Source organism: Eleginops maclovinus, chromosome 9 (genome assembly GCF_036324505.1).
Source record: "Eleginops maclovinus isolate JMC-PN-2008 ecotype Puerto Natales chromosome 9, JC_Emac_rtc_rv5, whole genome shotgun sequence".
In the NCBI taxonomy this organism is placed as follows: domain Eukaryota; kingdom Metazoa; phylum Chordata; class Actinopteri; order Perciformes; family Eleginopidae; genus Eleginops; species Eleginops maclovinus.
Genome location: NC_086357.1, coordinates 16629856 through 16701944, shown reverse-complemented (window position 1 = coordinate 16701944; position 72089 = coordinate 16629856). Strand labels below are relative to the sequence as shown.

The 72089-nt window shown below is 39.1% G+C and overlaps 4 protein-coding genes and 1 long non-coding RNA gene across 5 annotated transcripts in view; 3 read left to right on the top strand and 2 right to left on the bottom strand.

Annotated features, from left to right (window-relative positions):
- Positions 1-18619: 18619 nt before the first annotated feature.
- Positions 18620-21612, bottom strand: srek1ip1 (SREK1-interacting protein 1). Its single transcript, XM_063892062.1, has 5 exons — positions 21444-21612; positions 20842-20889; positions 20481-20624; positions 20010-20088; positions 18620-19757 (listed from the first exon to the last, which is right to left on the bottom strand). The coding sequence occupies exons 1-5, from the start codon at positions 21454-21456 to the stop codon at positions 19529-19531; spliced, it is 513 nt and encodes a 170-aa protein (XP_063748132.1). The 5' UTR covers positions 21457-21612; the 3' UTR covers positions 18620-19528.
- An 8794-nt stretch (positions 21613-30406) lies between these two features.
- alpi.1 (alkaline phosphatase, intestinal, tandem duplicate 1) lies at positions 30407-42153 on the top strand. The gene is made up of 11 exons (XM_063891651.1): positions 30407-30562; positions 31158-31283; positions 32844-32959; positions 34833-35007; positions 36051-36223; positions 38057-38191; positions 38281-38356; positions 38823-38957; positions 39129-39320; positions 39660-39776; positions 40915-42153. The coding sequence occupies exons 1-11, from the start codon at positions 30469-30471 to the stop codon at positions 41187-41189; spliced, it is 1614 nt and encodes a 537-aa protein (XP_063747721.1). The 5' UTR covers positions 30407-30468; the 3' UTR covers positions 41190-42153.
- Positions 42154-43085: 932 nt separating this feature from the next.
- On the top strand, positions 43086-50225 carry LOC134869747 (intestinal-type alkaline phosphatase-like). Its single transcript, XM_063891630.1, has 11 exons — positions 43086-43231; positions 43663-43779; positions 45017-45132; positions 45879-46053; positions 46442-46614; positions 47016-47141; positions 47251-47320; positions 47595-47729; positions 48847-49038; positions 49193-49303; positions 49690-50225. Exons 1-11 carry the CDS (start codon positions 43156-43158, stop codon positions 49959-49961), a joined length of 1563 nt encoding a protein of 520 aa, XP_063747700.1. The 5' UTR covers positions 43086-43155; the 3' UTR covers positions 49962-50225.
- A 559-nt stretch (positions 50226-50784) lies between these two features.
- On the top strand, positions 50785-59051 carry ankle1 (ankyrin repeat and LEM domain containing 1). The gene is made up of 9 exons (XM_063890677.1): positions 50785-51163; positions 52018-52170; positions 52480-52585; positions 52688-52811; positions 52934-55399; positions 55796-55964; positions 56619-56781; positions 56860-56992; positions 57707-59051. The coding sequence occupies exons 1-9, from the start codon at positions 51096-51098 to the stop codon at positions 57874-57876; spliced, it is 3552 nt and encodes a 1183-aa protein (XP_063746747.1). The 5' UTR covers positions 50785-51095; the 3' UTR covers positions 57877-59051.
- A 9088-nt stretch (positions 59052-68139) lies between these two features.
- Positions 68140-72089, bottom strand: part of LOC134869930 (uncharacterized) — a 20029-nt gene continuing 16079 nt past the window's right edge. The window contains exon 3 of the long non-coding RNA XR_010166475.1: positions 68140-68253. This is a non-coding gene — a long non-coding RNA (uncharacterized LOC134869930). The remainder of the gene's footprint in view (positions 68254-72089) is intronic.

Sequence of the window (72089 nt, the reverse complement as noted above, 5' to 3'; positions counted from 1 at the left end):
ACACTTCAGATTTAAGAGAGTCTCATTTGTAAATTGGAAAGCATCTCATAACAAAGAAGCTCAGTGTTACTTCATGCATACACGTACTGCAGATGTCATACCACAACCTCAATCCAATAATCTACTTTGTATGTTATTGGATTGCCTCTTGGCAAGTGGAGGTGTCATGGATAAGGATGTAAAGTGTGAAGTGCCGAAGCTGACAGTGGTTTTACAGACTGTAGATCAATATTGTCGAACATTCATCCAGGTTAGTGCATTTTTTTAATGGTTTGAGTAATTCATTACTGGTTGACACGTCTTCACATTGAAATGCCAGATGTATGTAGTCCAGTCCATCTGAGAATTTGTGTTTTCAAAGTTTTTTCAAGGGAATTGAAGGAGCCATATAACAGGTTCATTTGTAGAATACGCAAACGTTTCCCAAGAGTGAAAAGAGAAAGAGTTAGAAAGGAGAAGAAAAAAAGGCCTTTGAATCAGTGATCGATGAGGTGGCTTTATTTGACTTCAAAGACTTGTAGAGCTGTTCTGTTTCAGATTTGGCTCTCTCTTTGCTCTTTCAGTGGTTGAAGCGATGCACGTGATGTGCTTCAGTCCTTGCTGGAAGCCTACCCCTGCTGTGGCAAACAAAAATATCCAAACAATGCTACTTTCTCTCAGTCTGGCGCAACATGTCAATGGCAATGTTTTTTCCCATTCTCCACATTTTCCCCCTTTTTCCTTCCTTCTTGGCAATCATTTTTATTGGTTGCCTTGTTTTGTACCCTCGGCCAAATGGTCTCTAAGTAAAAGATGCTGGGATTCTTTTCCCCCTTTCTTTTGTGAAGAGGTGCGTGCTGGGAATATCTTTGGCTACTCATATCAGAGGCCGTGCAAACCCTGCCTTTAGAGTGTGTGTTTTTGACATATATCTTTGTGTTCAGTCTGACTGATGTGCGACATTGTAACTCAATCATGCAACAACTAATCTAATCAAGGAGGATAACCTAGTTTCATGTGCAAATTTCACTCTCTTTGGGCATGTGAGTCAGGTGCAAGAAAAAGTTCCTACTCCAATAATCAACAACAAAACATAACTTTATGTGGCAGACAGGTGAGTGCAGTGGCTGGTAAGTTAAAACACTTAAAGCACTTGTTAAGCTTTGATTTAATTTTTTTGTCAATTCTTTACACTCTCCACCCACAGACTGGCCGGTCAATACAGTTTAAGACAGAGCAGCGTCAATAACATCTTCCAAAGAACATCTGAGCAAATAACGTAGATGTCCTTAGAGTGTACGATTCATCACTGCTACTTTTGTTTTAACATGCATTCGTGTTGGCAAGTCATCCCTGCTGACGTTTCTTAAAGCAATACACAGAACCCCCTACAGCACTGTGGTCTCTTTTGTGTCTGAGCCTGATCTCTGTATGGAGATGGCAACAGAGACAGGTATCATTATATCATCATTATTTATTTTTTATTATTTACTAAATTATTTATTTATGTGGATCTATTCCATTCAAACATATTTCCACACATGTTTTAGATTCCTGCGCTTACCTCCTTTTTTGGGCTTTACAAAAAAATGAGGTAAAGCCTCAATTTATTGTTGCCAATATTATTATTATTATTATTTATTTGAACAATTACTTTTTATTAAATTAAATATACCTAACAGGTGCCTTCCCATTTTTTTGAGTGACACTCAATTAAAACTAAAAATGATTAACCATGACCATATTTTCACACACAGTGACCAGATCTGATTCAAACATGATCCCTTCCTAAAACACAAGTTTGCTTCATGGCAAAGAGATTTTTAAAGAGACTATGAATTCATATTAAATGTGTATTTTTTACTGATACACCAGTCTGAGCAAGTGAACACAAACCTCAAAATCTCACTTCCTGTGAACACTTTCCCTCCTTGATGTAATTAATTCAGGTAAATCAGACTTCATCATAGAATCAAAGACGATGTGCAACCCCTCCTTATTCCTGCGATGACATAGGGACATGATGCAATTGCAATGCTGTGTTGCAGTCATTGTATCAGCAGCCACCAGAGATCTAAATTGTCACAACAGCCTCAGTTTGAGGGATTCAGAGTGGGAATGTGTCATGTATTACAGTTTTGTTTCTAGGTGTGTACGTGTGTGTGTTAAATCTATGGTGCTTTTGGGTGCATATTTAATGCCAAAAGGCTTTACAGGAGAGAATGCTAATTTCCTTGGCAACCTGAACCCTCAGGCAGGAGCGCTGAGCGCCATCCAATAAGCCTGTGACTCAAAGCATATAGCCTCCAAAATACGAAGCACTTTATGAATATATGTATAGGGATTATTGCAACCTAAGCACAGGTCTAGTGTGATGCCAAGATATTACCCCTCTGAGCGCAATGGAGCTAACATTTCACGAATTATAACCCTTGGGAGTATTTTCAATATTCCTTCATATTCCATATGCCAGGCCATATCCAGGTGTATAGATGAAAGAAGCATTGATTTTATGAAGACTGACAATAATCTTGGTATAGATGGCATGGGAAAGCTGTGATGATAACAAGAGTGGAAATGCTGGCCTTTTGTGTAGCCTTTTAATACCCCCCACAGGCTGCAGTAGAGTACAGAAATTGTGGGTGGCAGTTGCAATCCATTGGGTTACTACACACTAATACATAGTTGTAGAGAACCTCCGAAAGAATAATACACATTAATCAGTACAAAGAAAAACTACTGTTGATTATGTTGACGCAGTAATTAAGAAAACAGCAACAAATGCTCCATTGATGCACTCTCATGCACAATTATTTGTGGTTTATAAAGGTTGAAGTTTACAGGGCTGTTTAGTAAATCAAGGTTGTGGCAAAAGTCAGCTTCACAATGGAAAAGGAACCAGATGTAAAAAATAGAATGTGGCCTGTATTTTATTTTATTTTTTGAAGGCTATCAAAACAAATGCATCCTGATGGGCGGAATGTATGAGGTACAGGTCTGTTCTAGCATTTGACTATTGCTTTGACTCCAATATCTCCTGCTATGGATACAGTGTGGGACAACTGAGTGCATGTGGCATTGCATTACAGTTCAGTCCAGTGTGGCAAAATATTACTCAAGACTATTTAAGCCCAAATCAGTAGTAAAAGTCCATCGGCCATCTTTGTTTCCATTACCTTCCTTTTGCAGATAGTTGGTTTTGATACAAGACTAAATTCATTAAAGGTAATACAACCATATTGTCATCAGGAACATAAAACAACTATAGACAGGTGAAGATGTTGATGAATAAAAGTCTTATTTACTCCTTAATTGATATAATAAAAGAAGCTCAACCCATCAGCCATACGTTTCTGTGAACCACAGTGTGCAACGTTTATTAAGACAGGAATCAGTGAACCTTGATCTGATCTTCTTTCTTGACAGAAAAATGGAAGATTTGGGGTAGGTGTGTGCTGTGTTAACACTCATGCACATAGAGTGATTTGACAGACAAAATGCAAATCGACCAGGGTTTTCTGGACTTATGATTGGAATTAGTGACAATGATGGGGCAGCCATTAAATGAGATGTCTATGTGAATAAGACATCTTGGACCATGACACACCAAGGCTATGGACAGGAAACCCATTATGGGTATAGCACACTTTAACAGAGACTAGTTTCCTGCCTTATTATCATCTGCACAGATGTGACACAGAGGGGTAGAGTGGAGGAATATAGTGCTTTTCCATACTTCGGGTTTACATTCAGAGCCAAGGCCGGGGAGCCAAGCCACCATCCAGAGGTTATTCTTTAGATTGGAGTTAGTAAGACCACCTATTGGCAGGTCAGGGTGGAGTTACTTAGCTTTAGAGAAGGTTGTTTTTGGGGGCAATAACCCAATGGGGGTTGAAGTCCGGGATGTTGCAGTGGCATTCTCATTTGTAAGAAAAGATGTGTGAGTGAGGCTGTGCTACCCTGATGTCTTTCTTTTACATGTTGATTTAAAGTTGTTTATATCTTATGTAAATCACTTGGAATCATACAAATAAACTTACCTTAAATAATCTTGCCAAGTACAGTTATTCGAAATGACAAGGCATACTGTCAAGGTCACTTATGTCCTAAGGCAATTTCTTGGCAAACATTTCATGCACAAGAAATAACAATTAACTTGCATTCAACCCTGTATATCTCATTCATTTTGTGATAAATGCACTGTAATGTAATTATACCTGTCGGAGAAAAGAACAAGTTTGTCCTCTGTGTGTGAGGCGCCAAGATTTGGTTGATGATAAGTGGTCTATTTATCTGATGGTAAGAAACCTCATTTGCATTTTTTATAAGTTTCTCTTTAATCTGCTGTTTTCATAAGCATGTATAGACACATCTGACGGATTTCACATTGAACATCGAAATACACAGTGTTACAAGCCCTTATCTCTGCATCTTGATACGTCTTTGCTCAATAAATCTTTGTAATCAAAGAGAGATCCCACAGAGTAGTGTGTATTGCACAGTTTTCCTATGGTTCTTTTTAATGGCATTTGTGTGATGTGTTTGTCATATTTTATATTATTTAGTTGAATGGGAAGAGCCTTATGTTTACTTTGCAAAAGAAGAGTACAGGCGGGTAAACTCCATTTAACCCTAACGTGTGGAATTCCGCAGCTTCATATACACAACAAGCATACTTTACAAGTTAGATTTCATGCATAAAAAGTGATTGAAAATAGAAAGTTGTAAAAAGAGTTATTAAATTGTAATACGACAATATCACAATACCATTTGAGGCCTTGGGCATCAAGGGAGAACCTTTTCCCAGCTTAGTTTGGACATTTGCCAGCAGAAGGATTGTCCAGTAGCAAACTCTCCTGAAACTTGGCCCAAGTCTCTATGCACAACGAAATGAGTCCATTGAAGTTACGGTAGAGCTTGTTTTAGAGTTTAAGTTTCCAAAACTTGAGTGGAAAATGAGGCCTTTATCGTGAAAAGTCGACCACACAAGAGCCGCATAGGTATTAAACTTTCCCACTAAAAGTTTATTGAGTTATTTTGGTTGCAACATTGCAATACCCATTCCAGTATGGGCCCCCCAAAAATAGAAATGGGCATTACATGGGATCTCACAATAAAACCTGCTCCCTGGAGTGTAGGGCAGGTAAATGCTAGCAGGGAATCCTCAGGATGTTTCACTGTGGGAAGGGGTTTCCCATAATTCAGGAAGTACAGAAGCTGACGCACTGCGGGACTGCCCATCCGTCTTTTGGTTGCTGTTTTTCTCTTACCCTCCTAAGCTTTAGAGGGCCATTAAGGTTTCCCAGACAACAACTTTGAGCCAGGTTCAATTGATATGAATCCTTCTGTCTTTTTCATGCTGGTTCATTAGTTGTTCAGTCAAACCTCTGCCTGGTGATTTACTAGGGGTCCTGGGGAGGTTGAAAAGCAAATGGGACCTGTTATAAATCCCAAGACATGGACACTGGGGTGCTGTACAGACATATTGAAGAATGGTTTGCCTTCTTATTCTCAACTTGGGGTGCTCACCTGAGGATTTATGTTTGACTAAGAGCTAGCAGGCTAATTTGATGCTGCTGATGGTGGGATAGCATGTGGGAATCACCCATCGTCTCCGGATGACAGTCATTGTAATACACTGCTATAATTAGACAGTGAACCCTTGATGGGTGCAATCCTGTATAACTACGTTCGTGAGACTGACATCATAACATATCCAGTGATGTCACTTAGCACACAAGGGGATTTCACAAGGGCGTCCGTGTCACCTTTTTACCAAGATGGAAATCCCTGATCATCTTAAGCTTGTTGGCTTTTTATCCAACTGCCTTAAGTTAGATGGGAACAGAAAATAAACACAAAGGAACGAGAATAAAGCTACAGGTTAGGTTTAAAGGAGGAGAAAACTCAAGAATGTCACAAAGCATTAAGAATGAAGTAAAATGAAACAAACATATTACATTTAATATAAACAATTCCCAAAGCATTATGTATCTTTTACATAACTCAACTATGAACTGCCGATTCCCAGTGCGTAGTGGAAAAGCCTTTGTTCTTTGGCAGTTAAGGTGGAAATTTGGATAGATGTTGACTTCATGATGAACATAGAGGCCCAGGTTAATAAGAACAAGGGCTGGGGGTTCTAGAGTTGGTACTGGCTGGTTAGAGGGAAGTTTTACCAAGTACTCATATACGTATAACCTGGCAGGACACTCAGAATACTATTTGAAATGTTATCCTTTTAAAGCTTAAATAATGATATCATTTATTCACTTTATCAGGATCGAGCTCTCCTGCATAAAAACACATTAGGGTGTCAATGAATCAACAATCTCTTAAAGTAGATGCCACCAGACTTTGTTGTTGTTATTTTACAAGCATTATGTCTTCCTTTGACAACAAAGGTCATCTGTATCTGTTCATTAAATCTTATTTTATAATGTACTTAAGCAATTATGTGTAGCTGGAGATATGAATGTTCCATCACTCTGATACAGTAAGCAGCAGATTAATAGTGGCAAACTTTTGCAGTTCTCGTGAAGATCTATAATTCCTCCAACAAAAAGCTCTCAATAAAAGTTTGAGGGAGCGTGGGAGAGGCTGATGCAATAAACTCATCCTGAGTATACAAATGTATTAATGAACATGCCAGTTACTGTTTGGAAACCAAACATCATGCAGCACCCATCCAGGAAAGGTAATTAAAGATCACAACCTTGTGTACAAAAACATATACCAAGAGCTTTGTTAAAAACGCTGGAGCCAAAAATGTGCAAAAGATGGGGATGGGCATTTTTGCCTTGGACACTGGCCCAGTTGTTGTGAGAGATTTGACCCAACTACAGTCTGAGCCAAAGTAGGGTTCACTTTCAAGATCATTATTATAAAATCCCTTGAAGAACAAGCGTTGTGATATATCTAGCATTTGTTGGCATATTCAGTTGTTTGATTCTTTCACAGTTCATAAACGATAGCAACATGTGGCTTTTGTTACCTGTTCATTTAAGCTTAAATTATTTTGTGAGATGACTTTTCAGTGTTGATAGCTGAGTCAACTTAACATTCCTGACCAACCCAGTGTGTCATGAAAGAGGCTGGTGGTGTTTTGCTCTGAGGTTATCTTGAGTAAGGATAATCAGTTAAGTGGAAAATGACTTACCTTCCTTTTTGTTTAAACAAGTCATTGTTGACTGTAATTGTATATAGAATGCTTTAGAAATATTTTGAGGTTGAATTTGAGCATTTGACATTGATGTAATATTACAGAGAAACAGTCCACCACTTCCTTCCTTTGATTAAGTCATTGTTTGGGGTTTACAGGCAGTGTCTAGCTATGATGTTTCCTGGACTACGTCTGTCCTTCTATCAGTCACAATTTCCTTAAATATGACTCAGCGGTCTTTGTTTGAAATGGGCAGATCAGAAGCTCTGCAATTGAAGGGTTGGAGAATGACCTTAACTTCTTCCTTGACCCCCACACCCTGCAGAATCAGAACAATTGGGGTGGGAGGAAAAGTTGAGAAAAGCTTCCTGTCTCTATTCTTTAAGTCATTAACGGCAACTAGTAAAGTAAAGTTTTGTAAACTAGTGTGATTTTCTGTTAATGTCAAAGAGAATTTGGGTAGATAGAAAGAAGGACACTGGTTTTAAATAATAAGAAGCCCCCGTATGACTATTTTCCTGAATTACAAATAGACCCCTAAATTATTTTTGGTGTGTACAGGTAAAACAAATACTGTTTAAATACTTGTATTCAAAATATAAATGACATTTGATTCCCATAGACTGAACATTGAAAGTTTGGGTGAATTAACATTTATTTTTAATTTCTTTGCATTTCAAAAGGGCAGGCAATTTTCAACAAATATCACGCCTGATTTTACATGTTGTACAGTTCACAAGCAGGTTGTCTTTTTCTTCATCTCAACAGGAAGCACAGTTTAATTACAGATCATCATACCTTTTTGAACAGTACCCATCACCTAAACCAAGATCAGACCATATTTTGTCAAAAGGTCAGCAAGTAATGCAGGTTTTTAATTTGCTCAGTGTCACCAAAGGGGAATTATTCTCTCAACAAACCACTTTGAAATCTTCTTCAATTCATCAAACTGAGAGTCCAAAGGGAACAGGTTTTAATCTTTTGATTTAAGTGTCCCTTGCTGAGTACGGAATTTCTTTGGGTTGGCTTCATGGCTCCTGAAAATCAAACTGTTGCTGTGGTCAAAATAGTGACATCATCAATTTAAAATTGTTAAAATTGATTTTGGGGAGGCAGGGAAATGGAAAAGTCTCAAGGTGGACTGCTTTGGTGTCCAATTACTGTGACCTTCTCAAAACACTGACGTTTCAAAAGATGAATCAACAATATATTCTGCTTTTGGATCAACCTCCATTCAAGATATAATTCAGTTACTGTGTTGTTGTTTTACTTTTTTCGTCATCCGGTGTGGCCGAAAGGGCAAACATCAAACTGAGGAAGAATAGAGTGTGTAGGAGTGTGTCCATTCTGGCAGTGGCTCTCCAGCTCAGTCATCCAGCACAATGTCTGCACAGCAGGGTGAAAGGCAACCAGGTTTTGCAGACAAACACACACACCCACCCATTCTGCCACCGCCCCCCCCACACGCACACACACACACACACACACGCACACGCACAGCAGCCATCCATTACCCCATTCCTATTATTCAACCTTGCCTCCCCCCCTTTTTTTCCCATTTCTCACGCTTTCTTGTACTGTGATGCAGTTACTGATTTTATGTGGACAACACCAGAATAGAGATGGAGAATTACGTCGGCTCATATTGTTAATCAGACATGACATAAACATCAGCTGCCTCGCATAAAAACAAAACACGGGAAATTGAAATGCAGTTGATAAAGCATATGGAGGCAAAACTTTGAACACCTTGAATTTCAAAGTCAAGGTGTCCACTTTCAAATTCACTGAATGAACAATACAGAGACACAGCGGATGTTTTAGATGTTGCTCTTTCCACACATGTAAGTGGCACATGATACTCTCATGGTGGCAAAGTTTGTAATTTTGTCCAGAACTTTGGTTGAGGACAAAATCCTATCTTTAAAAAATCCTGAATAGAATACCATTATATTTTGTACAGATATTCATGACCCTCCTAGATTGAATTGTTATAACTTTGGTTAAAACTATTTATTAAGTCTCCTGATTGTACTATTTTTTGTCACATATTCTCAGAACTGGTGAAGCTTGTTGTTTTAAAATAAATCAACTGAACGATGGAGAACATATATATAATGAGTGTTCAGAATCTTCTTATTTATTTTTTGTGCACTTTTTAAGTAATGGCTGTTGCATTACAAGACTTAAAAAGGAAAATGCAACAATGTAAAAATAAGCATATTGTATTTTCTTAGATTTTCGACATTTTCAGTAATTTATATGAAAAACATTTAAGTTGTGATGCAACACAATTTTCAGCAAAATACGTAAGGCTTTTTGGGAAAATTAATAAATGGCGAATAAAGAAGAGAAATACCAAAAAATGATGTTTTTTTTAAGCAGCAGGTTACTTACGCAACAGTCAACAAGAATCAAATGAAAAATGACCGGACGTGGAGCAAAAATTATGCTTGGTTTGCAGGTCTCACTTTTTCCCAGGAATAGAAAAGCGGCCTGTATTTTGAACCACTGCATTGCTCACAACCCCCAAGGATATAATTGGCCATAGCCAGAGCAGGGAACAACATGCCCCTCTCCAAGCCATGGCCAATCTCCTGCACAGATCAATCAAAGCAGTTCAACACTGGCCCTTTCAGCAGCAGGCCACCCCTCGACTGATGAATGACCTTAACTACAGTATACCCCCCTGCATACACACACACACACACACACACACACACACACACACACACACACACACACACACACACACACACACACACACACACACACACACACACACACACACAAACAATTCTGGTGAATTGAATTCCTTACCCCTAATTGATGAAGGTATTAAAAGTCTTAACTTTGGTAACACACTCAGATATTTGAATACACCCTTCAGCACTCCAAACAGCGCGTCAATCAAAATCTCAACAAGGAAAAATACAAAAACATCGTTCAGGAATTACCTAAATGAGTCATACTGCCTCTGCCTTTTAATAATTGAACAAATTGCTCTGATCCTCTCCGTGACTCTGTAACTATGATTCAGCAGAGCAGTAGCCAGGATTTTAGAAATACTAATGTCATCATCACTGAGAAAACTTTGTCCAATTTATTTCCCCAGAATGCCAGGAATAAAGTCATGCTCATACATTACCTTCAAGGAATTTTTTTTTTTTGGTTTGGTATATTTTTAGAAGGGTTACGGGCAAAAGTACTTGCTGAAATTTCATGAAACGTAGTACAAGTATGGATCATTGGTCAAGGCAGAATCGGAAACACAGAACCCTCGCCTCACATTATTTCTGACTTCACAATGCGAGAAAGGGCATTTGGAATTGGCATGAGGCCTGCATTTTCCCATTTAAGAGGTCTGCTATTTTTCGCTAGCGGACCGTTACTAAGGTGAGCAGACCATAAGGAGGAAGCTATTATCAAACTGCAGTATATAAATTTGCAGAGAGAACTTTGGTGAATGTAACATTGGCTGTGGACAACAAACATTACTTTTCTGCCATGACAAAACTAATTTTTATGTTTATTTAAGAGCACAAAAACGTTGGTTTCATGATTGCTAAACTGCCCCAAGTAAAGAAAAGAAAAGAGCGCAAGAGGAGGAAAGAGTTTAAAAGACAGAGACCTGGACATCAGGGAAATCAACAGAAGGAGACAGACAGAAGGTAAACACTAAAGGGACACGGGCTCCGGCAGTGTTTAAAGGTTTAACGGAAAAGAAAGTGTGAACAGACATGGACAGTTCCCGCCATTGGTAGGAAGTGGAAATTATTTGTTTTCTAACCGGAAGCAAAACGATAATTTTCAAATAAATAATCATGACTCAAATTGTTTGCTTATTTTGCATTTATCCATGTAATAGGTCATTGATGAAAAAAGAATACCGGCAGGGTGAGCAATATCCAGACGCATCAATGGTTTAATAAATAACATTTCTCAAGGTGGGTCATGTACATGGAAGGAAGCCTTTTGCAATGAGTCCACCCACATTCTCCCCACATCAGCACTTAATTGGCACCTGCACATCTCAGCCCTCACAATTGCAAGTCAGTGCAATAATTTGAGAGCTATTAGCACGAAGAGTCATTTGAGATTAATGTCAGTAAAGGAGGTGATTGTATATGTTTCCTTCTCTGCACAGTGCTTCCGGTAATCTAATATTTGTGTTATTTTTTCCCAAGTGACATATGAAGTTGAAAAGTCCGAAGCTGAATAATTTGATGGTTCTTTGGTTCACTTTCAATTCACAGTGGTTTTCTTTTTAATAACCGCAGTGGAAGAGAAAACATGACACTTGGCCGCTGGAAGTGGAGATTTTAAATCGGTAAAAGCTTTACATAAATAAGTCTCATGTGTCATGTTTTCACGATAGTCATAAAGAGTTATTATGGATTAGATCACTCAGGAGAAAAAACTGTTGAAGCTTTAGCTGGATTATAATTAAATCAATCCCATTTGGAAATAGGGTGATGATTTTATTAAGTCTCAGAACAAACCAAAGTCTTTTCAAAGGTGTTGAATGTTACAACAAAGATATTTGTAGTCCATATATATCTATATTATGTTATGTGAAACAGCTAATACTTCTATCCATAGCTATGCCAGCATATCCTTTGCATCAGACTACAAGGGTATTCATACTGTAGTATTGTTTGATGTATATTTTTACATATCCTGGGGCTGGTCAATGTTGTAATGGCATTCTTCACATGGTTTATAGATTCATGCAGCTAAAACTTGTTCCCATTGAACCATTTACAAGTATGCAATATGCTGAATGTATATCTGTGCAAAGTATATAGTTAGTCATTTACTGATGCCATTCATTTTTCTGCCATCAATATCCATGGCCTTCCACATTTATTCAAGTTGTTATTAGTGGTAGTGTGGATTCTCAAGAAGTCAATTTATAAAATAGTTTTGAATACTGCTGTTGCAGATAGGGTCAGGGTTATGTATTAATGCTGTATCTGTTTTTAAGCGAATCTCTCCATCACTTTTAGCACACCCAATCCAGTCTCTCTCTCCAGTTGACTCTATCATCTGCTCTGTCGCTCCAGTCTTTCATGTTTCTTTTCTTTCAAGTATCTTTATTATCTCTGTCTCTCACACTTTCCTCTTGCCTTTCTCACTGTTGCTGTGAACTGCCTTTCCCTTGCGCTGCAGGCGTGGTTATACCCAAATCCAGGAGGGAATTACTGAGAAAACATCTCTAGTTACCACCGTCTCTGTGGCTATGCTCCTAACCAATTTTACAATGGGTCTGTTTGAAGTCATGAATGAAAAATGACAATACTCTAGCTTTGACCTAAAAAACATGTTGGTGAGTGGTATTCACTGGCAATTAGAAACTTCTCACAAGTATTGAATGCAAGTGTATTCAGTCTGCTTCTTCGTTCTGTGATCAAACGCCTCAATCAAGGGTAAAAGCTTTCAAGAAACAGTAAGCTAAGGCCTTCCAAGGAGCTTTGTGGGCGCAGAATGGCAATTTTGCTTAAGTAAATAAGTCTGGTAAAACCATTGTGAGTGTTTATTTAACTTATTAAAGTCTCTCAATATTGCATGATTAAATGCATCCTGCACTGTCAGGTCACCAGGTCGAAAAGGCGATTAGATTTCTGAACGTGGTTGCAACTTTCAACAGATTTAAGTACTGTAACCTTCAATACTGCTTCAGTTCTTGACTTGTAGGAGGTGCAGGGTGGATGGAAACTGAAGGTCTGGCCATAGTGATGGTTCGGTATGGATGCTTTGCATTAATAACACTGTATGCTTTAGTTTTCCCTTCAACTCATATAAAGACTGACTTAAGACTTTAAAGTTGTGCACTTTTTAAACATGTTTGATAGAAGAATCCTCCTGAAGTTGAGGCTAAATCAGCCTTGTCTGTGTAAACCACAAGGACATTCCAAAAGAGCTGCTTTCTGTGATATTGCAGGAGAAAAAAGGTGATAAGCCCAGAATTTATAACAATTAATTGCCAGAATATTAAGCTACATTGATGTTCAGAATTGAAAGCAAAGCTTGTCACAGGCCTGAATGAATAATTGATCCTTTGAATTAAACGTTAGCAGGCAAGGACACACGAAAACACACCCACACAGGACTTATTTCTCCCACTGTCTAATAGGCTTTCCTCCTTCTTTTATTGCCATTCTTTCTTTCTTTCTTTCTTTCTTTCTTTCTTTCTTTCTTTCTTTCTTTCTTTCTTTCTTTCTTTCTTTCTTTCTTTCTTTCTTTCTTTCTTTCTTTCTTTCTTTCTTTCTTTCTTTCTTTCTTTTGCAATCTTACTAACACATACCCGACCACCTAGACAATTACAGACGTCTGTTCCTTTTGCTTAGGGAACTTTTAGTACTTTATTGGTCGGATACCATACTTTAGAAGAAACAGTTCAGTATATTCATGAAAGAGCCGATCATAAAATGCTGCTCCATGCGTTATATATATCGCAATGCCCTCTACCTTCAGGTAATTGTTCATCTCATGTCTTTTTTCATTAATGAATATTGCTCTTAGCCACAGCAAAGGCATTGTGTCCTATCATTAAGAGTTTGAATGTATTGTGAGGTAGAATTTTCAAAAGACAAACAAGACAAAACTGATTATTATGTTTTGTCTATATTTCCTTCTCAATATTACTTTCCTCATGTTCCCCTAAGCAGCTGAATGTTAAGAACTAACATCTAAAACCACCAGAGGGCATTTTACTCGGGATATCGTTTTATTTTACCCTAATGTGTTTCCTTGACCTCCTAACAAAATGCATACATTTTGTGTATATATAATATATTCCAAATAATTAAAACAAATTCAACAGTTTTCGTTTTTTAACCCATGAAGGAACAGGTATAACAAAATAATGTGCAATTGGTATAACAAAGCATGACAACAGCTAATTTTAAATGTCTTAAAATTCTCTGAACCTACAACATAATATGCTGGGGACAAATATATGATTGTAAAAATGAAAAAAACAATGGACAGACTGTGAAAACATTTGTAAACATCTGTCTAAAACGTGATGACATGTCCAAGTCATTAAGTACATTTTTCTTTTGTCTTATGATTAAGAAAGTAAAAAAGGCTTGGACGATGTAAGAGAACAAAAAATAACCATCTCGTTCATGTTCCAGCCATGGTGTGCTCCTCTGGCCCAGTTTGATGTCTCTTTCAAACAAAAGGACAGCAACCCCCCACAGAACAAAGCAAAGGCACACGACACTTTCCAAATAAATGTGGAGTGGAAAGAACACTAAAACCAGAGTAAAGTGAGCAGATGTTCCCCAGCACAGAGATGACACCATGTCATTTGTCTTTGAAAAAGCCACATGTGTCTGATGTTAAAGACTGGTAAAAAGTCTATCGTCATTCAAGGAGTGGAGAGGAAAGGCGCTGTGGTGCTGAAGCTGTTGGGTGGGTGGTAATTCTTTTTTTCTGTGGCTGCGTTGTCTGCAGTGCCAATCCTGCCACCTTCTGGATCTCAGTGGGACAGATGGATTGGGTCCGAAAAAGGAGAAAGTCAACACAGTATGTAAAAAACGACTGGGGTCTTCTGAGCTGAGCTGCTTGTGGGTGCGGAGGAATGGAACATAAATAGCCATCTAGGTTGCAATGGATGATGTGCACCTACACTACAATGATGGTGTAGGTGCACAAGTGTGAATACCATACCTGTCATTAAAGATGGAAGGTGAAGCAAAATGTATTGAATCAAAAGAAAGTAAAATAAAATCAATTTAGTTCAGACTGCAAAAGGTATATTATATTCATGGATAGCAACACTACAAAATAAAATCCTGGCTCCTGGTAACATTAGGGTGCGATATGGCATTGGGTTTAACTTTTTGGACAAAATGATGACCCAGTGCATAACTTATAATACTTTGAGAAAGAAGTGTGAGCTCAACAGAAAGTTTATGTGGTGCTTCAAGAAGCAATTAAGAAAAAACATTAAATGGTACATAAAGCTGTTTCAAAGGCCACCATCTCTTTCAGCTTAATCCCCTAAATGTATTTTAAGGAAGAATTTGCAATTAAAGAAAAACATCAATGACATCAACATCATTTGCCTCACTGTGCTTTCTTTCCCTAAATAGTTGAGGTATAAAAATCATACGACATTGGTTCACTATTAATGCAATTTGTCAAGTGACTTGAAACAAATGTCTTCATATTGCACAGTATATGTGGATGTACTGAACTTGGTCTTAAGAGACCTCATCAGGGCTAATCTAGAAAATGGTGATTAATATGAGAAATGAGAAATGATACAGTAAGTAGAAAAGCATCAGGAGGATCCATGATTTACAGAAATTGAGGTCTACACATGCTGGATTCTGACTGACCTATATTCCAGAGCCAGGAAACTTGTCCTCACCACCACCACCTCCACAGGAAGCCTGCTCCAACACAGGTTAGCCGTAGAGGGCCTACTGATCGTGATCCAATGCGACCCTGTGCTAATTCCCTGGTGAAAGCCACCCAGTCAGTCCAGCGATGCCTCAAAACCTCAAGGTTTATATGAACAAGCTCCACTCTAAATGGGAACCCAGGCCGGTAATAACAGACCTCAGGAAAAAAGGTTCTGACCAAAGAGAGAGCGGTGAACAGAGACTCACCCCGTTCGCCCCCTCTTTTTCTTTCCCTGCAGGTTTTGTGAGAATGTCGAACACGCTTCCTATAAAGCGATGCAGTGTTTATTACAGCCTCCGATTTTGATGGCTGGGGTCATGTAGCTGGCTGTCTATTTATCCTAGAGGTCATTTACGACATTAGGCCTGCTTTCTGGGCTAGCAAAAGAAGAGAAGGAAGAAATCTAAGATGCAGGAACTAAATTGGTAACAAATGTATAGCCTCCAACTTGCCCCTTGGCCCTAATGCGTTTTTCAAGTGCTCTGCTCACCGTGCTCCAAGATGCAGGGACGGCTTGCCTCTGAAATAATATTTCAACAGTGGTTACAGACGCAAAACCGGCGCCACCTCTCAGCTTGGGTTGTTCCCTCCAAAGTGCAGCATAAGGGATTTTGATTTTATTTCTGGGAAGATGTTATGCTTAGGGTTACGGCTGTGTAGAGGTGGTGGCCTTAAGGTTAAGAGAAGCAGGCTCATAACCAAAAGGTTGCAGGTTTGAATTCCCTGGCTGAATCCTTCAACAGATATACCACTGAGGTGCGTTTGAGCCAAGCATTAACCGTATCTCCAGCAGAGCTTCAGCAGGAGACTGTGGTTGTACTGGGCCGCTCCAAGGTTGGATGAATGTAAGTGTGTGAATGAGAAGCAGGGCGTTGCTGGAAAAAAAAAAGAGCATGTGTGCTCAAATGCCCAGAAAAGGTTAAAAACAGACACCAGCACAGAGGCTGTTAGGCTGCACACATAATGCTGAAACTGAGCAACTTAAGTCATATAAACAAATTGAAAATCACACCTTATGCAAATGGAGGATCATTTACCCCTGTGGGGTCATTCTGGTCAGCCATTTTTCAAAAAGGATTTCGACTTAGCTTGTAGTAATGGTTTACATGGAGGCTGAATTGCTGTTCTCCTGCAGTTAAACTCTCTAGAAAATAACATTGACCATCTCATTTTCATTTAAATGGCTCAGTGGAGTCCCATTTACTTGTCGCTTTCCTAGAGCCCAACAGGCCCAATAAAAGCCAATGAGGTGATGAAAAGAGAAAATCTAGTTGTTGTTTTATACAAACAGCATATGGTTTGCTTAGTGTGGCTGCACATGGCAGCACTCCTTCGACTTCATTTGCTCCTCTGTATTGTGTTGTCCTCTTAGCATCTGGGCAATTATGAAGTTTCTCTATCTCTAAGTTTCTTTTGTAACACTTACTACAGCCTCCATCAACTTTATTCATAAGCATATCAGGGTACTAATATGTTGAACAATATGTGTATAATGGTTCCTGGTATTTCTAAATGTAGGCCTTTTTATTATAGGCCTAGTGATCCTTTTTTATTTGGATGCCTAAGTACAACGAAAGTAAGAACTATTTAATTTTTTAAACACCTTTGGTGCTTACTAATAATTGCTCTGGATTACTCTGTGATATCATAGTCTGTTTCTTTGTAACCTGCTTTATATAAGAGGTTTACGTCTTTAAATGCAACTTAATGACATTCTATACAGACAAACAATTTCCTGTGAAGGTTTTCCTTCCTTTCCAAACAGGACTAGTGAGTGAAACATGGGTTCGAGGTGTGTAATAAATTCCATCATCTACATCTGGAATCAGAAATAACACAGTCCCATTTCCCATAATTGTTCGCTACCTGAGCTGTCAGGAGCAGCTTAGTTTTGATATGGTTTTTGATGAATCTGCCCTCTGGACCTCAAACAGATAAAGGAGCGGGACATATTCTGTCATAATTCCAGGCTCTGAAAAGCAAGCATGCACGTAGCTGTCAGGTGGTTGCAGGTGTTTCAAAAGATATCCTCGTCTTCCCCCCTAAGGTTAAATGAAATTAACAGTGATGGTATAAACATCTGTTACACAGCCCCGATCGAATAAAACACAACGGCTTCCAAAGATTCTTTGTTTGTAGTTTATGTGGCTCTTTATGCAGTTTCATGTCTTTGTGGTGATATTGAGTGCCTGGAGGAAATGGGATGGAAGCAATAATTAATGTAAATTGATGACTCATAATGGTTATCTGCACCTGCCTGTATTGACTCTGTTGAAATATGTGTACAGTTTTTATACATACAGTATGTGTGTCTGTAGGAAAGTGTGTTGGGTGTATACAGGCTATAAAGCTTGATTTTGGATCCCCACATGAAGTTGTTATACTTCCATGACCATCTGCTCATCAAACTCCCCACATTTACGGTAAGTGAGATTAAATGTACTTTAGCCACCAAGAGGTCGAAACAAAGTGTTGTTACTGCCAGCTTCTGTGTTTTCATAAAGATTGGAGGAAATCAGTCAAACGTTAGGAAGTACACAATGTAGGACTTTGAATATTAACACCATGACCACTAGGTGGAGTAGACAGTCATTATTGTGCTTTTTTTTGTCAGACCATATGCTTTTGTACAGATATAAGACATAAGTTAAGACTATCTTAGACATTTTATTATGATCTGCCTCGTTTTCGGTGTTTATTTTCCAGTGTATCTCCTTTTTGTCTTTTCTTGAGGAACTATTTGAAATGAGCTAAATGAGTTGCATGTAAAATAAATTACATGATAAATAATAAATAACTGACTACATGATGTTGTTCATTCTTTATATTACCACATGCTGAAGTATTTGTTAAAGATACAAAGCAACCAGTTTGTTTTCCAGAGTATTTGACAGCATGAAGTTTATTTTGTATCATTGTCCTTCTTCCTCCATAGAAGGTATGTTGCTGCCCTCTGCAGGAAATAAGAACTCGATCTGCTCCCTTACCATGGAGGATATCAGCAGGTCTCTGTAAATGTAACTGTATAGCATGTCATAACTTAAGAAACAGTACAGATACAACTACATATATTTTTATTACAAAAAAATACCCTTAATTGGGGCGGACCACATTTGTTCTTGTTTTACAGGAAATAAAGCTGTATAAAAAAGGTTCAGGTAAAGACACTTCCCAAAATCAACACGCATCAATGTTTTCGGAAATAACTTTTGAAGTCGTTCTTTTTACATATTAACAGCAACCAACAACCTCCACAAGTTTCATTGTAGTCACCAAAGCAAACATACAGTAATTAACTTTTGAGCAATTAAACACTAAACAAATACAACTCTTTTATCTTAGGCAGTAATTCAACTGTTGGTGAAAAAGAAAAAAAGAACTGAATGATTATTGTTCAAACCAAGTAGAAGTCATTGTTACCCACAGCCATTTGAATCAAGTCGAATCAGGTTTGGAATTCACTCCTGACCTTTTAAAATGTTTTTTGGTACCATTTCCAAAGAAACACTGAAGCAAAGAAAATGTGTAAAAGACCAGAAAACAAAAGGACATCATCCAGAAAGTTTTCCCACGCATTTTCATCTGACCTATAACTCTTAATTGGACTTGAAAACCACTAATGTTCAGTAATATAAATTACAGGAGACTGTACATTGTGTTGCTAAGATTTCTTTTAACGCTTCTAACACTGTCAGATAAAGTCTGACAGAGGGTTTGGAGGGACAAGGAAACACTGTATACAAAAACATGGTCCTTTGGGTTTCTACATGGTGTTCAAAATGCTTCAGTGAACCCAAAACAATTCCAATATTCAACTAACCATTTAAATACTTGCCGCTGTTGTGGACACTTGTATTAAACAAGATGAGGTGCCTTTCTCTTTTCTAAATGTCTGCAAAGAACCCTTTTCATGGACTGAAGAATCATTTTTAGCTGGAACTCCATTCACTGCACAGTTCAGCTGCCTCAGTCACTGTCTGAGGATTTACTGGAAGAAGAGGAGGAAGAAGGTGCCGCTTCTTTCCTCTTCTTCTGTTTCTTTTTACTTTTCCCGTGTTCTTTTTTGTTCTTTTTGCTTTTTTTCTTCTGACTTTTCACTTTCTTTTTCTTCCCACTGTGCTCTTCATCCGATGAGGAGTAGGAATTACTGCGTTTCTTCTTCTTCTTTGTGGTGTCATCACTCGAAGAGTTTGATCTTTTGAGAAGAACAAAAAATAACAATGTTAACCAATTAAAATGAACAATTACGATGAAGACATCTCAGATTTCTGAACCATGATTTAAAAATACACAACTTTTCACAAGTAAGTAAAGAAAAGAAAAAAGGGAGACTTTATATATTAAAAGTTGCTTCAAAGTGTGATGGTCTACTCCAGAACAATCAACAACAAACCAAACAAGTTAGAAAACAGTGACTTTTGGGGTCAGTGTGTACATTCAAAGTTACCTCTTTCTTGACTTTCTGTCGCTGCTCTTCTTCAGTTTGTGTCTCCCTTTTCTACCATCTTTGCCTTCATCGTGGGAACCTACACAAATTTGTAGAAAAAAAAGGTTACGGCAGTTTTTACTGGACTGGAAGCTACTCATAAGGCGAGCAACACATCTGTCAAATGTGTGGAAAGGATCCAATCATGGCAAGCTTCAGACTTTAAACCCTTCCACTTATTCATGTACTATCACTAAAATCCATCTGATGAGTTTGACAGAAGACCCAGCATCCCATACCCACTTATGTATTTGTTTTTAAGAACTATATTAACATCAACCCCCCATAACACCCGTGTGTAAAGCTGCTTATTGAGTTCTCTGCATATTGCTTTTACTCTTTCCCATTGTTTCTTAAATAAATACATAACATCTAAATCATAGTATTGTCCTTTTTATTAGATAACTGACTTTAGAATACCTAGATTTTTACCTTTGCTACGCCCAAGCTTCTCACTGCGCTGGACAGGTTCATCCTCCTCACTCTCCTCACTGCTGGTGCTGCTCACATCCAGGACAATGTCTTTCTGGGGGTCGACTCTGACAAAGTTTCGGCATTCAAAAGTCAAATGGCCCGCTGAAAAATGCATGTAAAAGAGAGAATAGATGAAAATGTCAGGATTATTGTATTGCTTATATCTTATGAAATGTAACTCTTCCAGCTGCAACAATGGTCAGAATAATTTGTGAATGTAACTTTACTTTGAGTCTAACAAGCCTATTGCACATTTACCTGGGTTAAATAAGACTTTTTCTATTGTATCATGGAATTTGTGTGTAAAAGCTTTACTTACGATATCCACATTTCTTGCACCCAGCTCTGATGTTGTCCTTATTAGGGCCTGTGAGATGATCAGTAATGAAAGTTTATTAGAGATCCAAGTTATTAAGTGCACACATACATATCCAGTAACAATGTTGTGACTAATGTTTGTAAGAAAAAGCGATATGATAATTGCATTTAAAACGATGTGACGTGTAACGGCTCTTCGTTAATTCCAATTACAACATACATACCACGCCTGGAGTTTTGCTTAATATTTATACTGCGACAGCTGATACAAATTGCATTAATGTTTGTTTTGGACAAAGATTTCACCAAGTTGTACATTTTAGATAAGTAACCACAGCTTGTTGACCTCTGTGTAACACTGCAAATGTAAAGTGACACCTATATGCAAAAAGGTTACTCGTTTGATGGGGATGAGAGAGTTTAATGATAGTATCAATTATTAAAAGTCTGTTTTGTTAGCTTAAGGCTAACGTTGTTACGGTTAGCAGGACTTTGTTCAACAATATCGTTACCATCAGCTACAGCCATTAGCTTTGCAGACTAAACTACTTGAGTTATATATCTATTTAAATTAAAATAAATTAGTAAAAGTCTAACACTGACCTGGGGCAGCCATTGTGCTTTATACGATAAAGCCAAAGAAGTGATATTTTTTAGAGCGCGAATACACAAAATTGTCCACGAGCCTCACTCAAAATAACGTCATACGGAAACATTTGTTCGGGAAACTACTTAGGTTCCGGCTTCTCCTTCTGCTATTTCCTTACTTCACCGGCGGCTTGCAAACTGAATTATGCGCGTAGACCGCCACCATGTGGCTTGGAGTTTACAGCAGTAAATTGCTGGTCTTTTTTGAAGAGCTAAACTTCATCCACAATTAGATCAAACATCATCCACAATTAGATCAAATAACTAAGCCTTAAAGTTGCTGTTTTATTATCTGTGTTTTCATTCATAGGTCCAGAAACCTTTAGGATCAGTTGATGTCAAGTGAGCTGCCTACCTTATCTATTAGTAATCCTACTAACTGAACTAACTAACTTTGTTTAAGATTGTTGGGGCAAAATAGACAAATGCAATTTGCCAGAAAGTTTCGAAAAAACGACATACGTGCAGGGCTCTTTGAAAGGCTACACATTTTCAGAAACAATATTTGTCTGTGCCTTTTTGGCTTTCCAGGAAAGCCAGTTGTGGTTTTTGTCAGGGGTTGATTAAACGCCACCAGAGTCAGACTGGCAGATGGAAAATGTCAACAGATGTGGGCCCCCAGACATGCCCTCATCATCATGTCTGTGTCTGTGACACACAGACAGATAGACAGACAGACAGACAGGCAGGCAGGCACGCACACACACACACACACACACACACACACACACACACACTCAGATATGTAAATACATTTAAATGCCATCTGCCTCAATGACGGTTTAGACCAAATTACAAAATGTCTGTTATTTAGAAGTAGTTTTATAATAAAAACTAATATTATTACATATGAGTGTTATCTTATCAGTTGATGGCTAATGATAAGATGGTTCCCAGCTCGGAAGTTCCACTCAGTCAGAGGACTTTGACCCACTGCATTTCACTTTATTTTATCCCCTCACATGCTTTAAACACATGGCCATACCCTATGTTTTTATTTCCTGTCACTGACCAACACTTTAACTCATCTTTCTTCACAAGTGATGTTTTGGCATCAAAATATTTAAGGCATGATAACAAGAAGAACGTATGTAAACATATTAGCACCTTTTTTCTCTTATAAGCCATTCTGACCAAACATTGACCAAATGTATAAACTTTCTGAAAATCATTACATTTTGTCTTGGATATTGCCAGTTGGGTTTTCATATTTTGTTGATACTAATGTTTAGTTTTATTTTCCCCCAAAATATTCTATTAAGTGTCATTTTTCAAACATACTGTTTCTTCAAGTATACTTTAATACCTAATCTGAAAAGGCTGCATTACTTACAAAGTCTCCACCTTAAGCAAAGGTTTTCTCTAGGTTTTTAAAACCAATACTTACTCAAGAAATCTACTCATATCTACCCTTGCTGTTGATAAACATTATTTTACAAGGCTTGAAAACTGTTCAAAAGAGCGTGCTTTATATCCGGGTCAGTTTATTGCCTCAGGTGAAAGATTAAAACAGAGACTCTTTCAAAGAACTGTTTATAGAACTGTGGAGAAACCAGATAAAAACAGGTTACTTCCTTGCTGAAGAGAAGTCTGAAATTCACTTTTCAACCACAGGAAGGTGCAAAAAACACGAAGGACCTATGGAAGACAACCTTTGTAAAACAATTTGTGTACTATTAGTTCAAAGGTATAGGCTACAGTGAATTAAAAGGCAGAATGGATACAACAGGGACAAATGACACAATATCTCATCTGCTTTCAGGAATGTTAGTTTCAAGCCTAACGCAGAAAACTGCATCACATACACTCAGCAGTTTATATCATTTTAAATGAGACAAATCTGATGATGGGCAGTCTACACCCACACAGTGGAAGATATACATACCAGTCTTAGCTACTCATTTACTGTGTAAATTGCATTCACTTAACACAGCTTGACTCACAGTTTTGTGGAAGTGGTATTCCAGATGTCTTTTTACGACTTTTACTCTTATGACCTGTGTTTTCACTCACACATGCCTGTATCTAATACAACATATACCAAACGTTTTAAAGTTTTATATAACCATTAAACAACATTTCAAATGATTTATCTTCAAAGCTTTATTGCATTTTATGTCTTCAATCCAGTCACAATTTATGATTGAATTGATAACAAAGGGTAACCAAAAAAACAAAAAGAAAGTTTACACATGATGTGGATGTTTAAGGACCGAAGTTCAGTCTTGTAAAGCTTTAACGGCATCTGATTCTACTGGCCTGAAGTATTACTCAACTCTCATTTCTTGTCAGTTTGTTTGTAATTTACGCAACACTTTAAAAAAAATCTGTGAACTTAATTCTTACGTAACATGATTGATCAGCAGGTGATATTAACACATTTTGATCTCTATGACCCTTTGAGCTGGATCGGCTCTGAAGCAGGTAAACGTAAGTGAATTAAAGTTAGCTCGCAACCTGCTAATCTGGCTTCTGATCCAAGCCCTAAATTCATAATTATAATCTTTGCCAACAAGAAAACATATTCATTGCTGATTTTGATTCTGTGTTTCAAATCTTTCACAGTGAGTAGATGTATCTCCAATTTACATGGTCACACATAATAGATCCTGTGAGGGAGGCCTTATTGGTAGCTGCTGACAAGCTAGTGCACAAACTTGTCTCAATGTCACACATATCAGAAAAAAGCTTCCTGAGAGAAGATACCATGTGGTAAAACATTCCTTTGATGAATGTGGATGCTACTTTCCTCCCATCCTTACCTGAGCCTCACTTCTACAGGTCCTGCATTTTGCCTCATGGTATGGTCTTACTTCATAGCAAAAGAAGAGCCCTATTTGTGTAAAAGTAATTTCCTTCAGAATACACCAGGGAATCTCAGATAAACATTAAATCACACTGTATTTGAAATGTTGCACCTCAGAGTTGATTAAAAACCTTCTACTTATCATTAAAAATGGCATAAATGACATTCATATGGTTGTTCTCAGTGTTTCTTTATCTGTAGACTTTTTAAACCACAAAAGTTAAAAGAGGGATTGTTGTTGGTGCAACAAACACATCACAACATAACTTCTGACAATGTGATTCATCGAGGCATGTGAAAGAGTCTGGGGACATTTTTTCGACTGGATTTGAAAGAGGGGAAAATCCATAAAATAGGCATTACTGTAAATAAGTCTGATTCATCCTCAGGGACAACAAACCCTTGCTCCCCTAACTCTGATGAGACTTGGAAGTTGTTAAACAACAAACCAAAAGTAAAAATGCTTAAATGCAATAAACAAATGACCATAATAAGTAAAGGTGCAGAAACAGAATTCTAGCTATTTTTCCTTGAGGGAATTCTTGAAATTATCCAACTGAGAAGAATAATAGCCAACACCAATGCCCATTAATCACCAAATGGCTTTAATAAAGTTATACTAGTGTGTTTATGAGCAAAGCTAAAAAAAAACGAATGATTGAAACAATCTGTTCTCCGCTTTGGACACATCACAGTCAATGTATGTCTTTGTTTGTCAACTTCCAGATTCATTCACAAACATCCATCAAAGACATAGCTTCAAAACCAAAGTGCTCTGGTCGTGCATTGAACCTTTTTCCCAGCCCAAATGATGTTGTCACCAAGTTGCATGTTACCCCAACAAGCATCTGGAGGATTGGGATTTAGGCTAGCAGGATGTTTTGGTGTGAGGAACGTTTCCCACAGAAAGAGTACAGTGTTCTTGGGCAAGATGTTAAGACCCTTTGTGCTTATGCATCCACATCAATTAACATGTTTTAATCTAAAAGAAGAAAAGGCTCGCATAGGGGTCTACTTAAATGCTTATGACTCTGTAAGCCTATACTTTAATGATAATTATAACACTAATCTATTGTGAAAATACAAGTGGGGACTGCACCAGGAAAAAGGTAACTGCAGATTATGGCAGTGCCAGTCACTGATGCAGTTCATAGTTAACCAAAAACCCAGGGAATTAAAAATGAATCTACAGTACATGCAGTACCCTGGGTGGTCCAGTCTGTTCTTCAAGAAATTTGACCCCATGCCTAATTAGTAATCCATGCATGAGTGTGTGACCTAAATGGCAAATTTTAAGCTGAATGAAAGAAGCACTCCATCTCACAGCAGTGCCCCTTTACGCGGCCAACAGGCTCCGTCTGGTCAGCACCTGGCGGACACTGAGCATGCTGTGGAGGATGTTTTTGGATAGAGGTCTGCCTAGGAAAATAAAGCAAAGTCTGACCTCAAGCGCCAGTCGCAGAGTCTCCCAACCTCACCACCTGACTCAATGTTGCTCCCACAGGCACAAGCATCACGCCTGGGTGGCCATGTAGGAACTCTTTTTGGCTTCCTCTCAAAAGGGAAAACAAAAGCTGTAAGGAAGAAGAACAAGACTGATTTCATGCTGTTCCACCACAATATTGGACACCCTGATTTATTCAAATTTGTCTTCTCGGCTATCATGTACACTGAAAATAGCATCTATTTTGGTCATACTTTTGGAAATGTGTTCTTTGGCAAATGCTAGGTGCTACTGCCTGGTCTTGTCCAAGGCGTGAGGTGAGGCAAATAGCAGCTGGAATTGATTTGTTTTGAATGATGAGTCTGTATGCAGTGCAAGTATGGTTGCTTTCCCTCACCCACTCTGTCCTCCCACCTCTGTTCCTCCCTCCAGGCTTTTTATCTCTTTCTCTCTCTCTTTCCGGAATCTTTCTGTGCGTGTTTAATGGCTTCTGTGATGAAGGCTCTTTGATGTGGAGGAGATCTATGGTAAGCAGAGTGCTTAGTGTAGCGGGAGGTGAGGAATGTGCGGCAGGTACACTGTGGTTGTGTGTGTTGATGAAAAACTCTTGTTTTCCCCCAGGAGACCACTCTCCAACAGCCTGAATCTAGAAGTTATCTAAACGGATTTCCACAGGTTCTGTCTTGCTGCATATTCCTGTTTTCAATCGTCACTTAGCTCATTAGTACACGTTTCTTTTCAGATGTTTGACTTTGTAATGTACAGCATCCACACAGTTGTTTGTTTCCCTCCATTTCCTAAACCCTTTGTCCCACGTTGACTCCTCTGAAACCAATTCAGATATTTCCTGCAGCCTTAATGTGAATGAGCTGCTGACAGACATGTGCCCACAAAAGACTGTGAGGGAAAAACACTTTGATCCGATGCTGTGTGATGGAGAAAAAAAAAGGGCAGCTTGAGGAGAGAAATGGGCCCACTATCTGATTTGATGGATGTTTCTGATGCAAACTATTAAAAGGTGAGAGCTGCTGGTTGTGCAGATATATGTGTATGTTTCCAAATAAGTGCGCTTCTCCCTTTTCCTCCTTCTTAAACATGAGATGTGATACAAGGCTACTTAAAAATAGTGGTGGAATGAAAATATGTTTACCTTCGATGTGAGAAGCTTTGCCTGCATTGTTGCAGAAAGAGGTTTAAGAAACACTTTGTGATCGCAAGACCCAAGAAAACAGAAGAATTCTGATGGCTTGAGAGGTATTATTGCCCAGAGGCAAAATGATACTGTTAATAGGCTTACTTCTGATCTCTGGATGTGGACGTGCAGGTGAGTCAGAATTGCACATGTTGCAAAGACAGCAAGGAAAAAAGGAGAAGGATAGCATAAGAACAACCGTTAGGACATATTTGATATGGTCACCGTGTGACCATGAAAACATATGATGTCAAATGCAATATTCTCTTCGATGCACACAGTAAAACTGGAACAATAAACGTGGTAATGTGTTTATTGCAATTTAGTTTTTTCCATGTCAGAACTTTTAAGTCTTACAGTAAGTCAGACATAACAAAACATTGGCATAACCAGCACACAGAGACAGGCAGGCATGTTCACATTTCTCATACACTGTGAACTCACACACACACACACACACACACACACACACACACACACACACACACACACACACACACACACACACACACACACACACACACACACACACACACACACACACACACAGATTCACTCATATGCACTCACCATATTTCCTTTATGAGTCCAATTTAAAACTAAGTGGGGCCTCTTCTGTTTGATGTTGAGGTAGCAATCTCTTGCCATTGTTGCCGTGAGCCTTTTTGAGTCAGGACGTGGGCCTCTCTGTACTTCACTTGTAATTGTCCCAATTGAGTTGCATGCCAGCAGTAAAATATTTTATGGCTGGCTGTCCAACGGGTTCTGAGATGGGATCTAAATCACAACTCTTTATATAAAAAAAGGGTTACATCATTCATGGAACCTCTTTAAATTGATCTAGATACATTGTTCATCTGTCTTGTGGATGTCACTCTTCAAGCGTGTGTTTTAGGAGTCATATTTGTAAGAAGGCCAAAATAGATCACAGGCATCATTGCAGTCTAGTCTAATTGCTCCACCAGTGCTGTCTCTGTTTTCATTCTTCTTAAAATCTGGCAGTTTGTCGGTCTCCTCTTTCTTTTTCTCCCCCTACAGAATGTCTGACTCTCTCCCTTCTTCATCTCAAGCTACGATTGCCATCACTATCATTGGCTCAATCTCTATCTCTATGACATATCTCAAAAATCCCTCTTAAAAGCCACCTTTAAAAAGCTAGGAAATAGATTTGGTTCTTTCTTTCAAAGTGTGGTTGTGTGGGTCTGGAACCACCCACATGTATATTCTCGCTTTGACAACCTAAACCTAAACATGTCCCTCAATGACTTGTAATCTAAACGCAGAAATCTGGCTAACTACTGTAATTTACAGATCCTATAGGTTAAAGCAGTGTGGCAGGGGGAAGGGAAACACAGGGGGAGTACAACATTTGTAATTTACTTTTAGGGGAGTCTGACCCAGGATCCACATGCTGAAAAAAGGGACTGCCTATTTGTGTAAATAGGTATTTGGGTAGCTGTAAAGCAATGTATATTTCTATAAACATGAAAAAGATCTGCTTTTCAGTTTTTGTTTCATGTCAGCCAGAAATGGTAACCCCAGAAAGAAACTTAGGTCAAAGTCAATTGGATGCTCTTCCACTTTGGAGGAATTTTCCCTCTAATTATTACCATGCTTTTTTTAAAGACAGAACAGGCAACAAAACGTAAAACAAAATGTTGGCTATTTGGGGTTATTTTGGGTCAACGTTACATGATTCATGCCTTTTACAGCCATATGCCATATGAAAGTCCATCAGCCAAAAAGGCCAGCAAATAACTTGTATTTACTTAAGTTGTGCTGTTTCTTCTCAACATCTGATATTCAGAAAGGTAAAGGGTAGTAGTTTAGAACTTTGATGCATTCACTAAAATAATCATAGAACAGGAAATCAGTTAGAGCACATGATGAAGAAAATTCCCCCACTGTACCACCTGTGTCATCTCTGCTTCATGATCTCAATAAAATAAAAACGTCACCATCTGCTACACTTTAAATATCACATATACACTTGCTCTCAATCAGAGGCCAGGAAAAAAAGTTAAAAATGAAATACTAACTAAAACATCTTAGACCCATGGGGGTAGGTTTGTGGAACCACCAAAAGTTAAACATCAGAATATTTTTTATTACTGAAATATAAAGTACATTTTCTAAACTTTTGTTCTGCTCTGCTTTGTTTAGTCTTCTTAAGACTATATAAAGACTATAAAGTGCATTCCCATAAGCATTCAAGCTTGACATATATAATCAGCCCGCAAAAGCTACTAAGCACCTATTGGTGGTTGAACGATTCAAACTGAGACCTGAAGCCGCCACCAGGTGTTTGCACTTGTTATGCAGGAAGCTACTTTAACTTTCCCAACATTAGATAGACTTTCTCTCAGGAGCAAACCCATAACAAATGGACTGACAGACATGCCTCCACAAGTTTTCCTTGCACATTGCTGCTGCTTTCCCAGTTCATGTGGTGTGGGCCGCATCATGTGAGGCCTCTGCAGATCGCTGCTATGATTTTATTGCAGTCTTGATTAGGCACATGTGACTAACTGCTAACCCCTTTTGGCAACAGCTGAGCGATTGGCAGAGAGAGAGGTCTTCCAGAGTGCTGAATTTAAACAAGATTCAGCCTCGTGGGTTCACGAGGCGAGACTCTTTCCTCGGGAATTTTGAATCTCCTGGCCGTGTGGAACAACGTTGGCCCAACTCACCTCATTTCACACATTAACTGTTGTGTTTGCATGGTAGAGAGACATTTTCATTCTGCAGGCGGTCTCCACTACCTCAAGGAAAATGCTAACCCAGCTTCACTTTCCATGGAAAAACCAGCCAAGACAACTTGAGAGAGGGAAATTGTTGGGGTCTTTTAAATGTTAAAAATTTAGAGGCGGGGAAATGGAAATATGACTATTTTCCTAACATGAAAAGCAGAGCACACAAAGAATCAACCATGATATTATCACAAATAGCTTTCACCCTGCTCACTTTCTTTCTTGGACTGTTTTTCTAGGGCATGGGGGGAAAGAAATGGAAAAATACATAGTTATGATTTGTTTTGTGATGGGTGCCAACACAAATTGGGTTGTAATTTTTTCTTTCCCTGTTAAAGGCTGCTGCGTAAAAAGACCCATTATACTGTACATTTACCACATCAAAGGATCATTCACATTTTTATAATACACACTTCAAAGTGGGGGAGCCAGGGAAAAGAGGGAGAACTAAATTAGAGCAACCTTTTAAAACAATAAAATGGGGGTCGTGGATTTTCAGGAATCAAGGGTCTGTGATGCTACAGCAATCTTGTGTGGTCCCAGCCTCTCTCTCTCTCTCTCTCTCTCTCTCTCTCTCCCCTGGCTCTTCCTTCTCTCACATCTTCTCTTCCCTCTTTTGAGGCTCTAAGCCTATGAGCTGGCGTCTGCCCTTCCTTACTACACACCCAGCAGGGCTTTAAAAAGGCTGGGCCGGAGGTCTTAGCAGCCTCACACACTCTGCCTCTTGGTGTGCTGCTCTGGAAGCTGTTTGTGTCAACTCTCCAGTCTCCAGGTCCCCCGGATTAGAGATGCAGACTCCACATTGCAGGGCCCCCAAACTCCTGCTCATCCTTCTGGGCCCCATACTATTGGCAGTTGTCCGGGCTGCAATGGAGAGCCAAGGTGAGGAGACGACAGTCTTTTTATTGCTGCCTGCAGTTGGGATATTAGTAGTACTTTGTGGGCAGACATATGGACGCACAGAGGGACTCAAGCAGGTAACCTCAACCTGGGAATGAGTGAGTGCGTGGGGACAGACTGTGCTTGAGAACAACTGTGACAACACACTTGGGTGTGTAGGTGTAATATAGAGTATGTGTAAGTGTAGATGCAAAAAAGTGTGTTTGTGAGAGTATATTTGTGCCTGTGTCAATATTTTGATTTTAAATTTGGGATGTGCTGTTTGTCTTTCCGTTGTTTTGGATTGTGGCAGGAGCAAGGTTCCAGTTTGACTCTCTGTGGGCATAAATGGACAGAAACTGAAGTTTCTTCTTGGCTATTTTTTGTCATTTTGACACAGACACAATTGAAGCTTCTCTGCAATGGAGCTTTACTTTTCCACTCATGCAAACTCCACACGCCCACACATAATAAGAAGTCGAAATCACACACATCCCTGATTCTCTTCATGCGAAATCTCTGAGATCATTTCGTATCCATCCACACCCCCCTCATACATATCTCCTTCTCCATGTATCTATGTGTTTCCAATTGGTAGCACTGTATGAACTTGAGAAGGAGCCAGCATATTGGGATGCTCAGGCCAGGGCAACACTAGAAGCTGCACTGAAGCTACGCCCTCGGGAGCACCAGGCCAAGAACCTCATTCTGTTCCTCGGTGACGGTAAGCTGTGCTATTATACCTGCTTGGGGTTGTACTTTGAAAAGATCGCTACTTTCAGCCTCAATTATAAGTACAGTTCAATATGCAATGCAAGACCATGCTAAAGAGAGTTCAGTTACAGATGTCTTTGTGCTCAGAATGGATTGAGGGAAGGTGGCTTGGACAGCAGACTGTAAGCGAGGCAGGCGTCCGTCAGAATTTGCGCGTGCTAATGAGCCAGTGTTTTTAAAATGTTTGGATCCCTTCAGTAGATTATTCAAAGCTTAACATTGATTATGTGACTTGGACTTAAGCAAAAGTGTCTTGTGAAGTGATGACGTTCAACAATGTCATTATTCTTTTAGAAAGAAAGAGTTCACATTTACCATTAATCAAATACTTGAATTCCCTAAACTTAGACCTTTCAACAGTGGATATAATCACAAGTGTAATGCAAAAGGGATCACTTGCAGTGACAAACCCACAAACTCCTGTAGTTCCCCTCAATTATTTGGAGCTATTAGAGCTCCTTGTTTTGATGTTAACTTAAGACCAGATTGTAAACATAGCAGAGCATTTTGCAGCTAAAGAGCCATATATCTTTCTACCAGAGCTGGAATGAGAGTGAGTATTGGACTAATGGTGCATTCAATTCAAACAGGGTAGTTAGAATTGTAGAGTTCCCTGTTGAAAAATTCAGACATGACGTTATTACTGATCATACATTTTACATCTGAGACAGTATTCAGCCTGACTGTCTTTTGAGTTTAATATGGCATTCAGTGACTACTTTCTACCAAATAGATGACTATGGCCAGTTGGAGTAACTCTCCATCTGGATCCCTTTTGATTGATAGTTTGTAAGGGGAGCTGCTAAGGGGTGCAAAGATTTGCTTGTAAACTACTAGAATATCTGCTTTAAATCAGACCGACTCAGTCAGATTTCTGGGTGGTCGAGAAGTTATTTTTGTGCATCACTCAAGTAATGCCCTGCACAGAGCATGCAGCCTTTCAAATGTATGACTCTGACTTTGAAGGAAGAGTTAAGTGCATCACTGTGACATAGGCTTAGCAAAGTATTGTTTTTCAAGTCAGGGGTTGAATCCAATAGTGGACCACACAAAGAGATAAAAATAATCCCTAAATCGTTTCAGAAAATCGCGTATCCTGCATACTTTCTGTCAATAATATTGACATAGCATAACATTATATAATGTTTATATTTTCCACCAATAGTGGTCTGAATACTTGCCTGAAAGAGCTTGTGTTATGAATATGTGGTTCTCACTGCATTGAACGCATTTTTCATCAGTTTATGTAAATATCCTTGATTTGCTTTTTAAAATAAACACCTTTTAATATTTTTGCTCTGGAATCTGAAACATTTACGTACTAGACAGAGGACATTATTCTGGGATTGGTGGGCTTAAAACAGCAAAACCTTCACAGGAAGTTAAAGCATTCAGGGGATAGATCTCAAAATCTTTCAAAATCTTTGTTCTTGTCAATAGAGAAATACAGTCAAGTTAAGAAACACAATGGACTATATTGCTGACCTAACCTGTAAATCATTTCTCCCAGGTATGGGTGTGTCGACAGTGTCGGCAGCTCGAATTCTGCGAGGTCAGATGGAGGGCGGCTCAGGGGAAGAGTCAATGCTGGCCATGGACACGTTCCCATATGTGGCCCTGTCCAAGGTAAAAGCTTCACACTCCAGACCTTTAGTTTATTACTCACTTTTTCTCCCAAAAATATTAAAGTGTGGACTACCTTGACATTAATAATTTAAAAAGAGGCGTTTATCGTATTAATCTGACTTCTATCAAGTATTTCCCATTTCTCTGAAATAGGATTGAATTATAATAACTGCATGCACCATTTAACGCTTCTCCATTTATCATATTGAACCAGCTTGAAACAACTTAACATGTTAAAAAAGTCTACGCTGATCTGCAGTTTAACAAACACATTCTTCTAAATAGACTAAAATGGAAACATGCCAAAAGTGACAGTAATCCAAATTATGGCTTTGCACTCTGTGAACTCTGAATTGCTTTGCCTCAACTCACACATACACACCCACACATGCACACACACACACACACACACACACACACACACACACACACACACACACACACACACACACACACACACACACACACACACACACACACACACACAATCAACTCAGATATCAGTGACTCCTAGGATGAGCTCTGTGTTTGTATCTGTCGTTGCTTGGTAATCAGAACATGTGTCACACGGATTAGGAGGTAGAAAACAAGAGTAAGACTGTACATAAGTGTACATAACGGTGGGTAATTAGCTGAGTGTCCAATTTTTGCATTGCTTTGTTCTCTTGACATGTTGCATCACCCGCTTCGACACACATGCTAAATCCTTTGTGTGAAAAGGGTTTTAAGGGATTTCACTAAGAACAACACTCAAAACAAAATTGCTGACATTGTGGTGAAATTGAAAGTGAATGAAAGTTTGATTCATTTTCTTGGCCAAGTATAATGACTCAATTGTTGTAATGAACGAGCCTCATTGAGTGTATGTATTTAATGTGTTTGGTGTCTCTGTGTTCTAACCAGTGATGGGCAAGTGACTTCCAAAATGTAATACAGTACATATTACTTTTACTGTCTTTTTAAAGTAATAAGTTACATTACATTATTACTGTCTCTGAAATGTAATGTGTTACACTACTTTTGCGTTACTTTGAGTTAGTTTCACCAAAAATAACTGAAAAAGTAGGGCTTTAAATGCTAAAATGTAGTTTGTTGCAGCTCAATAATTAAAGCTATCTTTGGCTGTATGCTGAAATTAAACGTATGCTCCGTTTAACTGGGCTGAATAATATTTGATACCGGTAACATTACGTCGCTGTGTGTTATTAATAAGATGTTAGTGGAGCCTCTGCACGGCCCTGTAACCTGCTGTATATCATCGAGTCTCTATGGAAACGTTAGCTCACCTTGTCATTGGTGTGTTTACGGGGATTTGGCTGACAAGCTTTCTAAAAGCCGGCGATTCCACAGAGGACGGAGGCTGCATATCTTCAACACTGAGTCTCTTAACTTCTCGGGGTTCAACCAGCCGAGAGAGAAAGTTAGGCCTACCTTCTGTTGCTTTGACCTGCGCGCACTCGTGTGTTTTTCTTTTCTTGTATCGAGCCTGCAGCTCTACATTGTGAGCCCGCAGCTCTGCGTTGTGAGCCTGCAGCTCCAAATCGCGAATCTGTTTCTGCAGCCCTCTTAACCAATAGTAAACAGGCTTACTGAGTTACTATTCTACCTGCACAAATATTTCTCTGGTGTCGAAATGTCTCATTTCGGGTTAAAATGTGTTGTAACTGCGTTACTGAGAATTGTAACGGGTATTATATTACCCAAATTTCAGAAGTAATGCATTATATTACTGCGTTACAGCAAAAAGTAATACATTACTGTAACTCCGTTACTTTTGTAACGCGTTACACCCAATTCTGGTTCTAAGATGGAAATGCTTAACACAGTATGTATATTTTCTGTCCTTTAATATTACAATGCTTCTACTTCACAGACCTACAGTGTGGATAAGCAGGTAGCAGATAGCGCTAGCACGGCAACAGCCTATCACTGTGGAGTAAAAGCCAACGCTAAAACAGTGGGGCTCAGCGCTAACGCAGTGGCCTACGAGTGCAACACCACCTTCGGTAATGAAGTCTACTCAGTTCTCCGACGTGCTAAAGCACAAGGTAAAGGACTAATTGTCTTGGCTCATTATAATGTGTATTTTGTGTAGGCTATTAGAAAAGGCCACAGGTTTGAATTACATCCCTATCTCAAGAAATGCTGTGACCATATCTGCCATAAAACAACATTTGAGGAATAAAACAGTCAACTGATAAGCATGTACCCGACTAATAGCTTACTACTGGCTACTTGAGCGTCACCAGCTATAGTTCAATGTTCTGAAAAGTCTAATCTTCATCACATTGACCTTTATAATTCTGTTTATAGTCATGTATATCATATGCACACGGTATATTATAAGTCTGCAACTTTAAACATATCAAGAGTGCTTTATTATTCATGTGTGAGGGTTATGTCATGTTAATTATTAGAAAAATTATACCCTATTCTGTGTAGCAAAAGAGAAAAGTATTAAAAATAAAAATCTTCTCACGAAGCAATACATTTTAACCCTACGCTTCAAGTTTCAAGGACTTTACCGATGTTATGAGACCTAAAATGTTTGAGCCCAAAAAAAAAAGTCAAATTTAAAGGGCAAGTTAGAGACAGGCACCAAATCAGGCTGCTATGATTCAGCAGCTCTAACAATCAAAGCAAGTGGTCCAGAAAACAGAGCTCTTTGCTGCCGAAACCCAGGCTGCCGAAATCTGTCTTCAGTCTAATGCTCTCCCAACTGAGATTTTTTGTCACAAAACGTCCACAAATCCTGGCCTTTTGATGCAAGACAAAACAGCTTTTTGTAATAATGCCCGACCATTAGAAAGTACAACCTTCAACTAATACTAGAGGTCAGTTGGGCTTAAACAATGTAAAAAGCAGTGATTTCCAGTTTTTACTCATTCATTCTGTGGTAAAAAAGCTTTTCTAGAAAGCAATGAATCATATTGTTAACTGGAACCTGCACTTGATTGCTTTGCCAAGAAGGATTGCATCACTGGTTACTCATTATGAAGTGAGCCAGTACCAATATTTCTTCCTCTAGAGCAGCACTGTCCAAGAAGATGTTATAATGACTTAAGCAAGTCTCTGTTTCTGCATTGTCCAGGTAAATCAGTTGGTGTAGTGACCACCACACGCGTCCAGCATGCCTCGCCGGCTGCTGCTTATGCCCACTCTGTCAGCCGAAGTTGGTACAGTGATGCAGATCTTCCTTCAGGGGCCCGCCAACAGGGGTGCGTCGACATTGCCACCCAACTCGTCACCAATTTTGATATTGATGTATGTAAGAACAATTGTGTTTTAAACAGCTTATTAAATATACCCTCTCCATCTTAATCCTCAGGACCCATAACTGACAGGTTTCAAAAAGTTAGGTGAATGAAGTTAAACCCATAGTTAACTAGAAAGGCAACCGTTCTGTCAAAACCAATTTGCTCTATTGGTCAGTGTATGTTTTGGTCATTGGATTTATTTTTCAAAAAAGGATATTCAAAAACCAAAAATGAGTGGATATTTAATTTCCGTTTTAAAATTGAAATAAAAGGCATTTTTCTTGTCAAAAGGCATTAACTAAACTTAAGAAACGGGATAATTTTCGTTTTCTACCTCTAAGAACCAAAAATAAAATCATTAGAAAACAGAAATGAAAAGACGCTTGTTCTTTTCATATTCTGCTACCGGAAGTTGCCATTTACAAAATAAGAGTGCAGATGAGGACGGTCCTGTGTCGTGCATTATTCAGGGTTCCGTGGTAAAATCAGCCCATAGTCCCTGTTGATACCTTTGTGACTCCCATTAAAACCACCATGCATTCTGTAATGGTGGCTCTCATTTTGAACAAAAGTAGTGATATTTGACATTTTTACTGTATTCCACCAGATTAAACCATGTTCCCATTGTAGGCCGATGCATAAAATTGTGTTTTGTGGACGGTTATATTACAGAGCCGTGTGACTACCACGGGGTCCCCAAAAATGTTTGTGTGTGTGAAATCATTTTCCAATCAACATCTGATTCATCAATGGGAACATTTATTGTGCAAACTGCAACAACAAAAGAGAACACAACAGAACATATGAAATACTAACACATTTGAAAAAGGCCAAGTCAACATCTTGAAATTGTTGTTCACAAACTATTCCTGAACCATTTCTGTAGTGTGGCAGGGCACACTATCCTGCTGAAAGAGGCCACTGCCACTAGGGAATACTTTCTCCATGAAGGGGTGTACTTGGTCTGCAACAACTTTAGGTAGGTGGTACGTGCTGAAGTAACATCCACATGAATGGCAGGACCCAAGGTTTCCCAGCAGAATATTGGCCTGAGCATCAAACTGCCTCCACCAGCTTGCCTTCTTCCCATCATGTGTCCTGGTGCCATGTCTTCCAGCAGCAGACCAGCAGATCCTGCAGCATGTGATCTGGTGGTCTCTACAAATACACCTGTTGCATTTGGTGCAGGTGGTAGAATACCTCTTTTTTTCGGCCTATACACAACCAGCACACACATCTCCTCCTTGAGATGGTGGCACCAGTGGCGATAGCGGTGTCGGTGGTTTCTGCAAGGGCAGCAACAGTGGTTTGTAACTCCACCACCATAGTAGCAGCAGCTGCTGTACGCGGGGGTTGCTTTCTCCTGCACAATCTGTGAGGACACCATGGATTTCCCCAGTTACAGTAAGAACAACCTCCGTCTGTGTGTTATTTGCTGGATTCAGTTGGGATCCACAGCAGTGAGCAGCAAGAAAGCATTAAAGGCGGAGACATCGATGCAATTGAAGAAGTGGGCAAGAGGACACATCATGGATTCGTGATATGGCATATCTCATTGGCCCTGGCATCATGACGATGGGTGCCTGAATGCAAGTCTGGTCTCGACATAAGATCGAGACCAGACTTGCCCGATCTTCGCTATCCACTCACTGTTAGGATTGAAAGGATCTTCAGTGTCACACGCATCCCTTAAAAGATGAGCCTCAGTTTTATAGCTGAAAAAATTCAAGAATTTCTCGCATCGGCCTACAATGGGAAAATGGTTTAATCTGGTGGAATACAGTAAAAATGTCAAATCAACACTTTTGTATAATGATCCCATTCTGTCAATCTGTTAAAGGTAATTCTTGGGGGAGGCAGGATGTATATGACACCAAAAGGCACTGCAGACCCCGAGTACCCTACTTCCAACTCTCGAAAGGGGGACCGCAAAGACAAAAGGAACCTCATTGATGTCTGGCTAAAGGCTAAACCGGTAGGATTGTTGAACTTTGCTTTTTGGATATTACCAGATATTTTAACATACGAGTCATGAGTCTAAAGTGTTTCTGATTTGTTTTTCAGAAAAAGAAGTCCCACTATGTATGGCACAGGAAGGAGTTTGATGAGATTAATGTTAAAGCTACTGATAGGCTCATGGGTAAGTATATCCGTTAACACTGACAGGAGAAAATAAAACATAATACATAACAATGGACGCACACATAACATACACACTCAACCAGAATGTACTATTCAGGCGTTAACCGATAGACGTCTTATCTAAGTTTACGAAACCTTCTCAGTGGATCAATATAAGAGGATTCAAATGAAATCAGCTCTTCATCTTTACAGCAGTATAAAGTAGTGACAGTTGTATACATTTACAGTTAGCTGGTGTTATCACCCCTAACTACAGTGATACCAAAGTAGGTTCCTTGTTCTGCTTTCATGCGCAGTATGTCACAGAAACACATTTATTGCTTGTAATCTTTACAAGATACAAATGTGCTTCTGCAAAAAATGGCAGCAATTACATATTATTGTTTGTCTTAATAGCATCATCAGAGTATGTTTCTCATCAATTGGAAAGCTTGTCTGAATATTCTTCTTCTTGGGGGTTCCAGGTCTGTTTGAGCCAAAGGACATGCGATTCGAGGTTTTTCGGAACAGAACACGGGACCCCTCCATCGTGGAGATGACAGAGAAGGCCATACAAATCCTCAGCAAGAATCCCAAAGGATACTTCCTGTTTGTGGAAGATGAGTGCTATATCTAAAATCCTTTCAACTCATCCAAATAATGTTGACTAATGTTAAGCAAAATGTATATATAACATAATCAAACAGGAAATGTTGATTAAGTCTGTTATAGGTGTATCGTTGGATGTTTTGGGCCAGGTGTAAATTACTTGTTTTGTGTTGGTATGTTACGAGGGAGAATTGATCATGGCCACCATGACGGCATTGCCAAACTGGCACTGACAGAAGCTGTGATGTTCGACCGAGCCATTCAGCACGCTGCACATCTAACCAGGGAATCTGATACTCTCACTGTGGTCACTGCCGACCACTCCCACGTCTTCACCTTTGGAGGAAACACACCTCGAGGGAATCCCATCTTTGGTGAGGTCCAAAGCACAGACTTGACTGCAGTCCAGATTTTAATTGGCATGGAGCCATATACTAAGGCACATAAAATGTACAAAGAAAAATGTATTAAAATGTAAAGAATAACAAAGTTTATTTGATTTCTAATAGAAACCACATGTGGAAAGGTAGAACTAGAATACATTTTAAACATTCATTAATGAAGTTTTATATTAAAGAGTAAAGACTGTGTTCACACAACAAGTTCAAAGCATTCAATTGTACAATTGTCTCATTAAATACATGAAAGTCTGAGTGCTCGCTTTGCCTCTCAGTAAAAAGAAAATGTGAATGATGTATTTTTTTGTCTTTCAGGCCTGTCACCAAAGAGAGCCGATGACAAAATGCCTTTCACCAGCATACTGTATGCCAATGGTCCTGGTTATGTTCATATAAATGGAACCAGAGGGAACATCACAATGGTGGATTACTGTAAGCACAAACTAATGTCTTTCAGATGGGCCACTCGTCACTGCTGATGTGTACAGACAGCGTGAACTGATGTGGTTACGGCTGACTCATGCCTGTTTTTCCCTGGAAGATGAATATAATGTTTATGATAGTCACTGTAATGTCTTCTGCTCTGTTTTCTGAACAGGCCTCATTGTGTACAGTACATGTAACTGTGCTTAAAAATAGCTGTTTGTATTCTTTGTGGAACACTGGACAGCAATGATCCAGTTCCTCCTCCACTTGTTCTGCACCATTCGCTTTAATCATTGCATGATGAGTGTGCATTGAAGGTGGAAAAACTGATTTACCATTTAAAATCCACAATTTTGTATTTTTGAATGGACTGTATAATATCTGTGTCTCAAAAGTGCCCACTCAACCCATGTGGCACCCTAAGTAAACACGCAATTACAAGTGAGGCATTCATTTCTAAAACTTTAAGTATCCATCTGGAGAAAAATTAAGCAATATAAAAGACAGCATTTATATTCTAATTAAGACCATTGCAACGTTTTTTAAAGAAGGTTTTCCAACATAGTTTTGGTAATGATAAATCCACTTACTGGAAAATTACCTTTCATCTAGAGCACATCAACGATTACACTTTGTTTGCATAACTCAAAGGACACTTCAGTATTCTTTTTGTTCTCGGATTTGTTTGTTTTTGAGGAGGAAACATTTCTGGAATCTGTCTGTACACTTTAAAAGGATCAGGCAGTAAATGCTGTCATTTAAGTAAATAACTTAAACAACGTTCTTGGTTTTTAAAATGTTGTAATTAAATGTAATTAGGTAAATTACAGAAGATTTGAAAGACACACAATTTATGGGCAACAGCCACAAAAACATCTACGAGGCGAATGCAATCTTAAAACTATTCAAAGGTGCTCTGTGCACTGGATGGTATTTGAATGACAAATAACGGGAATCCAGTGCTAAAAAGCAAACAGTGACATTGACTATGTCTCAGTAAATAGTCTACTGGGTTGCGGCTGGCATCCTCTGACATCATATTTATGGTGTCTACAAAAGCATCTGTGTTGTATTAACCGTTGATGATCCAAGCAGAGAGTTTTGTTAAACAGTGCTTTCTTACATTTGACTAATTTCTCTACAGATGATGAGGAGTACATGCAGCAAGCTGCCGTCCCATTGGATGCTGAGACGCACGGTGGGGAGGATGTGGCCATCTATGCAAAAGGCCCAATGGCTCATCTGTTCCATGGGGTGAAAGAGCAGAACTACGTGGCGCATGTCATGGCCTACGCTGCCTGCTTAGAGCCCTACACAAACTGCCCTCCTCATCCCCACAGCCATACCTCAAGCAGCTGTATAAACACAACCTCTAGCCTCTTGTTTGGCCTGCTTACTCTCCTTTGGTTACTCAGATGACCCCCTAAACACATTGCAGCAACACAAAAAATATTACACAAATACGATGCATGCATGCAGCAATCAGACACTTAACGCATGAAAACATGCACACACAATGACTGTATGCATTCAGGTCAGATTGCAGGGATCGACATATATGCAATACTGTATGTGTAACACGAATATAACCTCATACGTCCTGATCACAAAGTGTACATTCACATGAGCATGTAATCTAGAGTAAATCCAAATGCAGGTGCATGTAGGCTAACTCAGGCAGGCATAGTAGGGTAGAACATAGACAAATATGCAAACAACTCTGTAAGAAACAGATCATGCAACTGGTGCTATTATAGAGCTGTCTGCATTTACTTCAAAGGGACTATTTAAAACCTGTATTGCAACATGACTACTAACTTGACCTAACTAGTAATTTCATTAGTTAGTTATTTATCAGTCATATTCTTGTTTTCCAAAGTTTGATACTGCTTGATCAGAGCTATTAAACATTTACGAGGAGCTGTAATTTACTATTTAAACATCCTTTTTACACGTCTGAGGATTTACAGGGAATAACTTGAAACAAATAAGCAGACTGAGGGATCACCGTCAGCATGTGGACATTAAGGAAGTACACACAGATGTTCATCTTTACGGCCGTCACTGTGTGGAAGGAATAAATCCTATATGACAATATCAGAAACCCGAACTAGAGCGATCGTGCCATGACAAGCTGCAGCACAAACAGACCCTACAAAAATCATCAAGATGCTGTATATCTTCTTGATTAAGAAACATGTAGCTTTTAGTTTTTATTTTATTTTATCAAGTTTGTATCTTGACCTCATGTTTTCTTTCCCGGTCACTTGATATTTAATCTATTTAGATTGTACATGAATGTATTTTGTAAGGAAAACCTTTGCCAATGTATTTTTATACTGTGTTTTTGCAAATGTTACTTAAATAGGGATGAAAAAAATCACACTTTCTTCTTGAGTCAATTATTTGATAGCATTTATTTGAGATTATAGGCCCATTAGTTTTATAAAGGCCTACAGACCAACTGATATTTAGCACATTTCATGAAAAGGGTTTGCTATTTTCTATAAAAGGAATATTTCAGGATCAAATCAAAAATGTGCTTGAATGTAAGCATTACAAAACGCAGAGACTTTGGTGTCTTTGCCTCAATCAATGCAAACATCGGACTCAACAGGATCACCCAATTGTAAGGAGATCAGTTACAAACAAAACATTGTCTGTTCCAGGAATCAGGGAACCATGGCCTCAAAGAATAAGACTTGGAGAAGTGGATTTTTACATAAATTGATACACAAAGTACAAAAATGGAATTCTGTGATATTTTAGTCACACATTTTCAATGGCATTAAGATCATCAAGGTCAGTCTATTTACACCGCAGCAATGCTGATACGACCAGAAATATGAGACCTTGTGATGGTTTGTCTAAAAACACAAGGCCAGCCACTGTAAGAGTGCTAAGGATTTTATAACCTCACAATGCCAATTAATTTAGCAAAATCCAGTATGTGGTTTGTGTGTTATAAAACGTTTTTAACAAAGCAGAAGATGATTGAATATTGGCCTTTTGATTGCAAAAATGGCAGTGTAATATATACAGTATAAGCCTATAGTACCATATAACTGAAATGATCATCATCAACATCATAACATGATTTTTTTATGGTGGCTATTAAACAATATTAGAGTCGCTTCTGGTTAACATTATCATTTAAGTGTTCTGAGGCTGTATTGCACATTAGCAAACCTTGAACCAATAAGCACAGGGTTAAGATCAATAATCAGTGACTGAACGGGGGGGTGTATATTATCTCATATACTGTATAACCTGTGGGTCATGTTAATGGGCTCTTCCATGTGCCCTTTGCTCCTTGACTGCAGCTATAAATGGTGTGTGGACAAAAACTTTTCCAATTTTTTTTAATTCTTATATTGCCGACACCATGGCCAGGAAACTTAGACACATTTTTACGGGATTGTTGATTTTGATTTCAGTGCATTGGACTGTGTCTGTTTCAGGTAAGGATCGGTTACAGATTGCTACTCTTAGACAAAAATGTTATATCTGCGGAAACTAAGATGGCTGACTTTAAGGTGTCACTTTTTACACCTTGATTTTAATGGCAACACATGCCAAACTGTACGAACACAAACAAATCAACTTACAGTTTAAGAATAAATTGGTTGGAACTGCTATGAACTATTCTTAAATATTCACTAATTATGTTACTAATTTGTTACAAAAATGACTTTGTCTTATTTGTTTTAGCATTGTGAGGAACAGACCTGTCCTGCATGAATTTGCTAGTTTAATTGGCAGTGATGAGCACATTTGTGTTATTGCAGTTCCCAATGGATTGATGATATGTACTTAAAATATAACAGCACATTTATCTAAGTCACTTTTGATTGTGGACGACAATAGCATTTTGTCTTGATATTGCTTTTAGAGGAAGAACTCCATGCTAGCTACTGGAACAACAAGGCAAGACAGGCTCTTCACACTGCCCTAAATGTTCAGCCTGATGTCCACCAAGCCAAAAACCTCATCCTCTTCCTCGGGGACGGTGAGTCTGAGTTTTTCCCAGCATTTAAGAAGTTTCTTTCATTTGTGTTTCCTTTGAATTCAGTTTGTGTGTTCAGGTAAGAATAGGCCATTATAGCTTGCAAAAGTGAGTCTCGGCATTATTGTGGTGTTCACCACAACAACAGTACAACAGAATACAATAGAAAACCAAACCGCTATTTGTTCTCCAAAAAGCATGGACTTATGGGAAGAAAGACATTAATGTGTGACATCTGATCACCAGCAGTTATTACTGCTTAGAAAGCCAAGCATAACAAACTGAACTGAGGCTAAACCACATTCTACACTGCATGAGAAGCTATTTCCACATGTGCCCTTACAGTAACTGAACAGCCAAAATGATAAATCCTTACAAATAATTCACCAAGGTCTAATACATAGCTAAAGTTTTGAAAACGATTTCTATTAAATACGTTTCAACTTCCCTTAATACTGAAATATCTTAACTCTAAGGATGACTGGTTAACAGATTATACTATATTATTATAAATTAAAAATGAATACAACATATCTTACACAATATTTAGATGTTAAGAATAAATTGAAATGGAAAAAAAGAAAATAATAATCTGCCCATTTAGCTTTTGCCATGACCTGGGGCCGGGGACACACACACACACACACACACACACACACACACACACACACACACACACACACACACACACACACACACACACACACACACACACACACACACACACACACACACACACACACACACACACACACACACACACACACACACACACACACACACGATTTATAGATCAATTATAGATTTATGGTTACTGCTGCCTCCACCCTAAACCCACATACCTGCTGACTGCAGCACATTTGAGATTCTATCAGTGTTTAGGAATGATCAGAAGCATTTATCACTCCATAAAGTACATGAACACTAGTTTATTGATACAGCTTCTTAGCATTGCGATATTATAACTTCACGAGGAAGAATTATATATTTGATTAGGAACTCAAGACATTTTGCAGATTTTTGTTGAATACATTATGAGATTTTCATAGGCATGTTTAATCCGATCAAGTGCTGTCTTGCTTGGCATGTTTTGTTATCTTAAATAACTTGGATGTCTTTCAACAGTTTTTTATACTGTCATATCTGCTGCGCCTTATGAAGTTCATGCTGCACAATAGCAGCCCTGTTCCTGCCTTGCCTATGTGATTCAACACTCATGTGTGTTTCCACCTGCTTCCAGGTATGGGGATGCCGACAGTGACTGCTGCCCGGATCCTCAAAGGCCAGTTGGCAGGACAATCTGGGGAAGAGACCAGTCTGGTTATGGATACCTTTACTCACCTGGCACTCTCTAAGGTCAGCCCACTCTGACGAACACAATTGGAGTCCCACTCAGGAATGTGCATTTAAACTCTCTGAAAAAAGACAAGATGCATGGCCTTCTTGTAAGACATTAAACAATCCCATGTACTGTCTCAGTAATTATAGGAAAAGAAGGTGTGTCATAAATGCCAGGAAATTCGGCAGTACTGACCATCTCAAAGAGAGTATTGCTCATCCTTGTAGTTATAGCTCATATTGTATTTAGTGATAAACGGTTGATGAAATGTTATTATGTTACGTTGCTTATTGCTTTATTTTGCCGATGTTTGCATTCATCGTTTTTAAACCTTAAATAATGCTTATTACCTGGAATTAAAAATGGTATTAACTTTCTTTAAGGTTAGAAGATGTTTGATTAGTGATTTTCAAAGTAAATTTCTATATAGGCCTCTTTACAAAAAGAGTTGCGAAGGAATTGTGTGGCTCGGGCTAACATTAGGCAGTTTGATCAGAAATCAACAAAACAACAACAACAATGTGAGCAGGCTGCATTTTGAGGCTGGATAGTCATGATCAACATGTACAACATAGAATGCCAACTTGACACAGGTCGCCAGTTATATTTCTCTTGACTGTGACTCTCAGTCTGTAACACAGACCAACACCATTTGACCAAATCTTATAAATAGTAAAATAATTCCAAAATGCATGCAGTGTTGTCTGCATATAGCAAATGGATGGGAGCATCTACTAAATGCTTTAGATATTTGCCTCTGCAGACATACAACGTGGACCAGCAGATGCCTGACAGCGCTGGCACAGCCACAGCCTACTTATGTGGTGTGAAGGCCAACTACGGCACCCTGGGCGTCACTGCTTCAACTCCAAGGTACAACTGTAGTGCCACCTACGGGAATGAAGTCACATCTATTCTGCACCGTGCCAAGAAAGCAGGTAAGCTCAGCCTCAAACACCTTAGCTTGATACTGTTTAATTTTGGACTTAGACTGACTTAGATGAGTCCTTGTTGATGTGTAATCAACTAAAGATATTTACTCAGACAGCATCACTCTTTACTTACTTTGCTGGTTTATTCATGTTATTCTCATATAAACGTCTGTCACTCAAAAGATCGATCATTTTTACATATCCATAGATCTAATCTTTAAAGGTTTTCAAATGTTCTATGAAACATGAATTACAGTACTATTAATACACAGTTTATCTGAACTAAAATGTGCATGTTGCGAAAAACACATTGAAAAAAAGACTTTGTATCTGTGGATAATATCTGTCTTCAAAATGCATTTTGTTTCACATTTTGAGCTGCTCTGTGTTATAGGAAAGTCTGTAGGAATTGTCACTACAACCAGAGTGCAGCATGCCTCTCCTGGAGCAAACTACGCTCACATCGCCAACCGAGGCTGGTATGCTGACTCCTACCTCACCACTGAGGCCATCCAAAACGGCTGCCGGGATATTGCTTACCAGCTAGTTCATAACACGGAGATAAATGTAAGTGTAAATAAGTATTTCTGTAGCAAAACACTAGAAGAACAAGTGTGGCTCAGCATAGTTTTCTAGAATATGTCTGAATCATTAGTAATTAGGATGAATGATAATTGATATTTACAACATTATCCCAATCATTAGGAAGACATAATAAGCAAACCATTTGACTATTACCAGACAACCAGGGATTGGATGAATACCTAGCAATACAATACTCATATAGAACCACTACATTAGGTATTTTAAGAAAACATATGAGGCCTCAACTCTTACTCGGTTCTCAACTGTTTTCATAATTATATCCCATCACTATCAACAACAAAAGAAAACTTCTAATTTACACAAGAAAAATATACCACAATATTTTGCAGTATATAAACTGCTACCATGTCACTTCATACCAGGTCATACTTGGTGGAGGTCGTCAGTACATGTTTCCGGTAAACATAAAAGACCCAGAGTATCCATCTTATACAGGAGACCGAGAGGATGGACAAAATCTTGTTGCAGAGTGGCTCAAAAATAAACAGGTAATTTGTTCCAAGGGTACTTACTGAAATAATCTTCAAATGTGTATTGTTTCCCCCACCCTTCCAAAATCTTTGGTTGAATTCCTTTGTTTTTATTCATTACCCACAGAAAGCTAAATATGTTTGGAACAAAGCTGAATTTGATGCTGTCAATCCAAAAAATACAGACTTCCTGATGGGTAAGAACTATTTCCTTCACCATTTTGACCTTCAATTAATCATTTATTCCTGATTACTTCTTCATCATACCACAATAACAACAATATTGTGTGCTTAAAGGACTAATAGCAATCTCTGAGATCAAATAGAGTGACTCAAAATCTCAATAAAAATAAATATGTATACCGTCTCTTACACTCTCTCATTTGCAATTTAGCTATTTTCTGCACAACTCAAATTATGCACATTTAATTGTATCTAATCAAAACTGGACAAAACATTTTCTGCATTTAGGTCTCTTTGAGCCCAAAGACTGCCACTACGAGTTGGAGCGTGATTCTTCTATGGACCCCTCCCTGGCAGAGATGACGGAAAAAGCTATTAAGATTCTCAGCAAGAACCCAAAGGGATTTTACCTCTTTGTAGAAGATAAGTGGATTTGTTTTCTCCCAGACAGCAAACAACCAAATAAATGTACTTTCAGTGTTTCTGTCTTTTACACATAGACTGTATAAATAATGGACGTAGTATCCGTAACGTCACTCATAGGTTTGTGAAGAGCCGTAATGAAGCTCAAAGTGGGCGACTCCCACCGTCGACATGTTCTCAGTCTACCTCCCGCCCACTCCCGGCTAATCCACATATGGACATAGGGTTGGAGCTGAAGCAGGCGTGGCTACTGAAACACGCCCATCTAGCTCGAAGCTACCAAGCTAGCGAAGGCTTCCAAGCTAGGCTTCATGCTACCGTATGCTACTCTCATGCGGTAGTATTTTCTCCAGCGGCAAGGTGGCTATCATACGCTCCCGTTTAGCATCGTGGGCGTGTTGCTCGAAGGCTAACCCACGGCTAATTAGCTAGCTAACGAGCTAATCTAACAAGTGAGCAGACGATACTTTATACATTCTATGGAGCAGACACACTGATAACTAGTGCTAAAATATAAATAAAATAATAATAAAATTTCACTTACAGAAAAAACTGGAGACCAGACTTCTTGGACGGTCTGTTAGTACAATTAATCGCACAGCGGCCATATTATGTCTGATATTTGCATTCAAAAGGCACCAACAGCACCACCTAGCAGAGCAGACAACTAGCGGCTAGCGCCCACTGACGGCGCTAACCTGTCAATCAAAGCGACCGCGCCCTTAATTATGCATAACTTTAAGCCTTAATATAATTAAAACGGGAGAGTTATATAGAAATTCACCCTCCTCAAAGTTGTCATGAATATGGAAATTAGCTATAGAGACCAAAAGCAATTTTTGTACCATGCTGTAAACATGTTTATTTCTGCTGTAAAAATTGGCATTTTAACATGGTATGTTATGGTATGCTATGTAAATTGCCCTGTTTTGGAGCCAGGCCACGCGGCCATTCGATGAACTGCAGTTTTTGGCACTTCCGTATGTGTTTCACTGCTCAACCCCGGAGGTTGCCCCTTGCTTTTACACCATACATTAACTTCAATTCTGAATAACTTATGTGAGGGAAAAACTGCTGATACTAATTTGTTATTGAATTACTTTCTTTTGAACTTTAAGTGGGAGAATTGACCATGGCCACCATGGAGGGCGGGCCAAAAGGGCGCTCTATGAGACTGTTGAATTTGACAAGGCGATCGGGCGAGCGGCTGAGCTCACCAGTGAGCTGGATACCCTGTCTGTGGTCACCGCTGACCACTCCCATGTCTTTGCTTTTGGAGGAAGTTCTGCCAGAGGCAATTCTGTTTTTGGTAAAAAAAATAAAAATAAAAAAAATAATAATAACTACGATAATAATAAACAACCTATAATTTGATAAAAACAGCTAGGTTTAATAATAAAAAGGGGATTTCATCTGATGATCCACATTTGAACAATAATTCCACCTTTATATTATAATTACAGGGGTGTCTAGCTCAGTAGCTGAAGACAATAAGCACTTCACCACTGCTGTCTATGGAAATGGACCAGGGTGGCGCAATGGAACCCGTCCAGATATGAATGAGTCAATTTCATGTAAGTATACAGTGATAATACTTCTAGAAATGACTAAGTCATTTAATAGCTCCATCTTGTGGTGTAACAGCATTCCTACTGGATAAGCACAGAACTCCATGTAGGTGTTCAGAGTGACACAAATGTCAAGATGAAGTCCATGAACAACAGCAACAACAACAACAACAACAACAACAACAACAACTAAAAAGTGCTATTGGTGCAAGCAAATGTTGGTTCTTTTTAAAGGGCAGCAAATCATTCCAGTGTAATACATTTAAAATGTCTATCTATAGAGTCAAAGCTTTGCAGCTGTTTGCCATTTGGCTGTTTTTTTATTTTATTTTTGCTATACAGATGTGCACAATTTAGTTACTATAACGGTCTTTTGTCCTTTACTTCCTCAGCGGCTGATGATTACCGTCAGCAGGCTCCTGTCCCGCTTGATTCAGAGACCCACGGCATAGAGGATGTTGCCATATTTGCCAAAGGTCCCATGTCACACCTTTTCCATGGGGTCCAGGAGCAGAACTACATTGCCCATGTCATGGCTTATGCTGCCTGCCTGGAGCCCTACGAGGACTGTAAATTGCCCGAGCCCGACCACGCTGGATCCATCCACCCCAGCCTGCTGCTCCTCCTGATGGGCCTCCTTCTCCACTATTTCTGCTCTCTCTAAGATGAAAGCCTTTGTATCATTTCCTGACCTTGAAATAACTGTGATAGCTGACATCTTGGTTAAAAATAACTTATTCTTTACACTGTGTTAAATTTAAGAACTGTATATTTGCAAACTTTTTGAGATCAGTTATTTTAAGTAACAGTTGAGTTTATGGGCAGCAACAAATTGTAACAATTGAAACATAATTTTGTAAAATACAATGAAACATCTGCATTTATTGTACGATGATCAAAACAAAAATAAACATTGCTCAGAGCCAAACCTATGTTTTTGGTGCATTTTAACCCTTTACACATATTTTGATATTTGATTTGAATCCAATAAAATATGGGGCTCCCACATGGTGGAATGAGCAGAAAGCAGCAGAAACTCTTCGGTGCAAACTGAAAACGTAACTGTTTTCATTGTATCTGGGCAATTCAATTCCTGCAATAGAACAAAAAGCACTTTAAAGAGTTAGCTTAGGCCTTGTCATAAATTCACCAGCAGTTACAATGATATGACTGGCTTGAGGTGAATATATTCTTAAATAATATGTAATGTAATGTGGTTTATAAAAAATATATAAGATTTCTGAAATGGCACATTTGAACAGTTTTTCTTACGTCAGGCTATGACTTATTTGCATGATCTTTCATCCAAAAAGACCTCACATCTCACATAAACTGTTTTGGTTAAATATCGATAAAAAACATGCACCGCCCTTTGAATTTATGTCTCACTTGATTGGGTGAGATAAAAGCATTGTCCAATCAAAGACACTACTGGGTGGGACTTCCGCCTGCTGGCAGAAAGTAGGAGCGTTTGGGGGGAATTTCAATCACAATACTCTGCTCCTCGAAAACTAACATTACGTGGATAAACAACTGATCTTCCGAGATTGAAAACAATACCTGTACCTGTATTCAAGTACTTGGGGGAAACAAAGTGTATTACACATTGAATGGTGGCTCACTGTTCATAAAAAATATAGTTTGATGTTTGCAGGAACAGTTTCTGCATTTCCTCAGTCGCTAATATTTTAGCTAGCTAGCCTCGATTAAACGTGACCCTGCTGCATGGATCTGTGCGATGGGCTAATCAGTGGATGCAGATACATGATTACAGATCATTTATGAACGGATAACGCTGATGATGGATCCAAAGACGAGGAAGCTTGCAAGTCAACTGTGTGAAGCTGTGAAAGATGGAGAACCGAGGTAAGATCAGCCCCTCTTCTCTTTGTTTTGTCCAGACATGCCTTTTGTTGATAATATGCTACACCTCTCTGAAATGCATGTCAGCGCGTAACTACCACTACCCATCTTGCACGATCTTAAAGTATCCCTAGCTAATTTCCCGATGCAATAGCATAAGTACATGAAGTTGGTTTTGATGAGTTGAAAAGATAGTTGTTTATTCATTGCTTTGGTGTTATCACTTCGTTTGTAGGTCCTTGGTGTGCCAACCCACACAGTTTAAAATAAAACGTGATTTCCGGTTGGTTGATCATTGTTTATAAAATAATTATCAGCATAAGGGTTACTTTAAGTTACCACGGTTTCCCGGTCTGTGTTTGATCTTTTATATTTTCATTCGTTTATTGACACTGCAATGTTACACTGAATAAAAAGGTATAAAGAAAGTTATATGTTTTACAGAAAAAGCCAGATAATGTAAAATAAAACGTAGGCTACCTGGTTTGGCTTCATTTTTTCATACACTACAGATGTATTTTTCATTTGTATACATAATGTTTAATGTACATATAAACAAGGTGACCTCACATACAGGGTGTATCATTTTGAAGTTTTAAAAAACCAATAATGATATTCGTAACTATCAACTTGGTGAGGTCCAAGTATATTGTCACAAGTTGCACACAACATACCCCCTTAATAGTATTAGTATGTGTTTAGTTTGTCGATCTTCAAACACAGAAGCTATTGCTAGGATATAACTCATTATGCTTTCTGTTCCACCTTTATTCAGAACTGCAACATGTTGCAGGACATCATTTTTCAATCCACTAAAACTATATCCTACATTGTAACATATATTTATTTATTGGCAGATCTGTGCAGCTGCTTCTTACCCAAGGTGCATCCCCTGACCTGGTGGGTAGTAAAGGGGTGTCTGCAGTACATTTGGCTGCTGGAAAAGAGACTGAGAAGAACACACGCTGCTTGAAAATGTTACTACAATATGGAGCAGACCCCAATATCAGGTATGGAGAAAAACAGTGAGAAGAAAAATAATTAGATATTTTTGCCTGCTTGAATCTCAACTCATTTTAAAATTGTTTTTGAAGTGACACATGCATTACTGTTGCTCGTTTTGACAACACAGCAACGGTAGGTGTTCATGTATGGATTTTTTAGCAATTTTCAATGGACTTGTTTGCATTATATAATGTCTGCATTGAATCTTCTTCTGTTTAGAAATATGTCACAATACAGTCCCAAAATGGTGTGGAACTTTGTTGAGCATAATGATAATGTTATGTTTTGTAACGTTTTTGTTATATTTCTTCCAGGTCATCAGATGGCTTTACTCCTCTTCACATCGCTGCAATGTGGGGGTGTTTTCAAAATCTGAAGCTACTTTTGATCAATGGAGGGAATCCCAATATTAAAGATAATGTAAGAATTGTTTTTTAAGTGCAGCCACAGCTGAGCTGTAACAAGATATCTGCCTTTGTGTTTTTAATGGTAACTTTTGTTCTCTTTGACATACATATTTAGGAAGGGAATACACCAGGGCAGCTTGCAGAACAGGAGGAGAATTGCAAATGTGCCCAGCTCCTTAAGGAGTACCAGTCCAGCTCTGTCGACACAGAGGAGGACGACTTGCCTCAATTCCAATACTGTAAGAAAGTTTCTTTGAAGCCATGGTTGTTATTAAGGATTTTTTCCCCAAAAATTTGCTTGAGTAGTAGTCGTTTTTATTTTTTAGGACTATTGTTGATATGTCTCTTTCTTTCTCCTCAGCTGTGTATTCAGACCAAACAGACGTGTCCAGCCTTCCTGAATCAGACCACAGCATCAGTTCCCATTCTTCCATGATAAGTGACTTTGGTGAAGCCCCATTGAGCAGCACAAGGCGCTCATCATTTTTCAACCTGTCTAACTTTAATGGAAGGCCAAATTGCAGTGGAATATCATATAATAGGCTTTCTGATGTGGACAATAAGAGTCATCCCAGTCATGAAAGGAACTCTGCCTCCTCATATCGGGCTTCTGAAGGTCCCTCCCTATTATCAAGCACTCGCATATCTACAGTGGGAACTGCAGCTGCAATGCCGACTCTTAGGGAGGATGAGTTATTTACTGACTATGATGTGTTCCCATCAGAAGCAACTGAACATGCTTCAAAAACTGATGGCAGAATCTTGCCCTCCAGAAGAGACACTCTCCCAGCATTTCCCTACAGGCGAGCAAGCCGAAAGAGTGTGAGCTTCAGAAATGAAGATGAATATTTCCCTGTCTTTAGTCCTGAATCTCCCAAACAGCCTCCATGCGTTGATGGCAACCAGTGCACCAGCAATGTACCATTTAACATGTCTGAGTACTCTGACTTTCTGGATTCAGAACGCACGGCCACTGTTCTACACATGCAGGGCATCGACGTCACATCGCCGGATCACGTTTATGTTTTTTGCAGGGAGAGCAGTGAGAGCACAGAGGAGGAAATGGAGAAAACAGTGTTCAGTCACTGTGCTTTGGAAGAGAGTGAGGATGAACAGGAGGTTGTGTGTGCAAAACAGGCTCAGGTGAATATACCAGTACAGCCAGCCTCTTCCAATGTTGGCAGCATTAGCAGTGGGACTGGTAGTAGTCATTATAGTAGCTGTGATAGCGACCATTACACCAGTGCCCTCGATGCTTCTTTACACCCCAGACGCCTTCTACTCCAAGATGCAGAGGGGTTTTCTCTGGAGGACGAATCTGCCAGAAAGATTTCTACAAACATTGATTCTAAAATAACAACGCCCGATTGTTATCTTCCACCTGTTCAAACAGCATCTCAGATGGATTCAAAATCTGAAACTAAAGAGCATGTAGCTGCAGTACTTGAAAAACAGGCCCTGTTTAACGTCAGATCCCCAAACAATGATGTGTTTGAGGCTAGTAGTGGTCCTGTTGTGGCCACTTCATGTGAAAGTGTTGACCAGCCAGTGGATGATGCGGCTCAGGCAACACTGGAAAATGTCATCCTCCCGCTAACACCAAGTCCATTTGTAACAGGCAGGACTCGCTCGAGGTTGAGTCGCTGCTCAATGAGAACAAGCCAGACCCCCGAGAGCCTCCTCTTCTCGTCTTCTCTGTTTGAAGAAACCCTCCCCACACCAGTTCGAACACGCCGCCAAACGCCCAGATCTCATTGCAGTGAGGACTTTTACAGATCACCACACAACCCTTTCAATACACATTCTTATTCAGGGAAATGCACAGGAGGAGACTCTCTGCCTTCTAATTGCAGGGACACACAATCCAGCACCCTCAGAGCAGACTCTAGCAGTAGCCAAGCTGACACTTTCATCCTCCCCAGGAGCGTCACTGACTCAGCTTCTGAATCGCAGACTCTGTCTGACACGGTCATGCTGGAGGAAAACCGGGACTCCTCGATGGATGCTTATGAAAGGAACCTTGCAGAGGTTGTACTGGCCATGCGTGCCCATGGTCTCGCTGAAGACAGGGAGTTTCTGTCTGATGATCTGACAAGTACAGATGAGGAAACAACAAAGAGAAATGTAAATAATGCTCCTGGTGAGGACAGATTAGATGGCGTAAAATACAAAGATGTGTCGATCACTGAGGAATCTGAGGACAGCTCTCAGCCGGAGTCCGTTTCATCTTCATCAAGCTCTGACTATTTTTCCCCAAGGAGGTCCAGGGAAGTATCTGATCTTCCTCGCACTCCAGGCACCGGATGCACCCCGAGGTACAGCATGAGCCGGCTGTCGAGCTGCCGCAGGTCACAGCACTTGGCTAACCTGTCTTTCACTCCTGGAGGTCGCCCGCTTATTCAGGATCTGGAGGAACCAGTGGAGTACCTCTACACCGATTCAGAACAGGGCCACAAGCTGATCGAGACCCACGTCCCGCCTATGGCAAACACCTCGCTCTGCTCCAGCATGAGTACAAGCAGCAGCGAGGAGACAATCCTCTATGACTGGCGCACCATGCCGAATGCCAGGGAGACCAGAGAGAAGGAGAACCACAAGCCACAGATGGAGCTACAGCAGCAGGAAAAACATGGCAACAAGGGTTTTTTGGACACCAAAGGGTTGACTGACAAGGAGCTGAGGTTCAGGCTGGTGGAGCTGGGAGAGAACCCGGGTCCTTTCAACTGCCATACCAGGCCTTCGTACATGCGAAGGCTAATCCACCTGATGCAGGAGTCAACTTCCCAATCACCTCATCCGCAGAAGCAGTTAGACCAGCCACAAACAGGTAACGTTAGTGCTCTTTATTACTACTGTAGCTATCACTACATAATAATTGTTTTTCTGATTGTTGGTTTGGATTGTGAGCAGTTTTTTGCTGAGATATGGAAAACGTTGAAGAAGATAGAATGTAACACATTTATTGTGATATAATATTCAGTATGTTCTTATCAAAATGGATAATTGTCCTCTGAAGTAGTGAAATAATTGTGGCTTTCAGACCATATAACCACTCCTAATGAAGCATGAAAATGAAATTAGTTATTTGAAATGAATATCACCACCACTGTTCGGGAATTCAAGTAGGCATCACTTTGTGGGCGGATTGAGAAGCACGAATGAGGCATTTGATTGAACTTATTATTATTGAGCTTTTTGCTTTTCTCTCATTTGAACAATTTAGATGTAGGTTATAGTCCAGAAATGCGCTGGGCCCTGCGGACTTTCGAGCTGCCTGATTGCAAGGCTGACGAGCAGGCTCTGTGCCAGCAGTTTGATCAGCCTGATCAGAACAGAAAGTGGAGGGAGGGCCTCATCAAGTCCAGCTTCAACTACCTGCTGCTTGACCCCAGGTCTGCTCTCTCCTGTTTTGTGTTTTTCTTTGCTTCCATCTGGGAAATGTTGCTAGGCTCTCTCAGGAAAGATGATTTGCACTGCAATTGCCTAAAAGTGCCTTATGTGTCGAGATAATTCAATTATTATTTCCACAACCCGCTGCTTGTTATTAGAACATCAGCCTATGTTGTATGTAAACAACAACCATTTATCATTTTGGGATCAGCTTAAGAAGTTCGTACACTGATATGATGTCCCATAACTAGTGACATTCAAAACAAGGGAAATTGTAAATCCTATTACCTTTATCTGAGATGACCAAAAAACATTAAAACATTTTTGGCAAAACATTTTCAGTTTCCATAATAGTGTCTTAATAATGAGAGTGTGGTCAACTCATAATATCTGTGTATTTGTATTTATTAGGCTTCGTCATCACTTTCACAAACAAGGTTTTTTTTCCCTGATTAAACCCAATGTACACATAGACAAACAAGATGTAAAAATGAACAGTATTAATTGTAACTCTCACAAATAGCAAGGTTTAACTCCTTGTGTATGTGAAGGTATATTTGGGTCTGACTTGTTTCCTCTTAATCACTTCCTCTCTGATAAACACCTCTCAAACTCAAATATAACTCAATCGGTCGTGCTTTTTTCTTCTGTGCCAGAGTTACGAAAAACCTCCCCTTCCGCAGTCAAACCATGACTCCACAGGAGTGTTTCCAGACATTCGTCCATGCTATATTTTACGTGGGCAAAGGAAAGCGCTCCCGCCCCTACAGCCACCTCTACGAGGCTTTAGAATACTTCAAAGGAGACAAAACATCCAAGGTAAGGCACCAAACTGAGTTTACCTTCATTTAAATAAATCAGATGTAAAATGACCTTTATTTATTTTCTGTGTGACAGAAACTGTGCCCCAAAGTGCAGCACATCCTTCAGGTGTGGAGCGCAGAGCAGGGCGTCGTCTCTCTGCATTGTTTCCAGAATGTTATTCCAGTGGAGGCTTTCACAAGAGAGGCCTGCATGGTGGAGGCCATCGGTGAGTACAAGGAGGGCTGAAACGCATCAGCAATTATCTCTGTTGAGTGGCAGTGACGTAACCCACCTCTGCTTTGTATTAGGGTGTGAAATCATCCTGTCAATGTTTTTTTTTTTATGAGCAGCCTGAGCCAATTTTTGTTCAAGTATAATCTAGTAGTTAAACGTAAAAAAACGTAGCAAAATGCTCCAGCTCGAGAAATAATACTAATTTCATCTAGAGTTATAACCTGTTTTATTGTTTAAGTCCATTTGACTGCTTACACATTTTCAGGGTCATTGATATGTTTTGTGTCATTGATTTTTTTTTGCCCCATAACCAGGAAAATTCATAATTTAAGGATGATCAAAATGTTGAAAAATAAAGCAACATGTAATCTTAAAACATTTATAGACCTTTTAGACCCCTAAATGTTATTCGAATGTGTTATATGAAGCACATTTTGCAATGTTTTGGCTGTCTTATGTTCTTAATTTTTCACTATTTTAATAATTTAACATTTGAAAGGATCTTCACAGTTTATGCGATAAATTAATAATTTGTATTAATTGATACGCTGCAGGTTTACATTTCATAATTCGACTGAATAAGTGGTGTCTCTTAATCTTAAGAAGAGAAATCCCTAAATGAACACAAGTGAAACAACAAATTTGGAGAACATTGATCTTTCAATCTGACATGTCAATAATCTACAGAATTCTCCAATTGTTCCAGGGTTGAAGATGCTAACCAATCAGAAGCGTGGAGATTATTATGGCGTGGTGTCAAACTGGCAGTTGAAGAAGAAACGGGAGCTAGGCGTCCACCTGCTTTACCGGGCCATGCAGATCTTCCTGGCTGAGGGTGAGAGGCAGCTCAGACCAGCAGACATCAGACAGAAGTGACCCCCACTGGAGGGGATATGAATAGCAACTGAATGCAAACAGACAAAAGGGGTCGTTTGCTAATATTAACATTATTTAAAAATCATTCTTTTTGCATTTGAAAGTGTTTCATGAAAGATTCCACATTAATGCTGCCCAGTGAAAATTGATCAAAGATTTCTGTATTTGTGTACTATGTGGGTTTGTGATAAGTTCCCTTGCTTTATTCCTTTAAAAAATGGATTTGGGTGACTGAACATGATGTATTCAAGTGTTTACAAAGGAACCCTGGTTTGCTTTAAAAACTGTATCATGGTAAATTTAGCAGAGGCTGGTTCTTGGCACAATAGGTTTCAGGGATTATTCAAAAATGAATTTGTACATTTCTTTTAGAAACTTAATGTGATATGTGTTTACATGGTTGGATTCCCATTCTATTTGTTGTGCTATGTTTTCTTTTTTAAATTGTTAAAAGACACATTGCTGGCATTCTGATATAATTGTGTCCAGTATTAAGAGTAATTCTAAGTGTGTATACAGTAGTATATCAATCTCAGTCTAAGGATCTTTACAATGTAAAGATCATTAGACTGCTCAAGTAGATATCAGAACTAGATTTTATTAGTAACCTAATGTGTATAAAGCTGTGATTTGGTGTCATAATCTTTATAATTTTGTTTCACAATCTCCTCTCAATGTCTACATCTTAATGTCCAGAGAGCAAGCTTCAAAACCATTATCTCCTCAGGTTAAAACAAGAGAAACTATCTGGAAGGTGAACTTATATTTTTACACAAAAAGCATTAATACTAATTATTAATAACAATTTTTGTATTTTACAACTCTTTTTCAAGTCCAAATACCCAGGTCGAAGAAGATCGAAGCATGAGATCACAGACGGGAGTGAAACCCCTGACATGTGGCATTTACTTTTAATTATCAAGGTAATGTAGTGAAACAAATATCTATGATAATTACGTTATAAAACCATGTACAATGATTAGGTGTGCAGACAGTATCCAGTTCTCTTCTTTGTAAAAGTTAAACACCCTTATACTTCTACGGTCACTACTGCATTGTGTAGCCCTTGTGTAAATATAGTCAAAAGAAAAAAGAAACCTGAACTGGATGAGTTGTTTTGTCCTTTTCCTAGGTTTCCCTCTAGTGGACAAAATAAAAAGAAATGTTTTTCTTCAGTCCAGTCTCTTCTCTAATAGAATAAGATTTATTCAAATGTGTGTTTGGTTTGAATAATGCAAACAGCTATTTCATGTTGAGATATATTTTTAATTTAAGTGAATCTAGCTTACAGCTTTGGAAAAAATAAGAGACCACTCCAAATTTTTCTTAAATCTTTATCTCTACATGTATGGCAGCCATCCAGAGTCTGTTGAATTCAAACACAGAGAAAAATTGTCAGTAGTTTATAGAATACAATAAAATAAAAATGTTTAACTCAATCACATATCTATGAATAATAAAACAAGAGAGAATTATAATGCTGAAGTGGTCTCTTAATTCTTTCCGCGGCTGTATTTACCCCTGGAATATGATATAAAAAAATACTTAATTTTCACAATTATTTTCACACATGTAAATTACTGATAAACAATCTTAATGTTTATTTTGCAAACAAGAGCTTGACTTGCCTGAATCCTGCTATAAACACACATTAGCCTTTAGTGGGCCATACAGCCCTTTCGTTGAAAGAATGAGACAAACTTGTTTTAATGACGCATGTACTCATTTAGGAACAATGGTCTTCAATTACTGTTATCATGACTCATTGTGTTTCATAGGTCTGCAGCTTTTTGCTAGTGGTTAGGCAATAATGTATTACTAGCATCACTGTGGTTCACACAATAAATGCCCTTGTCAAATGTCAGCCCTGTGGCTTGATGAGACTCCAGGTTTCTTGACTCAGCAAAGGTGCTATCTAAAATATTGACAATTAAATAGTTGCTGTACCATGCACACATTTCATAATTTGGACTTTTGAGATAATGGTCTTTACATGGCAGAATAAACATTTTGTAATGTAGGCAGCAATCAAACAGCAGTATAATAATTTAACCTATCAGTGTTACAGAACATCCCCATAACTCTATTGCAGGGTTATTTTGAACGTTTAAAATTACTGATGGTGAACCGCGTTGCATAAATGAAACTAAAACACCAGGGCAATGGGTATTTTCCAGTTGCACCAATACTGTTTCATATTTCTGCTTGTCAATTATACAGATTTGTTCTAGTTTGTGAGATAGTTTGCAAGTACTTTCTTGATGAGATGCGAAAGAAGCCTGCAGAAACAAGCATATAAAACTCTTAGCAGCTTGCAAAAGTCAGTGACTCCTTAATAAATATTTGGATTTTATATCAGCAATATTTAATCATTGACAGACCAAACCAAAATACACCATCAGATAAACATGAGGTCCAAAACTTTTCTGTGATCATTTCTAGTGAAAATAAAAATGAGGTAGCTGCAAGCACAAGACAGGGTCCCGGTACAGACAATGCGCCACTTTTGTATCATCAAAATTATACATTACAAATTATTTAAGTTTAATTTACTGGAATTATACAATATCTCAAATTGTATTTTGCAAAATTAGTCCTCACCTAGGCGAGCTGTTTAAACAGCCGTCTTTAACTATATCATATTTATTTGATATAAATTACATTGCCTTAATTGAAATGAGTCACCATTGAAAATGTAATAATGATAGACGAACTATCTATCTTATCATTTCATAGCATACTCGTAGACATTAAGGTCTAAAGAATTGAGCCAATGAAGAGGCAAGTTTCATTTGTTTGCATTTTTGTTTATGATTGCATTGCAGTCATGAAATGTTTTGTGTGATCCATTGTCATTGCAACTTATTTTCATTTTACTTCTGCGGACAGCCTGTTGTAGTTGTGTGCATTCAACTACTGATATTTTATGTGTGTTATTTGTAACACTTTAACAACACACGTGTATTTTTTATAAAATAACTACACAATCCTTATAGAAACAAATTTACAAGACCACATACATTACAGTATTTCAATGAGGGTTGATGGAAAAAACAACAACTCCCCAATAGTCAGTAATACTGAATATAGATTTGAATAAACATTACCGTAGATCAGTTTTGTGTTAATCTACAAGCAAACCTGAGAAAAACAAAGGAACAAAGAAAGACTCACTTCTTCATTTAGAGCAGAACCAGTTACTTTATTTGATAACATACAACAAATCAAAAAGCATGCAGTATTTTAACAAAAACACAGTTGAGTTTTACCACTTGGTAGTTCTTAAGTGGTTTGCTTCATAGGAAAAAATAAATTGAATTTTATATACAGTAATATGACATGTCTACCATTTGAATGCCATTGCAAACAGACGTTATTGTGTAAAAAACAATGACATCTTATCTCAAAATGTTTGGTTAGTAAAATAATGAATTTTAATGGCTACATCCTTGTTTTATCCCAAAAGGTCACTTGTCCTTTTGAAATGTATCTATTCAAATTCTACATAGTAATTATGTTTTTTTCAAATAATATTTAAAACAACTAAATAATTTATCATACCCTAGATGCAATACAAGCCACGTTCTCTCTGTGCATATATCTGTAAAGGTCATTTCCCTCCAACTACCTTGTGCATCTTTTCTCTTCTTCTGAACCCGTACGCCTTTAGCAAGCGAGATTGAGATGCGATCTGAACTGCCTGTCAATCCACACTGCCTGTGTGGGGCTGTTGTGAGTGGGAGGCGAAGGGGGGAGACAGGCATAGAAAAAAAAACAGCCTTCATCAGCATATCGTGACGCTATTCCTTTTGACGTTCAGATGAAATCTGGGACACAGTTGCATTCATCGTTCAGCGAGCTTTTCCACATAGTTAAACCCACCGACAGCAATGAATGTTGATTGTGACCTTTGCTGTGGTTTGGAAGCCTTTGTTTGACAATGGATGCAGTTCTCTTCATGGGATTTTTCAAGGATGCATTGGCGAGGCCTGCATGTGTGCTGGTTTCTGCTTGTGTCTTACCTTTTTGCCTTCTTTTTTGAGACACTGAGTGACAAAGGCTGGCCACAGGGTACAATCAACGGTCGATGGTTTTCAATTTATCTGAAACTCACCGACAGCGTTGAATGTTCACTGGGGCGAGCATAGACCTGATGGTGACCGGGGATGACAGTCTGCTTAGAGATGCAGAGGGAGCAAGACTTCTGTGTGGGTGGAGAGGCTTCTTACTCACCACCCCCCCCCCCTCTCACTAAATCACTTTTTTATTCTCTGAGCCGGGAAGGACACTAAAAAAGTTGTACTTTGATGATACTATCTTTTCCATTCAGGCAAATCATCAAAACGATATTTTTCTTGAGCTGTTTACATTAGGAGTTTGCCTTGTAGAGACCTGCTGATAAAAATATTTATAAGCATGCTTCATAAAAAAACAAATTCAGCTTTTTGTACTCATTCTTTGCACCTGATTTTAACCATTCACTTACTGTATATAAAGATAAGGAGACATGATTCATATAAAGACACAGACATCCTTATATGTGTGTGTGTGTGTGTGTGTGTGTGTGTGTGTGTGTGTGAAATGCAATTTATTAGAATCATTTAAATAACTCTGGCCCCTGTACAAAAAAGTAGTAGCTACTTTTGATAGGATCGAGTGCTGCATGCAGTATTAACATCCATAACACATGGTCTTTATGACGGTGTGTGGGAACACATTTCCTTTTTACAGCAAGTAGCAGTTAGAAGAGGGAAGTCATCTTGAAACTCCTGACTCATAGTGAGTTTTTACACACAGCACCTGGGTGGAGGATGCAACTAGTCGCCAAATGCTAAAGCACAGCAGCGTTGCCCCTTATAGACAACAACATGCCTTGAGATCTTTGTGCAAAGTGGAGGATGAGGAAGACTTTGAGTATGAAACGGTTGACTCACCCAGATCAACATTGTATGGTGTTTCGCTATGATGTGGCACTGTGGCTGAAAACTAGGGTGTTTTTCTTTTCTCCTCTCGCACTAATACCAGTAAGGAAACTTCCGCTGTCTTGTATGAAGGTTAAGTACACATTGCTGAATCATTGTTCATCACCATGAGCATTAAAAACCCACAGACTTTGTAAGAAGCAGATAAATCAAATGCCACAGAGCTGCTGTTGCAATTAGATACAACTTGAGAAAGCTGTGGCAGTGAGTCAAGATGTGGTGGATGATAAATAAGGTACTGGAACTCTTTTACAGCAGGACAAAGAGTTACCAAGAAGAAGTGGTGAATATCTCTGGTCCTGCCAAACACTAATTTCAAACTGAAAAATAGGAAGTTAAAAATAACACTGAGACTCTGAAAGGTTTTACTATTTAACAGAGTATTAGCATGTGAAGATTATTTGGAAACTTGAATTTCAACTACACGCCTGAAACCAAATATTGTGTTGTTTTTCTTTCATTCTTTGAATCAAAATAGCTGCTTGAACTTAGTCAGTTCCTGTTTTTCTCATCCCTCTGAAAAGCTTGTCATTTGTGAGCAAAAATGATAATAAGTTCAATCAAAAACCAGCTCTAGCTGTGACGCGTCTCCCAAGCTCGGGCCAAAAAGCACAGTCCTTGCTGCGAGGGACACTGCTAACTCGGCCTCTCTCCACTGTCCCGAACAGTGATTTGAGTGACAGTGTTGGAATTGACAGAAGTGGATGAGAAGTAATGTTGCTTTATAAGGTCTTCTCTGGCCGCAGGACGAGGGTGACAGTATATAAAAAAAATAATCCTGGACACGCAACCAGAGAGAGAAGGGCCCTGAGCTGACAATGTGGCCCTAATCTGAATGACAGGGTCTGCACATTAGCCCTCAAACTAGCCTGTGCTTGGTGAGGGGAGGGGGGGTGGTAGATGATGAGGCAGCTAAGGGGGTAGAGGAAGGAGAAGATAGAGAGTGAGAAGAATGAAAAGAGACAGGGGGGGTGGGGGGGCAGGCAAGGGTGTCCTTCCTTCAAACATGCTGGCCTTAATGGCACAGACAGCTCTGACATTTAACCACTGAATCATTTTTAGATAAGTGGATGTGGTAGTTTGTGTGGGGGGAGCTGTGACTTGTAAAAATTTCAGGAGGCGCTTTTATCGCTAAATATAAAGCGCTTTGAATAAGACAAGAGAAACGACAAGGAATAATGGTGTTCACATAGCCTAATGGCTAAAACAATATCAATTCACGGGTTGATAGAACAGAGGAGAAGCAAGTTTGTGACTTTGAGAGGCATTAAATTGCCATTTTATCAGTTGGAAAAATATGTGCAGGACCCATAACTGATAGTACTCCATTATTTAGTCTTGAGCACTAACATAACTGGCAGTTTGTTATAGTGAAGCTTCTCAGTAGAAAGCCATAACGGCAATGGGCATCTGTTAAGGTGGAATTAGTGTGAATGTGATACAAGACGAATAAAGGCCAATATGCTGAGTGAAATGTGGATAAAATGAAGCTGTGAAAAAAAGAGGAATGTCAAACCTGCTCCAAGGTGCGCTAACAAAAGAAGACTAGCAGAACAAGTTTGTGTAACGGATACTGTCAAAGTGTCACAAGCAGTATTGCGGACACCGTCAAAACACCATAGTAATTTCAGAATGACAGATCATTCTGGAAGTGATTGAATTACTCCTAAATAACAAAAGAACCATCTCTGCTCGACATTACAGAAGCGTGTGAATGTTCTTTTCCTTATTAATGTGAAATGATATCCTTTCATCAATTGTTGGAGAATGTTGGGCTAAAAATGTGACAAAAGGAGGGGGATACTTTTTTTTTGGGGGGGGGGGGGCTTTTGCCTTTAATCGGATAGGACAGTGGAGAGTGATAGGAAAGTGGGAGAGAGAGTCGGGGTGGGATCCGGAAAGGACCTCGGGTCGGGAATCGAACCTGGGTCGCCGGCGTACGGTGCAGGTGCCCCAGCCAGTTGCGCCACGGCCGGGGCCGGAGGGGGATACTTTGATCATTTTTGTGCTACCTTTTGCCTACGTAAGATTATATATTTTTCCTCTACTCTTCCATCTCACTGTCCCACTAGGTTTATACATTTTTAAGAGAACTCAAAATGTCCAAAGAATGTTTAGTCAATTAAGGCTGGGCTGAATTAGAGGCCTCTTATGACATCATGAGTAAATGTCTTTTTAACTGAATTAAAAAAAAAATTTCCGTGAGATTTTCATCGAATCTTTCCCCTTCATTCTGTATCTCCCTTTCTCTCTCTCTCTCAGGGGGGGAGGAAATTCCTGGCGAGGGTGCTGTGAATTGTTGCTCTCTGCCTGCAGGTAGAGACCGGCCTCCTCCTGTCTGCCTGTCTACTGATATCATACCGCGACGTGATCTGTTTAGCTGCCTGACTTAATGCTCACCTGCTCACGCGCCTCCGGCTCGGTGTGTGTGTGTGTGTGTTTGTTTATGTGAGCGTATATGTTGAGTTATTCTGTCTCCTCACAGCTGGAATGGCGTCTCCCTCCTTATCTGCTGCCCTGCAATTACAGACACAAACACACATGGAGAAAAGATATATGGACTTTTACAAAATGGACAAGATCTTACTATTTCAAAAAACGTATCTAATAAATCTTCTGGCAAACAATAAACAGTTAACAAGAAAATGCACACAAGCTGGGCTATAAAGAATGAGGCTGATTATGATTATAGTAATTGAGGGAATGCAAGCGAAGAAAGCTGTGTGTGAACTGAATCATGGACAAAAAACCCCCTAACATTTGAAAAGACATTACCATAACTAGCAATAACGTGCATTTCTATCTGAGTTCAAAGCATTTTAATCCTTAGAGGTCCTTTGTGCATCGAAAAACATAGAACAAGGGCTTGAATCCCACTTGGGCAAGAACTGGCTGTTTTTTTCTCTGTGTTAAAATGCTTTGGATGCATTGTGTGCCACGATTAATATTATGTTGTATATTTTAAAGTTATTTCATCCTCAGGTTGTCACGGCGCTGACAGATGCAAGCTGACGTGTACAGCCACGCTCACAAAACACACACGGACACACTTGAGTAGGGTCTGAGTCCAGCTGGAGGTGGTCTCCTGCCAAACCTGCAGGCAGGCTGACTGTATTCATATTCATCACACACAGTGATTGGAACTGACAGGACACCCACACACACATACAGTGATTGGAACTGACAACACACACACACACACACACACACACACACACACACACACACACACACACACACACACACACACACACACACACACACACACACACACACACACACACACACACACACACACACACACACACACACACACACACACACACACACACACACACACACACACACACACACACACACACACACACACACACACACACACACAAATCTACTGGGAGCAAATAAATATTTCAAGGGCAACTTGCTATCCTATAAAAAGATATAAGAAGAAACCCTTTTGCCGACTCTGCTGTACTATTCTTTCTTCTTTTTCTGCGGTTATTTACCATCCCAAAATATATCTGAACTGGGCGTTCATAAAAGTAGGGCCATTGAGAAAAGAGATATAGAGGTAGGTGTGAGAGAGTCAGCCACAATTGGATGTAGACTAGCAACAATGAATAATGTCATGAAAGAGAGGAGCAGACTGGGAAGAAAAAGTGAGAAATTAATAATGGCCAATAGGGAGGGCGACATGACCGAGAGAGATGGATGAAGAGTGCCACTCTCTCTCTCCTGCTCTCTCAACCACACACACACAATCACACAAAGCAGAGACTCCGCAGGGCGCCAAATAATAACCTTCCTTATCATTATCATCGCCCAGCCAAACCGCTCTCCACTCTTCCTCCTCCCCCCTTCGTCTTCAACACAATCATTGCCGTATCGTTTACAGTGTGCTGCTAAATGGGAACATCAATAGACACATCCATTAGTAGTGCAAGTCCTTTCCTCTCTGATTTTCAAGTGCTTTAATAGCCGGCACACACACTCTCATGTCGCTCCTCAGCCGACTGTTAACCAAACTAGCCCTGTGCCGGCTAAGCCGAATTGAAAGAGTGTGTCATTAAAGCCGGTTAGTAAAATGGTTGCTGTGAGGGCGGTGCTGCCATTTAACCTAAAGCTGGAAACATCTTGTGTATTCTTTAAGAAGCTTCTCCAGAATGTTTTTTCTTTCATTTATGTATATTTAATTTTTGTATCTATGTGTATACCGTTGACTGTAATAATTGTCCACTGTAAGATAACAAAGATTATCGTTTTATTTCCTGGCATTCGACGCTCATGATGAATGAAGTCCTTTTTAATTTGCACACAAACCACTGTCACTTTGAGATACATTTTGTAAAAATGTAATGAAACTGTTATTATATCCATTAGTAATAAATTAATTAGCACTTGCTTGTATAATTAAAAGGAAATATAAGGCACAAGACACCATTTTTAACCTTTGTCTGAACTTGAGTAACAGTACGTTAGCATGGCCAGCTGTTTTACAGTTAAATGACTTAATAAATAAAGCCTGCCCAAACCCATCTAAAACAGTAGCGAAATGAAAAAAGATAAGAAGGGACACAATGGGCAAGTAGAGGGAGTGAGAGGGAGGGAAGGGTTTCCCAAAATGCCACCTCACACACTGTAATTTCAGCACGCATGTTTTTTTTTTGGATGGAGGGCGAAGCAGGATGCTGGGAAGCCTGGGAGGGGCACTTGGTGGGTCAGGGGGGTTGGATATGGGGGTTTGTGGGATATGTGGTGTGGCCGTTAAACTTGATTTGACTCAGGATTGGTTTTGACTGAAATAGAAAAAAAATATGAAGCATGCTTTGTACACACACACACACACACACACACACACACACACACACACACACACACACACACACACACACACACACACACACACACACACACACACACACACACACACACACACACACACACACACACACACACACACACACACACACACACACACACACACACACACACACACACACACACACACACACACACACACACACACACACACACACAAAATAGCTTTGCATAAATAAAGATTTGTTCCAAAATAAGACATCCATTTTTTAGTCTAATATAGTCCTTTTTACAAGTTAAATACTAATCAGCTATATATTTTTTTATAACTCAATTCAGAGCATTTTGGAATACAAGTCAATAGCCAATTTGTCTTTAAATTACGAAGAGGAGAGAATAGCGTTGGATAATGATTTTTTTCCCTCATATTCAGACTTACTTTTCCCCTGACTCGGTGGTCTATGATTCTTACCGTAACAGGCATGTTCGTGTGAGGCAGGGTGGTGGGGGACCGCAGACAGATTGTTAGTGCCGCTGCATGTGTGTGTTTGAATGCATGTCTCCTTCATGTCTGGACCTGGACAGAAAACAAACAGAGAAGAAGAAAGAACAGGATAAATTCAGGTGTTTTTGGTAAACCATGTTATTAAAATGTCATACACTCTTTGATGTGCACTTAAATTATTCAACAGAACTGACTGATGTGTGAAACGTATTAGCTGTAATAAGTCTGCACTTTTATGTCATATGTACAACAAGCCGACTCACAACCAAATTCCTATTTACACTCTGGGTGGTCTTGAGAAACAATGACAAGCAGACGCTGTGTGTGTACATTATCACATGATTCTTCTTATAATAAAAAAAACGTTAGGACCTAGGCTGAGTGGATGAAAGCCAAATATTGTGATGCCCAAGAACAAGAGACGCTCTAACAAAAACAACTGGAATGAGCCTTTGAAGCCAATTTGTAAAAACAGATTGAGATAAAAGATGCCAGTGATTGCATGTTGCGTAGGCTTTTATGTCTCTTCTGATAAAGCTGAAATGTCACTTATGCACTTGTGCTTGGTTCCCTAGCCTAAATAAAAATAACTGCTGTGTTTGACATGCCCACAGCATGGCTGGGAGTGATGTGCACTGAGACAGAATGAATTATCAAAAAGAGTTTCAGAATAACACATCTGAAGTTGACCAGATGGTATTCATCTTAACTGAAATATATTGAATATACAAACATAATTAGCTAACAGACTCATGTTATTGACTTCCTTTCAATGAGACGTCAAAATAAAAAGGTATTATAAGTATTATAGAAGGATAAAACATGTTCTATGTGTATGAGGTCTGTGTGTTATTTGACTGCACTTGTACTGCAACTTTTCTCACCCTAGCAAAAGAAAAGATAAATTGGAGAGGGAGAAATCAAACAGGGCTGCAGATGGTGATTATTTTCAGGTTTATCGTTATTATCATTACTAGCAGCATTAAAATATATGACTGTTTTTCCATCATAGTTAGTCTCCCCTGATGTTTTGTTTGATTCAAGTGCCCTTTTGTCTCCTGTTGTGTTATAATGAGGGCAACTGTGTATTCTGAAAGCTGTAGGTTCATTTGTAGTCAATAAGCACATTCAAATTACTATAAAAGAGACATTCATCACTTTGGTAACTACTTTGGCCCTTATTTATGTCTTTCAGTATAATTCGTAGTTTCAAGAAGGCTGTCATAGTCATCTTTGCATCAAGAAACATTTTGTCCTTCGCAAAGTCTACATTTGCTGTTTAAGCATCTACGTATGTTCTAACCAGTTTTATTTTTGGTTTGTGTAAACATTGTAAATAGGAGAGTCTTAAACCTTTGATGTGATCCAGGACCAGTTTGATGATCCTAAACTACACATTTTTGTGTGTCTGAGTCTAACGCCAACTTCAACCTTGACATTTTATTTGCTGTAGTAATATGTTATGCTTTCATCAGGGCTGTTTAAAGGTGGTTTGCTAACAGTGAAATATTGTTCCTCTGAATTCCTTTCAACACTCAGAGAAAGAACAATGATTGACCTTGGCCAGATGAAAAATTGCCTCAATTGTTAATACCTCACTTTGATGTTAAATACAGTGAAACAGTGCGGCACAGGAAAGCTGCTCGCCACAGTTGAAGGAGAAATTAAACCTTTTATGCTGCTTAAGAACTGCGCCCCTTGTTTCTCTTTCTTAAGTCCCACTCTGTTCAATTGCCTGCATCTGCCAGAATATGCCACCGACTATTTCTGTCTTGCAGAGGAAACGTATCCTTCAGCTACTGCTTTTGTATGTAGCTTCCTACAACTACTAGGTTTTATAACCACGTCCTGCATAATTTCTCTCCTACTTCTTCATTTGTCTCTCATTGTTTTTGCTCTCTCAAACTCCCATCACTCCCTTTCTCTGCTCCAGTAAGCAGACTTGCTGAACCAAGGGAGGGGACCTCAGTCATTAGGGTCCCGGCACGGAGTCACCAATTCATACACTCATTAACAGATCCATGTGCTGCTCAGAACATTAAAAAAAAGGAAACAAAAAAAAGGGGCCACCCGCGTTTTTAGGCCCCCTCAAAACAAGATGCAACAATAAAAGATCTGTGTTTTCTCTGCCGGCTAAATGAGCCACTTCATGTGAATGGAAAAAAAGAAGTTGCAAATGAACAGATGTTTGTGGGTTCGATGGTACACATGGTGTTTATGTGTTAACTATAAGATTGTATTAATCAGGATTGTTTGAAAAGCCTTAGTTTGAGGATTGAATGGCCTACAGTTTTGTTCTTTTTCCACAAAATAAAGGAAGCCTTATATAAATTACATTTGTTTTGAAAGTTGTCAGAATCAATGTGTGTAAGGTAGTTAGACATACTTAATTTTACATTGATAAAAGACAGTATGCTGTCCAAATAATATTTGATGCTGCATATTCATATTTCCATCAAAATCATGTACCTTCAAAATGTATTCTTTGGTTCGTTAAAGGGTAAGTAAGTAGGTAAGTAAATAAGTTAGTAAGTAAGTAAGTAAGTAAGTGAAGTAAGAAGTTATTAATGAAAAAACAATTTCACTGAGCCAGCCAGGATTGACATGTAAGATATTCAGTAGAGTAGTCAATGTCAGATTTGTCTTAGAGCTTAATATGTGCACATAAAAACGGAAACCCTATACATATACATATATATATATATTTTTTTTTTACATAAAGACCAGCATGAATCTGTAAGATACCAATATTAAGCAATCTAGATAAATAGACTGATGTTAAATTACAATTCTCTAACTGTTGTTTTTTGTAAATGTCTTCCCACTGCTTTGATCAGTTCTTTGTTTTTGTCTGCTGTGCTATCAGACACGGAAACAAGTGACATGTCTGTTTGCATTTGTACCTTTTATGTCTGAACATATACTGATCTTTGTGCTTTGTCTGTATATGTCTGTTCTTACAATATTGTGCCTGTTTGTAATAAAACTAGCACAGGCATGTAGAGCTAGACCACCCAGAGCAGTTACCCAAACACCCTCCTTACTCAAAAAAAAGAAAAGAAAGTCACTAGTCTTAATTATATCCATCCTCTGGGCGTGTCTTTCCTGCCCAAAACAGACATCTGAGCCACCCCCCCATCAACAGGCCACAAACCTCACCGAAGCCTTATGGAAAGTACTTTTTGGTGAACACATTGACCTTAGATGGAAATAAACCTATTCAGTACTCTCTGAAGTTATTTTAACTGAGGTTACGAAGACAAATGTACTTGATATCATTTACTCTAGGATTATCTCCTCCTGTACCCTAAGACCTATGAATGATCCCAGACTTTTACAGTTCCTGCCGAGGTTCTTTTGATAACAAAATCTGAAGGAAGTTATACCAAAGTGGGTGAGTGATTAGCCATATCAAAATAGGTGGTATGAAATACCAATAATATCAAAATCTGTATAAAGCCAGGTACTTGTGCGCACACACACACATACATTGTAATAAAAAAGGCGTCTACTCGAGGGAGTAGGTTGTTGTGACTGCACTGTTCTTTTCATTATCTTTAATCATGCTGGCAGTACGAGAGGGCAGCATAGTGGTTGAGAAAATAAAGACACAAAGAGATAGAGTCTACAAGCAGGACCACAGCAGCTATCTGCCAGATACATCCTCCCTTGGCTTTGATTCTCTGCCAACTTATCTGTCTTTGTTTTTTTCGATTAAACATTAGTTGAGGTGTGGAGAGATTCCTAGCCTTCACTAAGGAGGAAACATTAAAGCACCATCCCAAAAGAGCTAATTTAAGATGGACGCGGCTAAAAATAAACAAAATGGCCATCACCCTGTCACTGTTTCCTTCCTAATCTTTTCAAAACGATATCCACCAAGGATCAAGGGGTTAATCTGCTTCTGT

Excerpts from the sequence above, each read along its gene's own strand:
- LOC134869747 (XM_063891630.1), top strand. The coding sequence starts at position 43,156 with ATGGCCAGGAAACTTAGACACATTTTTACGGGATTGTTGATTTTGATT. Across the intron at positions 45,133-45,878 it reads CTCACCTGGCACTCTCTAAG|ACATACAACGTGGACCAGCA; the intron begins GTCAGCCCACTC and ends TTGCCTCTGCAG. Across the intron at positions 49,039-49,192 it reads CAGAGGCAATTCTGTTTTTG|GGGTGTCTAGCTCAGTAGCT; the intron begins GTAAAAAAAATA and ends TTATAATTACAG.
- alpi.1 (XM_063891651.1), top strand. The coding sequence starts at position 30,469 with ATGCAGACTCCACATTGCAGGGCCCCCAAACTCCTGCTCATCCTTCTG. Across the intron at positions 35,008-36,050 it reads CCGACGTGCTAAAGCACAAG|GTAAATCAGTTGGTGTAGTG; the intron begins GTAAAGGACTAA and ends TGCATTGTCCAG. Across the intron at positions 38,958-39,128 it reads ATACTTCCTGTTTGTGGAAG|GAGGGAGAATTGATCATGGC; the intron begins ATGAGTGCTATA and ends TTGGTATGTTAC.
- srek1ip1 (XM_063892062.1), bottom strand. Across the intron at positions 20,625-20,841 it reads GTGCAAGAAATGTGGATATC|CGGGCCATTTGACTTTTGAA; the intron begins GTAAGTAAAGCT and ends TGCATTTTTCAG. Across the intron at positions 20,089-20,480 it reads GAAGCTTGGGCGTAGCAAAG|GTTCCCACGATGAAGGCAAA; the intron begins GTAAAAATCTAG and ends AAATTTGTGTAG.
- ankle1 (XM_063890677.1), top strand. The coding sequence starts at position 51,096 with ATGATGGATCCAAAGACGAGGAAGCTTGCAAGTCAACTGTGTGAAGCT. Across the intron at positions 52,171-52,479 it reads GGAGCAGACCCCAATATCAG|GTCATCAGATGGCTTTACTC; the intron begins GTATGGAGAAAA and ends TATTTCTTCCAG. Across the intron at positions 52,812-52,933 it reads CTTGCCTCAATTCCAATACT|CTGTGTATTCAGACCAAACA; the intron begins GTAAGAAAGTTT and ends CTTTCTCCTCAG.